Source organism: Conger conger, chromosome 1 (genome assembly GCF_963514075.1).
Source record: "Conger conger chromosome 1, fConCon1.1, whole genome shotgun sequence".
Taxonomy (NCBI): Eukaryota; Metazoa; Chordata; class Actinopteri; order Anguilliformes; family Congridae; genus Conger; species Conger conger.
In genome coordinates, this window is record NC_083760.1 from 9,051,454 (window position 1) to 9,123,542 (window position 72,089).

At 41.2% G+C, this 72,089-nt stretch overlaps 4 protein-coding genes across 7 annotated transcripts in view; 1 reads left to right on the plus strand and 3 right to left on the minus strand.

Moving 5' to 3' along the window:
* Positions 1–5,961: 5,961 nt before the first annotated feature.
* On the minus strand, positions 5,962–8,534 carry nkx2.1 (NK2 homeobox 1). Its single transcript, XM_061262132.1, has 2 exons — positions 8,038–8,534; positions 5,962–7,174 (listed from the first exon to the last, which is right to left on the minus strand). Exons 1-2 carry the CDS (start codon positions 8,402–8,404, stop codon positions 6,501–6,503), a joined length of 1,041 nt encoding a protein of 346 aa, XP_061118116.1. The 5' UTR covers positions 8,405–8,534; the 3' UTR covers positions 5,962–6,500.
* A 15,672-nt stretch (positions 8,535–24,206) lies between these two features.
* Positions 24,207–25,326, minus strand: nkx2.9 (NK2 transcription factor related, locus 9 (Drosophila)). Its single transcript, XM_061219942.1, has 2 exons — positions 25,173–25,326; positions 24,207–24,795 (listed from the first exon to the last, which is right to left on the minus strand). Exons 1-2 carry the CDS (start codon positions 25,324–25,326, stop codon positions 24,278–24,280), a joined length of 672 nt encoding a protein of 223 aa, XP_061075926.1. The 3' UTR covers positions 24,207–24,277.
* A 16,303-nt stretch (positions 25,327–41,629) lies between these two features.
* pax9 (paired box 9) lies at positions 41,630–53,855 on the plus strand. 2 transcript variants are annotated; one of them, XM_061223864.1, is made up of 5 exons: positions 41,630–41,716; positions 43,505–43,637; positions 44,305–44,931; positions 47,657–47,796; positions 52,820–53,855. In XM_061223864.1, exons 2-5 carry the CDS (start codon positions 43,634–43,636, stop codon positions 53,072–53,074), a joined length of 1,026 nt encoding a protein of 341 aa, XP_061079848.1. In that variant the 5' UTR covers positions 41,630–41,716; positions 43,505–43,633; the 3' UTR covers positions 53,075–53,855. The 2 variants fall into 2 exon arrangements, with proteins under 2 accessions (XP_061079848.1, XP_061079756.1); XM_061223772.1 differs by lacking the exon at positions 41,630–41,716 and having other exon boundaries at positions 43,469–43,637.
* Positions 53,856–60,512: 6,657 nt separating this feature from the next.
* Positions 60,513–72,089, minus strand: part of slc25a21 (solute carrier family 25 member 21) — a 127,495-nt gene continuing 115,918 nt past the window's right edge. For all 3 annotated transcript variants that reach the window (XM_061263320.1, XM_061263311.1, XM_061263329.1), the window contains exons 7-11: positions 70,363–70,470; positions 69,476–69,640; positions 65,090–65,271; positions 61,927–61,979; positions 60,513–61,777 (exon numbers count right to left, since the gene is read on the minus strand). In XM_061263320.1, the coding sequence (XP_061119304.1) occupies positions 61,716–61,777; positions 61,927–61,979; positions 65,090–65,271; positions 69,476–69,640; positions 70,363–70,470 (570 nt within the window). In that variant the 3' untranslated portion in view covers positions 60,513–61,715. The remainder of the gene's footprint in view (positions 61,778–61,926; positions 61,980–65,089; positions 65,272–69,475; positions 69,641–70,362; positions 70,471–72,089) is intronic.

The following is a 72,089-nucleotide window of genomic DNA, read 5'->3' on the forward strand; positions in this document are numbered from 1 at the left end:
TTTTGATATAAAAGTTTGCCTGTTAGGTATAGGCTATGAGAAAAGTTTGGAATGTTCTCGAATTACCATCTTAATATAGACTAGCCCAAAGCACACTATAATTTCCATGTGCTTGACGGGCAAGCTGCCTGTATTGAAATTAATTCCTAAGTAGGCCACTAAAAGGACCAAAATACATGCGCGAACTTATTTTAACACCACGTCAGTTTTGACTTTTTTCACAGTTTCCGTTGCGTAAAATGTGTAAATCTGTTAATAGAGACAAGTCTGTCGTTGATCTTCAGTTGCAATCGAAGCACTATTTAATGTAAATATTACTGACAACGCATAGAACATATACACCTAGTCATTGGCCTTTATTTTGTCAAATCACACAATGGCATCACTGAATTGGTATGAAAATCCAGCAGGTGAAATAGGGTATATCATCCAAAACTTTTTTATTTTTTTATTTTTTTAACATTTGAATAACAAAGATAAAGATATGCTTTAATACAGTTTAGACTATTCCTTCATTTGCGGGTGGCATCCTCAGCAATGACGCTGATGTGGCTCATTCAGATTGCTGGCACTCCGCTCGACTTTAATAATTTGGCAAGCAATGGCCTGCATCCTATTCGAGTGCTTTGATCCTGTTAATATGCAAGAAGTTAGTATGCACGCTTAGGCTATACAATCACTACTGTATATGGCAATTTTAATATGTTTATTTATGATTTCATTTCTGTTTATGGGCACCTTTGTCATTCGGAGGACCCAAGAAGGGGACTATAGGTAGCGCATCCTTGCATTATTGTTGATGGCCCCTTTCCATGCCATTGGCTCCATTACACCCTGACAGCAGGTGAAAAATCGAAAGGGTGAAAAAAATGTTTTAGATCCAATTAAAGCAATTTCTGGAATATGGCATTCAGATCAAGTGCATTTGTACCAACGCGTGTGGTTTGCGTTCAAGGGTTAATTAACATTTTACAATGTTAATCAATGCTTGATTATCTACAGGAAATGGTGCCATAATTGCTACTTTGGCTTATATTTTTCCAACCTACTTCTACGAAGGTCTTCAAATTCAGTGCGTCTGAGGCGCAGCGGGCCTTATGAACTTTAAAAAGAGGGGGAGAGGAATTATTTATTTTATTCGCTGGATGTGCAGTGGAGATTTCTGGATCTGAACAGCCATAAGAAAAAAAAGTGGTGAAAGTGCACTTGGGTGGGGGTGCGATGGGTGGGCGAGCGGGGGGTTCAGGGCAGGGAACTCCCCAGTTCCTATTATGAGCTGTGGATCAACTTGGTCTGCGAAGAGAAAAATACACGGACCCACACACAGCAGTGACTACAGCGGTAGCTAGGCTACAAAGCCAAAATATGCTTTGTAAAAACGTGAAGCAACATAGCGCTGGTTATTTGATCATTGGTGTTATGACGACATTCGCTCAGGAGGTAAGAGCTGTCGTTTGGTACGGGTTGCCGGTTCGATCCTCGGTCCTGAGTTTGTCGAAGTGCCCCGTACCAGTACTCCTAATAACCAACTGCTCCCGACGAATGGTTGGCACCTTGCATGGCAGCCTTTCCTCGTTGGTGTGTGTATGAATGGCTGAAAGAGTCATTCGTTGTAAATAAAGTATGGGAATTCTGAGAATGGTTTAATCCAATTCGCACCAATATCCTGTTGTCATTTTATGTTGGTTCCAAGCTATGCTTTTTTGGAGTATTTATTTAGACAACTTTATTCCTTTATTTCTGAAAGCGCCAAACTCACCTTGTCGCCTTAGAAATTACAAACAGACGTCAGAAATAAACGAACTGATAACATGTGGCTGAATCTTTCCTTCAGAGTTTACAAACGCGCCAGTAGACATTGCCCACCATACGTTGCTATATTGTTAAGGGCAGAAAAATACGCCGAGCATGTGTTACACTAAATTGAATCGTATTGAATGATGGGACGCGCGTGCACATCTCACACATATGGTCTACTCCTCAGTTAGTGTCTGAACGATTCGGCTGTGGAAAGACTTTTTTTGGGGTGAAATTCGCCAGAGGTAATACTGATTGAAAGCGGAAAAAAAATTCAAAGAACAAGCCCATTACAATCAGCCACCTCATTAATTCCAGGGCACTCCAACGCTTAGTGGCGCAAGGTCGCGCTTGTAGGCTGAAGCTGGGAGCTCAGTCTAATTACCCTCAAGAAAAAACTTGGAACCATTTTACAGACTTTTCACATCAAATAAATACATAAATATCGAAACACTAATGATGATTTTGAGATTTAGTGGTAATTATAATATATAAAGGGGGAGGGGGCAAAAACAGATATAGCCACTAACGCATATGCTGGTTTCTAGTGTAAAACATTTCTATTAGCTTTGTAGTCTCTCTCTCTCTCTCTCTCTCTCTCTCTCTCTCTCTCTCTCTCTCTCTCTCTCTCTCTCTCTCTCTCTCTCTCTCTCTCTCTCTCTCTCTCTCTCTCTCTCTCTCTCTCTCTCTCTCTCTCTCTACTGTGTCTTACACAGGCGATATTAGAATTATTCTATTTAATCTAAATCTATGTTAACCGCATTTGTCTGAATTACACGACAATGGACAGTTTAAGGAAATCTGATATGAGTGTGACCCACTGGTTCTGTGTCCGAGGGTCATCTGCATTGGGCCTGTTACATTCATTTTCCACTGAATTGCTTACGCGCCATAATACCGCTGACCATTTGACGAAATCACACTAGAATATGTGGCACTCAGTAGCAATAAAAGGCCATGTAGCTAAGATTGTGTGCAATTGATTGACTTTGCACACATGTGTTGCATTGTTTGTGTGCGCGTGCGTTTCTGTCCGCGTGCAGGTGCACGCCGAAAAGTAGTCGTGTTTGACATTTAAGAAATTGACCTGTGGAATATCTTCCCCGTCACGAAACATATTACAACGATATCAATATCCTAGCGAGGAGGGGAAGACACAAATGCCGAGGCCCTCTTTGCAAAGTAGGCTCCATACAAATGTCACTATTGTTGCACTTGTTGGATTAGGCATGTTTTTTTCTTCTTCTTTTTCTTTTTACGTTGTACGTTGTTTTCTACAGTACTGAAACGTTTTCACGAGATTTTTACAATGCATACAAGCTTTCCACTATGTTTTGGAAACAAGATTAAATTAGAGTCGAATGCTCGTCGACCGAACAATTGCAACACCAACACCAACAACCACAAATTATTATTATTATTATTATTATTATTATTATTATTATTATTATTATTATTATAAACATTAAATCCAGTTTATTGGATCTGTCAGTGGTTGACCTATTCAGATTATATTCGGATTCTTGAATTAATCTTTAACCACGGCGCGCTCCAAAAACTCCTGCAGACTTCACAAGTATTTTAGAAATAGCGTGAAGGAACATGCACCTGTGCGATAAAGGCCCAGTGAAAGCCTTATGTAGCGACTCGGCCCTGTTTTTAATTTAGCCGCAGGCGCTACATGCAGATTGTTAACAGAAATCACGTCAATAATTTCAATAGGCCTACCGATTAAGAAGCATCACAACATGTGTTTAAGATTGAAGAAAAAGTGCCTTAATCTTTTTTAATCTGAATGAGGTCTGAATATCACATGGCCATGTCTTAATCCGGGATAAATAAATAACCTAAATTAAGTTAATAAAGTCGTGAAACGTATTTACCCGAGGTAAGTAAATTAAAAGGGGCCTCCACTGAGATGTTATATGAATGAGTAAAATATTTTACTCGGCTGGGCAGGAAAAATAAAATAAGCTACTATAATGCAACAAGTAAAACTTTGAATTGATTGTGGAAAGCCATTAGCGACAGCCTGCATTTTGACAACAACCATTCTAAAATATCTCGGTGGGAAAAAAAAGTTGTCAATAACTATAAAACATTTAAATTAGCATTTCAGTATTTTATGAAATTCACACACCATCACAAATGTATTGGCACAATTCAATCAATGTGTAGAAATTAAAATGTCTTCACATATAGACGTAAAATATATAGACGTGCGAGATTTTCTGGAATAGTAGCTATGCATATAGCTTTAATATTTAGGGCCGAATAGTATTTCCTATCCATATCATACCTAAACAATCTAGGTCGCACTGCCACGTGGATAAACTTAATTTAGCCTAATTAAATTGTATTTCTGTTCTCGGCGGATATTGAATCTAATGATAATTAGTCAAAGCCAATGTACAGTATCATGTCCAGTGTTAAATTAACTTCTACAGAGTACCCTATTGGACACATATGTACTCTCTTACAGTTAAATTAACACTGGATATTTTACTGTGTGCCTGGTTAATATCAGATGAGATTTAACAGGCCATTTCCAACGCAATAGGCCAACTAGCCATGTTATGTAGGCCTATTTTTTTCCACATGCATAAATAGTTCATACAATGAAAGACAACAGGTCGAACCTCCGAGACCTGCATTATATAAAAGATTTGTTTTCGTAATTAGTAGTCAATCTATTGTAATTAACACGTCTGCCATCAGTCTTAGAATATATACCATATGTATTCTCTTTTCATTTTGTATGTCCAATGAGTAGGCTACAGCAAAAAATAAGAAAAAATAATGAAAAAGCCCCAGCAAAACAAACGTACATTCACTATTGGATGCCGGCGTCAATGGAAGTTATAGTTTTCTGCATTCCTTTTTGTGAAGTAACTGTGATTTATAATAGGCCTATTGGTCTGTCAGCAAGGAGCTTTTACCCCTCTCAGCTATTGATAATGACACATCCGATAAGAGCAGGAAAATTGTTCGGTTGAATTTTTTAAGGGTAATGGGATTGTTTAGACAGGGATTTGATTGATAAATGTTCTTTCAGTTGTTTATTTTATATCGATTACTCAAAAAAGGAACCCATAACTCAACCTTACATGCCTACAAACGAAATACCCGCGCGCGCGCACACACACACGCACACACACACACCTACTTCACAAAAGGCCGAACGGCGAGTTTACCTAACTTGATCTTTACGAGATAAGCTTATGTACACAATATCCCATTAATACAAGTATGCGGTTTGTGTGCACGGGTTCTGCGAGACCTGCTTTGTATAGCTGCACTATATGCAGATGCACTGTTGCACTCCGTTAACAACCAAGCATGAACCAGCGTAAATAGTTCAATTATTATTTGCCAAAAGTGTTAAAGACTAACTAATAAGTGCGCCACATACAACAACATTAATATCCAATGAAAAGGTTGAGCAAATTTGTCTGAGATAGTATTTGTCACTGCTCCTGGACTTTGGACTGTTCGTTACTACAAGCAAAAGATTTTCCAAGTCGTTTACATAACAAGGGTTTTCATTTCTCGCCCTAGCTTCAACCTTGAAATATAAATTTAATTACCTTCCGCATTTTTATCGAATACATGTCACACAAAATATGCGAAAGAAGCATTGCATTGTAAAATAACGAGTTTTTCCCCACATAAACACACACCTTTGGTAAAGGCACCGCGTAACATGTTATTTTCTTAAGGGTAGTGATCTCACGATCTCAAATCATGACAAATAAATAAGTGGCCTAATCTTTTCTGATCAAAGCGCCAAATCCTCTACAGTTCTTTTTGACTGTAACATTAGCTTATTATTATGATTATGATTATGTTTATTGTTATTGTTATTATTATTATTATTATTATTATTATTATTATTGTTCTTAGTATTTGCGTTATTAACATAATTATTATTAAATCATTTTACGCTACTTGTTTGCCTTGCTACTGCACATTTGGCAAGCTGGATGAATGTCCTCCCCATAAACAAGTCAGAATAACTTTCACCTTTTAGCCAAGTTCAATAAAGGGGATAGCAATTTATTTTCATAATTTATTAATATGTTTGTATGACTATATTTATGGCAAAGAAACTATAGCCTATACGATACAAGAAAATTAAATTTACAAATAACAATGGAACCTAAATATAAGACAAGGAAACTTCAATGTAGATAAAAACTTTGTACATACAGATTACTAAAAGCTATGTATCCAATTCAAACCTTTTACAGAAATATACAAACTACGTGTTACATAAAAAGCTATTATAAATCAGAGACATTTTGTCTCCCCTTAAATAGTTTGAGAAAGCCCAACCTAGTCCCTGTTTCAAACTGAATTTGAATTTGTCCTTCAAATGAAGACACAAAGAACATCTTGACCCTTGCATTGTTCCTCTGAAACAATAATCTGGGGACTAAACCCGTCCTCGCTTTAATGAAAATAAATACTTCCAACTTTGACGCTTTTAGGAGTTTGCGCATCCACTCGGTAACACTTATTTCTTGTTTTTTTTTTTGTTTGTTTTTTTTCAGTTTCTTCTTGATTCCCTCTGTCAGCTGTCTACATATCCAAATGAAGGTAAACCATTGTTTCTTCAAAGAAATATAAGGGGAAAAAAACTTTCGGAGTGTGACAGATTCATAGTCACAGTTCTCTTGTCTATATTATCGTAGTTACTGTTGTCACCACGTCCTGCCGTACAACAAAGCCGAGCACGGCAGGGCCGTGCCGTACTCACTACTAGAAGAGTTCAGATGAGAGAGTCCCGAAACTTGGGCCTGGAGCGACGGAGGGGAAGTGGAGTGTTGAACCAAATCTGGAGAGTGACCGGCGCTGACTACCTGTTGGCTTTGATGCTGGCCCATTGTCGAACTGTTACTGGATACGATCATAACGTTGCTGCCCTGTTGGTGGTGGTTCTGCATGGCAGAGCTCGGTGTGTGTGTGCCTCCCTGACACGGTTTACCGTCTTTCACTAGCACCGGTACGGCCACCCGCCGGGGCGACTGCTGCTGTTGCTGACAGGAACCTGTGTCTTGTTGCATTTGTTGCTGTGACACTTTGTCTTTGGCCTGTCTCTTCATTTTGTATCGATGGTTCTGGAACCATATTTTGACCTGGGTCGGAGTGAGGTGGATCATGCTGGCCAAATGTTCTCGCTCTGGAGCCGAAAGGTATTTCTGTTGCTTGAACCGCCGCTCCAGCTCGTAGACCTGAGCTTGTGAGAAGAGCACGCGGCGTTTCCGGCGTGGAGCGGTGGACAGCGGGCCCATACCTTTCCCCACGTCCGCCAGGGAACCGAGACTCCCCATGCTGCTCATGTTCATCCCCGAGGACGAACCCATAAAACGAGAGACTGGAAAAAAGAGAGAATGTCTTATTACAGTAATTCCTATAAAATAATATCGGTGTTGCCATGGACACTGCGGCGAAAAAATAACAAACAATAAATGTGCAATTTGAATAATGAACAAAACATATGGGACAGTAATGCAGATACAGATGAACATCCCGCTCTACACTCATCATGCATGATAATTTTGGATAAATTTGTCTCCCTTCTCTAACTTATCTCCCTTCACACACACGCACACAAAACAACAAACACATTGCTATGGATTGCAACGTACATAATTGACCCATACCCGTATTTGATTGGCTCATGTTACAAGTATAGGATACTTCATTCTCATTACAAATTAAGTTATGTTTTGTCTTTTTGGGTTTCTTTTTTGGGTAGGGGGTATGGGTATTTTGGTGGACTGTGGACGTAAAAGTATACATAATGAAATTGCATGCATGGAATGAAAATAGTTCAAGCCAATGTTAAACTGATTAGGCAACCCCGGCGCCTAAGAATAGTTTCACTAAAACGGACAGACCTAGCACACATGATTACGAGTGTTTGGAGCACCTTTAGTTCATTGAACAATGGCATTTCGGTTTTGCATCTACACAAGAGTGTGACAGGACCGCAGCAATTACCTCCAGCGTCAAAAGGAAAATAGTTAAGGTAGAGACGAAGCTTTCAGTAGGCTACATACATTTTTAAAAGAAACTGCTGTCACTTTTCAAAATCACCATATTAGCCTAGAGTTTTTGTATGAACACGCACACGTTCAAGTAGGCTACAACTAACTTTAAATTTTGCATTCTGAAAATCGCAAACCCACTTCGTTTCGTGAGTCCGCACGACGGCTAAACATGAATTCCACTTACTTGTAGAAAAGCGAGGATCCGGATTGGCTCCGTACCAGCCGGTGGCCGGGGTGCTGTTCCGCATGCTGTCCTGGTAAGGCGGAAGCTCGCTCATATTCGCCAGGTTGCCGTTACAGTAGCTCCCCATTGCGGTGTGTGACAGCTGCGATACCCCGGCTGCGGCCATATGGTAAGTGGCGGACACGGTCCCGTTGTGGCCCATATGATGCTGCTGCATCGCCGCCTGCGAGACCTGCGGCTGTCGATACGTGGCGAGAGGAGCCCCCAAGTTGTTGCCCTCCATGCTTACTTTCTTGTAGCTCTCCTCAAGGGGACTCAAGATATCGGAAACAGAAAAAGGAGTCGTATGCTTGGGGCTCATCGACATTGTTCGGCGGCTGGAGAGAGGGAAATTAAAAGGCAGGGCAAATTCTCTCCCTCTGTTTTTTTTTTTTTGGTCAAAGCCCTCTGTACCCGTTGTCTCTACGTCGATGCTTCTGGATGAACACCTATGAGAGTGCCTGAAGTCCGCCTTAATTGGATTGAGTGGAGGCTCAGCCCTGGCTTTCGTTTGTTTCAACTGGGCGCCAGGTTTAAGACTGCCATCAGAGGCGGGGCCTCGGCAGCCAGGGCAACAATACAAAGCAAGCCCTATCTCACACCCCGGCATAATTTCTACGTGTTGATCGCGAGGCACCTTTGAGTAGCTCCCCCTATGACGAAAGGCTGTGCTCCCAATTCAAAGTTTGCGTTTATGTGTAATTAATAAACACGAGTCTCGGGAGCGTAAGAAGAAATGCGGGATTCATGAAGTAACTGTACTATTAAATAAACTATTATTATTATTATTATTATTATTATTATTATTATAGCAAGTGTGATTATTATTATTATTATTATTATTATTATTTATTTATTTATTGTATCTGGACACAGTTGCATTTATAATACTTCCACTACGACCACTCGAACTACTATTATTATTATTATTATTATTATTATTATTATTATTATTATTATTATTATGAATAGTAATACTAATAATAAGAAGAAGAAGAAGAAGAAAAAGAAGAAGAAGAAGCTTTGAGTCAAAGGTAAACACGAAAGCAGAATCAAAGCCGTCTGTTTTTCAGCCATACATGAATGAATGCACATGTTAATGTTATTCGAACTTCATTCTCCCACATGCAAACGTGCCCATTACTTTTAATATGGGCTGCGCAATAAAAAAACAATCTTCGCATGAAACAGTTTCAGCGAACCCCAGCGCAACCATTTCTACATTGAGACGGACATGTCAATAGTCATGGGGAATCCTCAGGTCAGAAATTATCCCCGCAGGAAGAGATGGAGGATATGGCTTTTCCACTGAATCTACTGAGCTACAGGTAGAATCAATCACCATCTCCCCCATTAAAGCTATACAAATCTCCAAGCTATTCCACACCATCGGTCTGGGCCAGGAAAGTGGACTGTAGACGTAGCCTGCTCGTAGCAGTGTGTATTTGTGCAAGTTAGACAATACCTTCGCTGCTATAAATAAATAAATAAATAAATAAATAAATAAATAAATAAATAAATAAATAGGGAGACGCATAAAATTGTCCGTCAAACTTGATAAAGGAATTCCATACCTCTCAATAGATCCAATCGGCAAGGCGTCATCGGCATGTACGTCACAAACGGTAGCTAAATCGTAAATGTTACAGTAATTTTAAGTTTGATGGTTCGCATAGCTTCCGGAATCTCAGCTAAAACCTGACAGGTTTTGTATTCCTGCAAATTTTATCTTATCGACAACGGTGATTTTCACTGCGCTTTTGTGTGTTTGTGCATTTTTTTTGCCATTACGCACAGTTAACAAACATTACTTAACAAGATACCAAACCACAATTTGCAAAAGGCTACATTTTGTTCTGAAGAAAACATGAACATCGTCTTTGTATGAAGTGGATAAGGTGGAAAAACTATGTTGTACAGTATTTCCGTTATTAAGTTCTGACTGAAAAAGAAGCAATTATTTTAAAAGCTCAAATGTATTAAATACATGTTCAGTAAATAGCCTAAAATATGCATGTACTGTTTTACACAATTATTTCAGTCTGGCCACTCTTGGAATATTTTCAAAGAAAAAACATCTTGTTTCCTTAGTAACAGCCAACTAATGAAACGTAAAAATATTATTGTTATACGTTTTGTTCAACTTCGAGTGATGCATTTAAACGAGCATTGGCTTTATGCTAGTTTCTTCCAATAGCATATTCTACAGTTTTGTCGGATTTAATGGCCAATGAATTCTATTGTATGTATTTCGGGGAAATTTGCACCTTAAAACACCATTTATAAGTAATGATGAAGCGTTGATCTTTAACAGATTCGGACGGACTGGGCCCAAACAAAGCCTTGTGGAAGTCACTAGATGTAGCACGCGCACAAAATTCATAGTTGTTTGACACGGTTTCTGCACTTTCTTCAGTTTTCATTCTCTTAGTGAAGAATCTAGGGTCCATGAAATCTGCATTTAAAGGAATCAATCAAAAGATGTATTCATTTGAAGCGTAATTCGTAGTCAAAGTGAAGGGACCACAAGCCAGTTAAATTATAATATATAGAACACAAGCCAAGAAACAGTCGTGGAAAGGCAAGACACTGCATTTTACTCAGCAGATGAGTAAAAAAAAAAATACCCACAGAAACTCTAGAGACTGAATATCGTATGTTTTGAATTGAATCAATCCCACAAAAGGGTAATGCAGATTACTATGCATTTACGAGGCTAAATAAAAGAACCTTACACACCATCGTCCTTCTTTGCTATAATAATGTATTATCTTTCTTCTTGTTCTTCCTTTTATTATTATTAATAGTAGCTGTAGTAGTAGTAGCAGTAGTAGTAGTGGTAGTAGTAGTAGCAGCAGCAGCAGCAGTAGCAGTAATAGCTTAGTAGTAGTCCCTAGTAGTAGGAGGGTAGCAATAGCGGTTGTATACCTGTTTCCAACTGTCATTGCATTTCAAATATTGAGACGCCAATGTCCGATTCATTATCCTGAACTCGACTACATATTCTTAAACCACCGTTCTCCCTCGGCATCAAATGGCACGGCATTAAGCTATTAATCAGACGAGATGAATCATTGTTGTTGCTATTCAGTAGATTATACTGAAAGAGGAGAATCAAGACTCATGAACTGCCCGAGTAAGAAAAGGGGGTCGCCTGTGAATGGAGAGAAAGCATCTTGACTAACTGAAGTTCGCGAGGGCAAAGCCAGCTCATGTACCACACAATCCACTCCCGCTTTGGGCTGCGGTTTCCAGAGGGTCGCGCGCTGAATACGCTGAATTGAATACTGAATATTCTTCGTAGTCATCAAACTCTTTGTTGCTGGGATGGTCAGGGAGACATCAGGCCTAGGAATACACACGATCATACTAAGCGAGCGCATGTTACATTTTTCTAATCGATGCGCGGATATAGCCTAATCATTACATTACATGACATGGCCTTAAATGTTAATTTGTGAACATTCGTTTCGATTTTCTAGGTCAATGACACAACATCCCTATATTCTTTTTTGGATCCGTCTGGTTTTACAGCAGCTGGTTTTGTGTCACTGCGAATAGGCACGAATACCATCAATTATTAAACATAAGCTAACTTTTCACCTTTAGCTGCAAATGCAGGTCAAGATACTGAGCGTGACTAGCATTTGCTATGAATGGTCTATTTATGAGTAATTAGAGATCTCTTCAACGGAATCACTAAGATTGTCTCAGTTGCATGCGCAAATGCTTCGACACTGCAAAATTCTGTTCATTACATGTTTATTACACTTTTATGCCCACAAACTATAATACATTCCACAAACAAACTAATTTAATTGCGTGATGATTTAACTTAATTATGAATTGCTATATAAGAATTTATACTGGATACTGTTTTATTTTTTCAAGAGATATAAAAAAAATATATAGTACCACTTTTCTCTACTTTTCTCTTTCTAGTAACTGTATGTGAAAACCAGTAATATATTAATGCAGCATTTGAAATGTATTTAACATATTCTGTAATAAGGATGCTCTTACGAGGATTATATAATGTTGTAGCAAGTGGCACATGATAAATAAGGGGTAGTATAAATGCATTATTTGGGTATTCTGAGCATTGTACACAATGGCAGGTATGGGAGGAGTAAACAGATGAGGCATGGCGTGGTATGGAGAAATATGATGTAATTTTGAAATAATCATACGCGTTAACACTGCAGGAATGTCATGTTAATGTTTAATAGGGTTTCCGGACCAGCTGGGAGCCAGATATTTTAATTACGGCATGTTATCAGTTAAGGCAAGATAATTTCTATGATGGTTGTGTGGTGTTAAATTGCTAGGTCATTGAAATAGTGAATAGTGTACAAAAAGCTGCTGTAATATATATATATATATATATATATATATATATATATTACATTTTTACTATAAGTTAATAGGCCTAGTTCAAAACATAAACAAAATAGACTTGCTATTTAGTGCAAATACCAATCATATGCACTAGTTAGGTGATGTGAATTATTGTTCTGCATGCAGGAAAGAAGTGCAAAAGAGGAGAGCTAACATTGCAAAGGCCCCTTCCAGTCCAAGAAGCATAGAAGATGCTTATGAAGGTTTTGAGCAATGCTGAAGTGCTCCATAAAATCAGCTTAATATACACTCAATGATCACTTTATTAGGTAGACCTGTACACCAGCTTGTTAATGCAAATATTTAATCAGCCATTCATGTGGCAGCAACTAAATGTATAAAAGCATGCAGACATGGTCAAGTCTGTTTTTCAGACTAAATGTCACAATGGGGAAGAAATGTGATATAAATGACTTTGAACATGGAATGATTGTTGGTGCCCGACAGGGTGGTTTGAGTGTCTTGGAAACTGCTGATCTCCTGGGATTTTCACGCACAACAGTTTGTACAGAGAAAAAAACATCCAGTGAGCAGCAGTTCTGCAGGCAGAAACGCCTTGTTAATGAGAGGAGCACCAAGTATCTGGCATGATTAAAAGAAAGAGACCTTAACTAACCAGCAGGAGTTGCCTCAAGTAATGTGCTACATTGAAGTTTGTGAACACATTTCTCAATGGAAATGTGTATCCAAATCGAGGGTCTAATTATCTCAGGCCTCGCTATGAAATAAGACAAATCTAGGTCAGTTAGACATAATTAGGCATACGTGAAATAACTATAGTGGCCTATTAACCCACAGATTAGGGTTCATATTAGCTAGCTGTATAATCATTGATTGTATGTGTGTGTGCTCGCACTATTCGTTCAAAACAACAGGATAGCACACACTTTCTGATTGGCTGTCCTTTCCGACTGGCTTTTTGATTGGCTTGAACATTGTCTTGGACATTGTGGTGAGGATGCCAAGTTTAATATATTTTAACGCCTGCTTCTCAAAATGTATTATTCATAGAAAATACAAATACAGAATGATTGTGATGATGATTATCCACGGGATTCTAGCTGTTTAACTCAATTAAAGAAAGATTTAAGAAATAAAACCATATTCAGATTGCAACTAAACGAAGCAACCATGAACATTATTGGATTATAAACGCTGATAATCATCCATTGAAAATGTATCCATGTGAAAATATCTAGGCCTACGTGGACGTTTCGTTTTCAAAGGAATACGGTTTGGATTGGCCTCTTTCGCCTGTTTAGAATGACAGCGTCTTCTTGTGGCCACACAGCGGACAGCCCCCGAGTCCCAGTTTCTGCCGGAGTTTCGGCGCCGTTGCAAACAGTGAGTTTTCGGATCCAGCCGAATACAGCACCCTTTCACTTCTACTGCAAATGTGCAATCAGATAAACAGCACTAAACGTACACAGACTCAGACACTACCACCAACCATCAATATTATGCCGTCAATTCAGTTTAATTCGCTCTTCGCTAAAACCCATATACCCACATATTTTGCTTATTTGGCTGACCTCCGTGTAGTTCGCCACACCACACCACACCACGCATCACACAACACTCACCACACACACTTTCAGAATTGAAGAACATCAGCGCCAGTCTCAGGAATGCGAAAGCGAGACTACTAGGTTCTAACTCATTTTTTTATCACCAGTGCTATGCACGGATAGAATAAGTATGTTCGCAGTTTATAGCACCGTTGCACAAACGATAATGAGTTCTGAAATGCTCACAGACCAAATTAGCCCCCCACCCCCTCCCGCCGTCTATAGGTGAGCGCACCTTACAGCGATAATTAGGAAAAATTACAGCGCACAAGGTACATGCAATTAGAATCATAACATGTTTCCGCTGGGGAATGTATTTTCCTTAATTGCTGAATTTCAAAAGCTTTCTTAATTATCTAAATCAGGACCTCTTTTATGTTCTGGTACATGGCTATTATGGTCAATTAACGTCAATTAGCCAGGATGCTTTTGCTAATTCTTCAGAATATAGCACTTCATATCGGTGACTTTTAGAAGTATGGCAACCAAAGTTATATTTTTCGTCTCTGACCCCGATAACATGTAACTACGTCCATATATGAACAGATTTTCATGCATGGGGGGTTAACGGTGAGAAGTGTGGATAGCTCCGGCCTAAAACTAAAAATATAAATCGAAATAATGCCGGTATGTTGAGGTTATGTTGCCTGTCATATAATGTACCGTTAAGTCACATTAAATGGGTAATCCTTACTACTTTTAACTCAAATAATATGAGTTAATAGAATATGACACACATTATTAATGAATTAAGATCACAAATAGTTATGATCAATTTTGACCGGTTTGATCCTACGCCAATCACAACAGTGATTTAAAAGGAGGGAATTGCATGTGAAGTCAAATAAATATTTAAAAAAATACGCGTAAAAAAAAAATCAATTAATCAATGTTTTAAACCTGAAACACAAATCATTATCACTGGCCTATATCTGAGTGTCGTGTCTTTGTTCGTGAGTAAAGGTTAGAGATAACATGTATTGTGGCGACATCTAGTGGTGGATTTATTTAGGCAGACATGCCCGAGCAATACAGTCAATATGTACTTTTTTTTGTGCCTCGGTGACGCCTGTACATCAGATGCCTTGAAGGCAGCAGGTTCATCTCAGCCAACCAATCACAGATGATGTATACATACTTCTTAGCAGGCGGTTTTTATTTAATGTATTTTTAATCAAATCTATCGGTATCTTTGTTTCTGATCTAGCTAGTTTGTTAATCTGTTGCTAATTCTCAGAGCGGCTGCCTTCCACTGACGGGAAGAAAGTACCTTGGACGAGCAATATAATCTTTTTCTGCGCACACTTTTGCACTTGAACAGCGTTTGTTACTGAGGCAAACAACAATTCTATCGGTTTTCAGGCTCTGATATATATTTATAGACTCTTTCTTTCTATAATGTATTAGGAGAAAGTACAGATGTGTTGCAAGCTTAGTATGGAAAGAGAAGAGTCCGCAAAATGTATGATACTACAAAATGTCTAGACGTCCTAAATTGTTCAAATACTGCTAAATACTACATACTGCTTCTGGTACTTTGCCTTACCTCCCTATTTCAACTGGGTTTCAGCAGAATAACAGGGTTCATTGGCAGGCTCTCGGAAAGTATTTCTCCCCCTGTACATCAAATGTTTAAAAGATTAGTTAACTTCCATGAGTGTTTTTCTAGGGTTTATGTTGATATTACTTCAGTTTTCAGTGTGTGTTTTTGATTGGCCTAAACAGGTTTTGTGTGCAATTAATATTTTAGCTATCTGCAGAACTTTCTGACTGTTGCCCCAAAATCCCAATGGGATATATTTGCCATGACAGAAAAAATGTTCAGTATTCTTTTTGGTTGGAATCATTGGCACATGTGACCTGAGACCACTGTGCTCAAGGAAAGAAGAAACAACAGAATATAAATTATATTATATTTGTTTGTAAAGGCAAATGATAATTACATGAATAATCTCTTCATAATCTGCACAGCCTCTGGAAATGCAACTTGAAGCATGAATCGTATTTCTCCAACGTTAGAAGCTAAAGATAGTTCAAAGTTAAAGACTGCACCTAATTAAGAGCAAGTGTATTCTTCATGTGTTTATGTGTGTTCTCTTCTATGCCAGCAATGTGCCCCATACAACATCCTCTTTATTGTTTCAATTAAAAACGTGCGCATGATCTTCTTAAAGGAAGTCCCCAAAATGAGCCAATAAGGGACAATCATTCATATGATTCAGCATTTCTATATGATTCAACGGATATATCCTTCATATATCCCCTTAATATGCGTTATGTACCCCCCTGCGTCTCCAGCTCTGCGGACTTGTCTCTCCCACTGCCTTCCAGCAGGCGGCAGCGCATCCATCGCCAAGAGCAGCAGAGTGACGGCATCCCTCACCGCAACCGCCGTCTGCAAAAGACGAATATCTTTCCCTTCCCGGACAGGAATACGTTTTCATCTATATAAGAGTTTATTTGCAATTGTTTATATGTGTCTATATACTGTGAAATGTTGCTATCTTGATTCTATATTTTTTATTTCAAGATGTTGAAGTTTATGCCGTTTGATTAAGGGCTCAGACTGTAAGAGTGTTTATTATGTTTTTTTAGTTTTAAGATACTGAATAAGGCAGGCCACACAGAAGCGTGTGGCACTTACCGCTGAAGTTTACACATAAACACACTTAAACCACTCAACTGTCTTAACAATAACAACCGTAGTGTACTGTTGTTCTGTATATAGCAGTATTCCTTTACAGGCAATCTGTCCAGAAAATATCTAAAATACAGATTTTCCTTGTGTTTTATATTACGTTGGGCTGTCTGTAACTGTGAAAAATAAATTAGCATATCAATATATTACTTTTTCGGTACAAAGGTAAGGAGTGGGTACAAAAAAAGTAAGAAAACAAACTTGGGACATTTACAGTGACCCTGTGTTCTTTTTACTGCTGATGGGGTGAGTTGGAAAAGCAGACAGGACAAATGCACTTTAGGAAGGGTTAACATCAAAGGGCTTTATTTTTGGAGTAGGGACATTCTGACATTTATTTGTGTCTCACTTCACAAAATGTATAATGGTCTGTGGCAACATGGCTCAGGCAGTAAGAGCAGTCGTCTGGCAGTTGGAGGGTTGCCGGTTCGATCCCCCGCCCGGGCTGTGTCGAAGTGTCCCTGAGCAAGACACCTAACCCCCAAATGCTCCTGACGAGCTGGTCGGGGCCTTGCATGGCAGCCAATTGCCGTCGGTGTGTGAGTGTGTGTATGAATGGGTGAATGGAGAAGCATCGATTGGACAGCGCTTTGGATAAAGGCGCTATATAAATGCCTGCTATTTACCATTTACATGTATTGCAGGCCTGCACAGAGTTAATTTAAGTCAAACAAATCAGTCTGTAAGGGAGCCAAAGTACTATAGCAGTGTTAAATTAACTGTTGTAGCAGCCTGTAGCGTAGTGGTTAAGGTACATGACTGGGACACGCAAGGTCGGTGGTTCTAATCCCGGTGTAGCCACAATAAGATCCGCACAGCCGTTGGGCCCTTGAGCAAGGCCCTTAACCCTGCATTGCACCAGGGAAGGATTGTCTCCTGCTTAGTCTAATCAACTGTACGTCGCTCTGGATAAGAGCGTCTGCCAAATGCCAGTAATGTAATGTAATGTAATATTGAATATTATACTGTGTGAAGAAGGCAACAGATGACACCTGTACAAATAATCAGCTCTCTGTGGAGGGCGATTGGCAAAAGGACTGCATGTGTATAGAGCTTTTATTCAAAGCTATTTGCATACAATTAATTAGGTCTTGCTCAGGGACACTTCCACGCACCCAGGGCGGCGATTGAACCGGCAACTCTGTGACTCCCAGACAACTGCTCTTACCACCTGAGCCAATGTCGCCCCCCAGAATGAGATGATTAACAGCTTTTTGTAGCTCCACCTATTATGAGGTCTAACTGTACTCACTAGTTTCGGTATAGATTCACTATGAGATTCTCCAGTTGCGTGCTTGTTTCCCAAATTCAGTCATTCCGCGTGTTGTTCACACACAGCTAACCGTGGCAGTTTTCAATAACTGTATAATAATGATTGGCTTATTAGCCAGCTGGTCAGTTAATTAGTGATTAGAAAACTAGCTAGAGAATAAAGCTGGCATTGATTGTTGGCTGCTGTCAGAGTTTCCTCTTGGAGTGCTTCAGGACCATAGACAGCAATGCCATCTCCTGTGGACTCAGACAGTTGAGTAGTTATCTCTCTACCTGTTATCTTTTCCCATGGCCAAACAAGGCACAGAATTGTTCCTTTAAAAAAAAGGGGAGACTACTTTACAGCTTATTGCAGCATCATTCACCTGAAGGTCTGTACTCTAAAGTACAAATGCTCCCAACGCACTAACAACAGCTAGTGCTGAGTCACCGAATGACAAAGAAGCTTCAGAAACGAGGAAGGCCATCAAAGCTGGCTCCAGGAATCAAACTTGTAAGTTCAGAACTTCAGACACTTAATGGACATCAATACCAATAGTGCAGCTGACTTTTTTTATTCGAGTACAAGAGCAGTTTGAGTCTTCAAGTAAAGGCTCTGACAGTCACATGATGGAAATTGAGGATGACCACAGAGGACCAAAAACAATATGACAAGAAAGCAGGAACAGCCCACAGTGAGTCTGTATTCTCCATCATACCTACACAGATTTCCCACAAAACATCTGCTGCAAGTGAAAACCATGTTAGCCATGGGCAATTTAAAACTGCCAGAGCAAAACCACCAGTATTCAAGCCCACTTTTTTTCAGTAAATGGATCAACCGAACAAAAGTGAACTAATCTGAAAACGAATGAAAATTTTACAGAATTTACAGTAATAGTTTTACAGTAAATTTTCCATCCATGTGTACTTTCTATTTTTTTTTTTTTTACTGTAAAAACTGTAATATCTCAACCTTGAGGCCAGTGGAGTATGGGCATCCCCCTATAGCTGGGTTCTACTGGAGATCTTTTCACATCAGGGAGTTTTTCTCACCACTGTTAGTGGGTTTTTCTTCCACTAGGGTGTTGTTTACCTCATGCTATCTGAGGGCTCAGGGCTGACATTTCCCCTTTTTCTTCCATTCTGTTATTCTGTAAAGCGTCTTTGGGACAGTGCTGTGATAAGCGCTATACAAATAAAATTGAATTGAATTCACAGAGTTTTATAGTAAATGCTGAATGTTAAAAGTGCTCCAGTGTAAAAACAGTCCGATCAGCACACAGATGAAGTAGAAATGTTTCATAGAGACAACGTCTGTCTCCTGACAGCAGTGAGAGAGGTAGAGTGGAATGCTGACTCATTTGAAGGACCCCATACCATGGCAAGAGTCTGTATGCCTATTCACACACACACACACACACACACACACACACACACACTCACACACACACACACTGCTGAGTGGGTATTCCAAATTGGGGAGAAGGAGGGGAAAGCTTGCAAAAAAATTGTTGTTAGTAACACAGAAATTCTTAAGCGTTTTTTTCGCTGAATTTTTTTGCTAGCCAATGTGTCAAACGCAGAGCATTAATAAGGATACTATCAGCACTATTCATTTTACAGTATTCCATGTACTTCCTCTTGTCTAATTTGGGTATTTAATGTGTGGTTAGTGTGGTGTGCTTCATTTTATAAACTGATTCGTAGTGGAATGAATACAGGGTCAGTTGAGTTCTCTGCTTTCCTCATTGACAAAATAACTGCTTGGTAAGCATGTTAACTTCTATCTGCCACTCTCCATGGCTATGCTATAGTGAGCCTGCGCCCAAAAGTTTCCACTTTTGCGCATCTAACATAGTAAATGTGAAGTCTATTTTAGGATCAAAGAGAAGGATAATCAATGCTGAATTCAATTAGTCTTCAATGTTAAATCTAGCATGTGCATAATTAAGAGAATGCAAATTTTAAAAAAATATTGCTGAGAAACGTCATCATTATTTATGCCTTTCTTTTATCATGGTCCCATTTGATGTGGGTTTTTATATCCTTCCTTAAATCTTGCTTAAAAAACGTTTTAGTTTGTTTACTGTTTGTAAACACACTAAATTACTGTCCTTTCCTTTGTGAAGTAGCCCCGTAGCACAATTCAGTCAAAACGCGATATATGCATTTTATTTATTTATTTCATTCAATATTAAAGTTTTCATGTTTCGTTTCTGATGGTTTCATTTCCATGATAAATATTCCAACAGTTATGGTACATACACCTTTCATTTCAAGCGTTAACAATACAACGTCAACGGTGTGGCAGGCCTACTCGTTACCTGCACAATACATATAGATATACACAATATCACCGTTTTGTCTCTGCTTCCAGCGCGGGAAATTTCCAAGTTCCGTATTCGGGTCGAAGGGGAATCGCAGGAGCGTCTGAGTATTGATATATACATATTTGCTTCGCGTCTATTCCGTAATATGTTTGTTACGTTAGGGAAATCGGCATTTGCTGTTGATATTCCATTCATCCCCCCCACCTGTCCGAATGGGTTAGTCCAGGTATGGGTTGCGGTTGCAGAAACGGTATATAAGACTGGCAACAACATTTATCGGGTAGTTTTTCGATTGTTTGATGTTGTTGGCGTTCTGGCTGGGAGGACTGTCGCTATAAGGACTGAGTTCGATACTATTTAGCACTCAGTTTGTTTCATGTTTTGATTGTGTTTCTTGTACGCAAGCACATTTTCTAAATAAAAACTATATTTCTGGACTGCTGTGTAGCCTGCTGAATGTTTCCCCCCCCCAAATCTGCCACCGCTAATCCAGTAGCACATCCCTACCCAACGGTGGCAGAATCTGCCCCACCACAGGGGGTACACCTCAGCCTACAATATAGAATGTTCAATGCTTTATCCTTTTAGTTCTTCAAGATCTCCATAGAAATTAAGCGTATAGAATAAATGAATCTTTTAATACCATAAAAACCCCATTTAAAAACTTTTGGTGAAAAAATGCATTGTTCTTGCTGACGAACACAATTAACTCGATCATGATGGAATCTGTGATCTGTGAAAACAGGATAGGATAAAAATCCTGAAAATGCAATATTTCAATTTACTTGGCCTGCTAGTACAGCACTTGATTTGTTTGTACAAATCTCCACTTGGTCCAATTTGCCCGGGCATATCTTGCCTTGACTGAAACATTTGCTTGTGCTCTAATTTCAGATTAACAGGTGTGTGCTTGTTTGCGGAAATGAATGGCGCTGCCTTATAAAGCCTCCATTAAACTGTATTGCCAACTTATACAGTATTAATTAAAAGCAAACGAAAGAAAGGGGAACATTAAACCCCTTTCACTGGACTGGCTATTCCCCTACCCGGTCGAGATAACCAATGGCAACCTCTAAAAGCCCGTCTTTGTCATCCCCCGAGCCCACGACGTTTTAAAACGCCATTGTGTTGTTAAAACCCATAAATTTGTCACCAGAGACTGATTAAACATCACTAGAACTGAAACACTGAGGATTTGTCTTGGTCCCCCTTTTAGGGAGGCAGACAATGCCTCTTTGAATGGGAGACACAGAAAAGGGTGTTTAAGGGGAGATAGTGTGGGGCTGAGGGGTCCGGACAGTCCCCTCCATATGGGGCGCAAGGTGGCCTACGGGGCCGCACAAAGGGCCAGGTGACAGCGAGGGTGCCATTCCGTGTCCCCCGGACAAGCAAACAACAACTTGAGGGTCGGGAAAGCATGAAGCCCTTCTGGAGAAATTCACGCCTCCTGCATTTTTTTCCTGGGCGCCCGACAACTCTCTTTTGAGTCCACGGAATGCAGTGCGTGGAGGGGGGAGAGCGGAGAGTGCTTAACCTCCAGGACTCCAGGGCCGCCCCGGGATTCTGACAGGGACAGCCACCGTCCTGTTGTTACTGCGGAGGATACATCACGCAGCTGACAAAACAAACGCATATACCACTGCCTCGTTTTCCAGGCTTGTTCTAAACATGTACACACACACACACACACATGTACACACACACACACTCACACACACATGTACACACACACACACACACTCTCTCACACACACACATGTACACACACGTATACATATAAACACACACACACACAAACACACACACTCTAACACACAAACACACACACACACTCTCTCTCACACACACACTCTCACACATACACAAACACACACACACACTCACTCACACACATACACACACACTCTCTCACACACACACATGTACACACACATATACATATAAACACACACAAACACACACACTCTAACACACAAACACACACACACACTCTCTCACACACACACACACACACTCTCACACATACACAAACACACACACTCACACACACATGTACACACACATACATACACCCACATACACACACGTACACACACACTTACACTCACACACATACACACATGTACACACACATACACATACACGCACATACACACACACATACACATACACTCTCTCACACACGCACACACACTCACACACACACACATATTTTATTCAGGTTCACATTTATATAATACATTAGGGCTCACATATTTTCAGTTGCATTTTGATTTCCTTCACTCAAGTAGAAGAAAACATATTGATCGGATTTAGTGAACAATGTGCAGAATAAGAATCTCAGTTACACGCACGCACACACACACACACACACACACACACGCACACACACACACACACACACACACACACTCACACACACATGCACACTTGCACACACGCACACACACACACACACACACACACACACACACACACAAACTATATTAGAACTAAATATATTGCAGTAAACACAATGGTTTTGCTTTTATTCTATTTGCAAATGTATTCTCTCACAACATACAAACTTTTTGTTTATTTCCCCAGATATCAATTCACATGAGGCAGAGTCACAGAAAAACAGACTAGATATTATCTTCCTTTCTTTATTAAAGAATTAAACCAGTCCCCTTTAATCCAAATTCCTGCCCTTGACTGTTGCTTAAATATTCTGAGAAACTCACAAATATTACATACTCTTTCATACAAGAAGGGTGAACAATGAGGCTGCTGAATTGAAACTTAATTAGTAAGCCACTAATATTATATCCAGAAAAATTATCTGTATTATTTTGAGAAAGGCAGGCCTATTTGTTTTTCTCCAACTGTCCAAATGTAGTACTTGCAGATATACTTGGAAGTATAGTAAACTACATTTTGAACGAATGCTATAGCTAGGCCATGAGGCCTATTAAGGAAATGTTTAGCGTATCCAAATGCATGTTAATATACTGAGATATATTTCAAATGAATAATATTTCTAAAGCAATACTAATATTAATTGTTGTTAGGTAATTAGATTTAAAATATGATATGCACTGTAAACGACGAATATAATCACAATGCATTCCGTCAATTAAATATGATTAGGTAACAGCCTACTGGGATAGCAAAACATAAACAAAACAAATTAAAAAATAGAGGAAAATACACGACTTAGTTCATACCTTTTCTTTTAATGACAATTTCGCAATGGTACACGAAATGGTGCCTGTGCGACCATCTTAGGAGTTCTTATAAAAACTAACAACTTCAACAAATTGAAGGTATAAAGCACAAAATCGAAGGACAAGCGAAATTATAAAAAGGTCTGTTTATTCATATTGTACAGTTCAAGATAGACACGAATATTTGCTTAGAATGCTTTTTTAAAATGACCATAAACAATTTAACTGGACGTATTGCTGCATATAGTGAATACTGCAAATATTAGGCCACTAAACGTGTCAGGTCAAAAAAATAGTGGTTTCATTTAAACAGGTTGGTACAATCGGTTCCATTGTGGCCTAATTTTATTTTTGACAGAAAAACGGTGATGCACAATTTAAAGAAATATACTATTTTATTCAAGCATACAAAGGTAAGAAAACAAAAAAACATCTCCTTAAAATATCAGAACAACATTTCACATTAAAATATATAAAGTTAGGTAAGGGCTGACAAGAGATACGAAAGTCAAGAACATTGTCCTCTTTAGGTAAAAAAAAATCATGTGCAAAATAGTTCTCATCCAACAAATCGAGCAGTTTAGATGTTCACATTTTTCATTAAGTTGCCAAAAACATGTGAGCAAGTTCACAAACATGAGAAGGTTCTTGTGCCAAGCCACGCATTGGTTCTTGAATCTTCGTTGTGAATAGTTTTTTAATAGTCCGTAGTGTGCGTACAACACGCAAATGTTCACAAAGTCTGTTTCACCAAGCCCAGTGGTGTCTTGAGGCCACTGGGGCTGTTAAGTGCTGGTATCTGGGAAACAGCGCAAGTGGCGATTGCTGAAAAGACTGGTACCCGTGGCTGTTGAAAGATGCAGCGGACGCTACCAACGGGATGCTACAGCCGGTTTTGTCTGGGTCGATAATGCAGGTATACGGCTTGCCGTCTCGAACCAGGATGGGTACCACGACTCGACGCACCACGGTGGGGTGATTGGCGTCCTGGGGTCCCTCCGACCGAGCTCTCTTCATCTTGTACCTGTGGTTCTGGAACCAGATCTTCACCTGCGTTGGGGTGAGGCTGAGGAGATGGGCGAGGTGCTCGCGCTCCGGCGCTGACAGGTAGCGCTGCTGCCTGAAGCGTCTCTCGAGCTCGAAGGTCTGGGCCTTGGAAAACAGCACGCGACGTTTCTTCCTCTTCTCCTCTGCCTCGCATTCTGAGGAAGGCTCCGATTTCTTGGTGGAATCCGGTAATGTCTCCGGGCTACTTTCGTCAGAGGCTGGTGGGATCATAAACATTTTATTAAACAAGAGAATTTCTAATAAAGTAATGTTAATCACAAGGTGCAAATGAACCGAGAACGCAGGTGTCACATAACTTAACTAGGAGTATCATTTTACAATGTAGACATCGAAAAAAAATTGACAATGAAATCATTCTAAAAGAAAGGTTCAGCCATGTTTGTTGATAGTACCAATCCATGTACGTTGATGTATAGTGCCAAGCCATGTCTATTTAGCTGATATGATGTGTATGATGCATGTCCACTGTACATTCAGCGAATGTATTTCGGGTCTAGGATTACAGCATTTTATGAGACATGTACTTATCATATGCAATGAAGGACTGCTGTAAAAAATGTTATCAGTCACTTACACAGGCAGTGGCCCCTGTCGCTTTCCAGCCAGGACGAGTAGCTGCCTCCGGAGCAGGAGAGCATTGGAGAGCGCTGAGGTACCGTGTCGGCGTCATGCTCAGGCAAATCCAAAATACTCCTCACGGTGAAGCTGATTTTAGCAGAAATAGCCATCGTGTTTTTTTATGTAAAAAAGGGCCCAGTCGGCGTCCCTAAATATTAATTAAAACTCGAGAAAGCCGCGCGTAGAAGGCAGATTATCCACTTGGAGACAGCTGTAGAGAAGCGCACGTTGTTACACGGGGACCTCAGATAGCTCTGTGGGCACCAGAGGCGGGATGTTTATATAAACAGCTGCCAGGGCTGCAAACACTAACCGCTTTCAGAGTCGCCCTTCCATAAGATGCTAAGTACCTGAATGGCTCAAGTGGCGAAATCCCAGTGAGGGTAGGTGTAAATGCGAAGAAGAATACCCCGTTACCTACACAATGGCCGAAGGAAACACTCCTCATCATTACATATTCTGTCCGATTCGCCGAAAGTGGGGAAACAGATAATGGTAATTGTTGCGGCTGAATCACGTCTTGGGTGGCAAGTGACAACAAGCGACCCCCCTCCCTCCTCAACAAACATCGCCGGTATTTGCATACAAAGTGAACCATTAGCGTGATGCCCGGAGTTGTTTTAGCTAATTCATTAATGTGCTTTGTCTTCTAATTGCAGGTAGCCTATGCATACTAAAAAGTAGAAGAAGAAAAAACAGAAAAAACATTAAACAAACAAACTGGCTTGTAGTTATTAGTTATTTTATCTTCTATTATTGTTTTTTTAGAATTGACATGCATGCGTAAACCAATTAATTAATTGATTTATCCTAAATATTTATTTTTAATTCTTTGAAAATAAAAATGACTGGCAACGGTATCCTCATCAAACTATTGACTACTTGGATGCTTGAAGTAAGACAACATCGTTTGTTCAATGTAGGCTCTTGATATGGGCAGTCATGTGAAATTTGAAACCGCAAATCCATGGTTGAATAGGCTACACGTTTTTTGTTGTTGTAAATGTATCCGATCATTAGAAATAAATGCCTTGGATCCAGGTGATGTTAAGTATGGGGTAGAGAGGACCAATCACTGTTCACACAAATGGAAACCAAATAAAAAAAGAAGAGGTGAAGGAGACAAATCAACTGAAATGCGCAGTAAAGTGGCTAATTGTGACGAGCTAATAAGGCAGGTGCTTGAAGGACAGGTGCACTGTTGACTGGCAGGTCTTCCACGGGACTTCGGGCCTGAACCAAGAAAAAAGCTCAAGTCTAAACCGAGGGTGGGCTATAAGGTAACATTTTGCTTATCCTTCGTTTTACAAAAAGTAGGAAATAGTAGTAATTATTCGACACTAATTCATAAATCTCTTCCAGGGTAAACTCAATTACGCAATGATTAAAGCATGTCGCAGATCCCTATATGACAGCACTTATGTTTCACAAATAACTTTATTTCAGGATGTACATAGGTATATAGGTCTCGCGTGCGATTCTTGTGTCGGCCAACGCCCTGCGTTCTCGTCAGGACAGCAGCGCGGCGAGGCAGCGCTTCGGCGTTCCCATGCAATGTTCCAGATAGGCACATCTGCAGCGCGCCTGGGATGACAGCAGCCATTTGTCCGCGGCGGAGGATCTGCCCCCCGAGCGTCCTGGGTGGTCGAACGAAAAGGAACACAAATACATGCCAGCCAGCGCGAGGGAACAAAGGGGGGAAATGTAGCCCTACGTCCTGGACCCGTTGGAAGCATTTGTTCCAGTCAAGATTTTGCATTTGTTCAGTCCCGAAATAATACGTGATTGACGCCTCACCACAATGTGCTTTAACTTTCTGGGATAAATCCGAGCTTGTTCCTTGTTGTCATGGTTTTGAATGGGCCTGAATAGGATTTGGGCCACTATCTACTGCTCCGCGTCTACTGCCGCCAAGTCTATACAGAGATATTAGTTATGCGTTTCGAAACTGAATTAAAAGCCTTTTAGTTTCCACTATCAAACGAAATCGTTGGCTTCAATGGGTTGACTTTATGAATGGCGAATAAAAATAATCATTGCATCATTCTGAATATGCTTTCGTAAACATGCCTGTTATCAAATAAATTACGTTAACATCAGCTTTGGTTGGCCATTTCAACCGCTTAAGAGTCAAGATGGAAAGTATAGCGTATCATTTTAGTAGCAGGGACATTTATGATGGCTGTCTTAACCGGAAATTAGCGTGCACATTACACCAAAACCCATATATTGATGAACATCTCTCTTGGTTAAGAGAACAAACACGCTAAATGTATTCAGTGGAGAGACTTCGCTTGCTTGGCACACAGATTACTGTAAGGTGCCGCAAGTACCCTTAATTTACAGAGGACTCTTAATTTAAGTGCAAAACCCGACAAGGCAAAGAAAAGTCATGTTCAGACTGCGGAATTCCTCACTACAATGACCCCTCGGAGCCTCTTAATCTATTAAACACCCACAGGCAGAAGTGTGCTTCACCGAGAGGAGGTACTCTGAAACTACCGAGGGCTCTTCACAACCAAATATTTGCTTTCGTTATTAGATGCTTTCCCAACAAGCAGAATACTTGGCTGACTACACAGAAAATATATATTCATCCTACTTGCTATGTAATACCGTTTAGGTTTATGGACACGAAATACATCACATTACGGCCCGTGGTGAAATATAAATAAAATACAATACAGTTATCTTTACACGAGTCAATGCGGCCGCACAAATTACTGACGAAACCTCAACAATTGAATGACCAAATTTTCACAGAAGTGCCTTAGGTTAAACACTTGTGAATCATGAAAAGGTGTGCAGAAGTAGCCAAACAAGTAGCCAGGGTGTAGGCTGTCAGTTAAAATAGCAACGTGTTATTCATTTCGGTTATATGTGAGGGCAAATAAATAGTAGGCCTATGCGTAACTTTTCATTATCAAAATACACTTGTATATGGCCTACATTTGCATAAACTGGAAGCTTAACCGAGGTCGATACAGGGTTGCACATTAGGAGAGGCAATTTTAAACGCTCTTAGCGCAAGTGCCAAGATGCTTGCAACGAGCGCAACGGAATCGAAAAGTGCTTACTTGTATTTGGCTATTTACATTCTGAAATGCCCTCATACACATGACCGAGGAACACACACTCACATATGCGCACACATGTACGGTGACGCACGGGGCACACACAAAAACATTTTTCGATTCTTAAACAATCGTAATCAAATTTTCATCATAAAAATGATTGTGTATATTTAGAAATATATGCCGAGCTAGATATTACTCTAGGTTTATATAGTATACTGTTCTTTCACATTCTGTCATCTAGGAAGACAAGGGACTTAATTATTTACTTATTTATGACCCCACATACTCGTAAATCTTTTTGAAAGCCACCGGATATGAGAACATAGCCTTCTCCACGACAATAAGTCTGAAACGGAGAACAGAAATTGCCATGTCGTCCTGGCACCATTACTTAATTTGTAATTCAACATGCTTGAACTTGTTTTGATATTCCTTCAAAATCGCCCGCTAACATTCTCAAGCTGCTTTGTTCACAGAACAAAGTCTTGTAAACATAAAATTTCAGAAATCAGATATATATATACGGATGAATAGAATTATATTTTTTGAAGTAGATGTACAAGTAAAATACTGGAAAACAATACATTCCTCCATGCAGTACTTTTCATAATAATCGACATACTTGGTTTTGCGCTTATGGACCCCCTCCTCTCCAGTTCAGACCACAAGCTTTTGATGGGATCTAAGTCTGGAGACTGAGATGGCCATTGCAGAACATGGATGTTGTTTTTACTGAAACATTTACGTGTAGATTTTGATATATGTTTGGAGTCTTTGTCCTGCTGGACAATCTCGGTTTTGCAGAAAGAACCAGATTTCCTGCCAAATTTTTTTTTTTTTTTTCCTGGTAATGAATTAATTGTTCTGTTGACCTTAAATATTGCAGCAAAACAGCAACGATGCACCTCAATATTTGACAATAGACATGAGGTGCTTCCTGTATGCATTCTCTTTTGCTCTTTTTTGCGGCCATACATGTCAATTGTGCTGATGGCCAAAATGTTCATTCTTGGCCTCACCTGGCCATAGCACTCTCTTCCAGTCATAATTCCCGATGTTTGGTTTTGTTTGTTCAGTAGCGACTGTCTTCTTGCCACCTTTCCAAAGAGTTTGTCAGAATGGAGATGTGATTTTATGATTCTTTTTGAGACTTTTTGAGATCACCCAAAGATGTAGCCAATCTCTGCCATTCTTAGACTGGGATCCCTCAGTTCTTTATGACCTCCCTCACCATCTTCCTTACCGTGCACTTGCCAACATGCACTTGCCTCCTGTTCCTGGCAAGTCTGCAACCATGTCATATGTTTAGTATTTTCTATTATTGCCCTTACAATGCAAAGTGGTATGTTTAACCATTTCTGTATTTTTTGTACCTATTACCAGACTTTTACCATCTGTATTTTCTGAATTGGCAGTTCTTTGGCTTTTCCCAGACTGATGGATGACAAAGGGATTTTGCATGCTTGTTACCAAATTTTTATACTCTAGTGAAACAGAAAGTGATTAAATGACATTAGTTCCTTTACACTGAGATTGACTAAATTAAGTCAAATTGATTCTATTTACAATAATTGTTAGGTGTGCCAATAAGTTTGACAAGTATGGTTTTCTGAAAAAGAAGAAGAGATTACTGAATAAAAAACATTGAAATAAGAGAATAAATGTGGTGAAATATGTGTTTGAACATAACATGTATATTATTATCTGCTGTGTTTACTAAATACAACATATTTTCTTCATTTTTATCAAGGGTGCCAATCATTCTGTAGCCCGCTGTACCCATCTGGGTTCTGCTGATTAAAAAACATCGAACATTTCAGCTAAAGCCTCGTATTTAGGACACAACCAACCTTACCAAACTCATTCATCCAATAGAAATAATATTTACAAAAATATTGTATATAAAATATGTATTTCCTCATCTTTTATTCAACTCTTGTTTGCCAAAACATTTACTGGTGCTTTGCATACTTTCTAACCAATGACCTTATGGATGCATTTATTTAACTTGTTCATGCATTAAGCAAATCAAAATATGTCAGTATATGAGCAGGATATCTGGAAGAGAATCCTGAAAATACAAGCCTGTATTATTATTACTACTAGGAACAATTGCAATGACCACTGTTTTTTTTTTAAATATATTTGATTATTTACATTACCTTGTTTTTTTACATACATACTGTATTTTATGTCGTATAAAAAACTAACTGAACCATGTAACCAGAAATGTGCAAAACTAGCGTAAACCACACCGATGCTACAGCAGAATCCCCCTTATCAACCGAGGCCTCTAGTACAAAGCCATCTCCTTGGCGACCACCGTATTTGCTTAGGGGACTGAGAGTGTCACCTTTGACCTCTGAGCAACCAAAGAAGCAGGAACACGTTTCTTGGACTCTTCCAGAGCACCACTTTAAGATCCCCTCACAAGTCCACGGCAAACAACACTTACATATTAAAATAAAATACAAATCAGAAACTCAATTGTGAATAAATGTTCATTATTCATTAATTCATTTTCCAACGCAAATATATGCTATTTATGTTACTGAAGAATTATTTAGAGAATTGTTGCCAAAATGATGAACACCATTTCAATTCGATCAATGCATTATACACAGATAAATCCATTTATTGTGTTTGCATTTTTGCTTTTGACTCATGTGTGCTTGTCTGTCTTGTGTATTTGTAAGGAAGGATGGTACATAAATTAAAGGGTTTGCATGGAAACCAAACTCATAAACAGACTAAAATCTAATGGAATAATTGGTATAAATTAAAGTGAGAAATGTATTCTAAGAATATGTACTTTTAATTTGAACTAATTTAAATGCTGATTGTGCTTTTTGGTTTTGTTTTAGGAATGCATTTTGTGAAGAGGTGCATAATTATCATGATGAAAAAATAAGGAGGACAATATAATAATCCCTCAAAAAAACACAAAAAAAGCACACAAAAACAACATCATATCTATATGCATGCAAATCCATTACTTCAAGCTTAAATTGCTTAAATCTAGAAACTGCTTTTAGAGTTGATCGACATCTCAACTTCCACGAACAAAACCCTGGTCTAAAATCTAGAGAGAATGAATTTTCCCAAAAAGAATATAAAACTTAAAGAGATCTGGATACATTTACCCGAACAAAATTAATATGTGAAACGTGTGGATGTGAACAGGTGTCTCTGCAAAAAGAGAATAAACTGTATAAATAAAGGTAAAATAAAAAATATGTGGACAAAGGACAAATATTTCACCTAAATTCACATCAATCCCAAATTTTAAAAAATATTTCCACCCAAAAAATTTCTCTAATTAGTGGATAAACCAAAAACTCAAGGAAAGTATATGAACACCTTTAATGTTGACAAAGCCATCGACTATGGACAATGTTTGTAATGAATGTCAAAACTGTTGTGTGCAAACTGCAACCACTGACGCACATCATGCAACTCGTGCAGCGAAGGCTAGCAAGGTAGCAGGAACTATATGCAATACGCCACTTTTAAACGTCATCTCCTGGGTTATGTCAACATCTAACGGCCAGACAGTGGGCCACAACTCACAGTTTGGAAACCACTTACTTAAGGGATACCATGGATACACAATTGTAGTATTTATGTATTTATACATTTATTTCGGTATTTTTTGTTTGTTTGTTTGTTTGTTTGAGCAAGGCATAGCATCCATTGAGTGTCACACAGCTCTGTGAAACACATTGAGCATGTCTTTTTGTATGTGGGCTTACTGTCATCCGTCATGGCTAACTTTAGTCCACACAATGATTAATGTTGTCCTGTTGAGGTAATTCTCAATATCAATGAGCTACAGTGCCTAGTATAATTCAGCTGTATGCCCACTGGTGTCACACAATGCGAAGAAGAATTGGTACCAGCCATGAGTGATATTTTTAAATAGATTCTTTAATTAAAATGTTTAGTAGTTCATAATGTCTCAGCAAAATGTAATCTACTGCTGAAAGTAGCAATATATTTGATCATTAAAATGTTAAGAGTGATAAAATTATGAGTGAACTTTCTGAACACGTTGCTTCATCACATCAATATGAGTGATTATTTATTGACCTCCAACCTTGACAAATGAATCAAGAAAGTCAATGAACAGTTACAGCATGTATGAAAATATGTTTATATATTTTGCTGCAGAAGAAAAGCATACGATTGGTCGATAATGATTATGATGATAACAAGTAAATAAACATAAGGGCGGCCTGTAGCGTAGTGGTTAAGGTAAATGACTGGGACACGCAAGGTTGGTGGTTCTAATCCCGGTGTAGCCACAATAAGATCTGCACAGCTGTTGGGCCCTTGAGCAAGGCCCTTAACCCTGCATTGCTCCAGGGGAGGATTGTCTCCTGCTTAGTCTAATCAACTGTACGTCGCTCTGGATAAGAGCGTCTGCCAAATGCCAATAATGTAATGTAATGTAAACAAGACATAAGACAGGAGTCACGCCTTTCTTTGTAAGACAACATCACCCTCTAGTGGATACTAGGACATATTCATTCAAATATGACTACATTGGTCAATTAACATCAAAATGTAAATGATCCATCCGCTGTTCTAATATGTATGAAAACATTTAATCTCAAGGTAAACGGTAGTAAAACTAACAAGTTGCATCCGCGCCAGAACCGTGTGACTTTTCAGCTCTTTTAGTATAAGAAGACATGCTAGGCCATGATGACCTGCTTCAATACCCGGCCTTTTATGTAGACATTATGCATGTGTATATATAGTAGGAAAGCTCAATGTTAGAGTAGCAAAAAAATGACAAAACAGTCCGTGCTTATTTTATCACCTTTCACACGGAATCGTTATTCTTGTGTGCCTGCCCACGATGAAGATGGATTGAAAATGAAGAGGACGAAGAAGATGTTACGTTAATTACAACATACGATATTATAATCACAATTCTATCAGTCTGCATATCGAGGAACTGTTGCGCAAGGGACGTAAGTGACATTCTGGCCAAAATGAGTACTACATATCACAAGAAAGCTCTTGGTGAGATCTATCTTGTGGATGTGCCATCCTTAACTATATTGAAATAAAGGGTAAATAACCTACAGACTCATCCAAAAAATATTGGTTCATTCAAACATTTGCTTTGGCTCTCTTGTAAAATTCGGAAAATGGCACTTGCGCACCAAACCCTCGATTTATACCGTATCCTTCTCCTTAAAAACTACATAAAATGGGTAATATGTATAAACGTTTTAATTTGCCAGCAGGTGGCACTATTTTCAAATGACATTGACTAGTAGCCTACCATGTGTGTGGATTATCTGTCATTGGGGTCTACTACGGACAAAACGCATGGAAAACGGAATTGCTTGTCAAATTCCAGGAATACAGATTAAAGCTTTTATTTGGAATTGTGGTGGAAGCTATATATACACATACAACGCGTGTAACAACATTAGCCAAATAACACAATCAAAATACCAACAAAACTTAATTATAATTTCAGTTTGTATACTTTGAGTTATGCCAATGGATGAATTAACCCTACACTGGGGCAAATCCAGATTTTACGTTTTTACATGGAGTTTACAGTGCTCACTAAACAAAACAAAAAGATGTAAACTGTAGTCTAGACTAGCCTAGGTTTAAACCAATGGTAAACTAGCCACACAAACACTCTGACCTTGTTCCACAGCATATAGGCCTACATCTTATCAAGTATACAGTTTTAGCAATAAATGAGGGAGGCTGTTGGTTTCAGATTAAAAATGACTAATTTTGTGTGTCTTAGTTGAATATATGATGCACGTACGAATAAAGTTGGACATTTTTAGGACTGGTTTTCGTTACAAATTGTTCATTTCACAGTAGCTGACACTTACTATCCTTTACCGACAGCCTCCAGATTATTAGGCGATGTGGTCCATTATTATACTTTCACATGCACACATTTAAAATCACAACCATGGTCGTTTAAGAAGTTTACAAGTGTTGATTAGGAGAAATTCCACAATTCCAAGTTACTCAACAATGTAATATTTAATGATAATCAATGCCAGGTGACGGTACTAACCACCGTCAGCGTGATGGATACTTAAAAACGTCGTAAACATTGTTGCTTTTGTCCTCCTCAGGTGAAACCCACTGCGCTCTCTGAAACACGAATACACATGTCGTTAACCCAGGTTCGTCCTCATTACTGTGGGATTATGTTACAGGCTACAACCTCAAGACGTGTGTTAACCTGAATTTCACAATTTAGCTGATTTCGTTTAATATTAGAACTGTCGCATCCACCGGTGAACGTATTTAACCGGTTGAACGTTTCCTTTTTTCGATAACACGTAAGTAAAAGTAAGAGCTACGGTTTGGAGATAAGGTAAAATACGCATTTATGTTTAACATTACAAACATGGACATGGTTATCCATTCAGAAGGGAAAGTTTAATCGTCTTGTCATCGCCTTGCATATAATCATAATAGTAATAATAATAATAATAATAATAATAAGAAGAAGAAGAAGAAGAAGAAGAAGAAGAAGAAGAAGAAGAAGAAGAAGAAGAAGAAGAAAAGCTTTATTTATGTATTACATTTCATGCATAAAAATGTAGCTCAAAGTGAGCACTAACATCAAAGGAATTAGAGATAATTAAAATGCAAGACAATGTGTACAGAAAGAAGAAGTAAAATAATACTTATGGCCATTTTATATTGCTTGATACATCTGGAGGCTTTCTCAGATTTTGAAGGATTAAACCGAGCTGCAGATGTTTTACGTAGGCTCGTCACAACCTCGGCGACATGGATGGGACTCGTATTTGAGATCATTGGAGATGCCTGCGTTACGAATGAAAGTGCTTCAACAGTACGTTTTATATGTGACACGGGTGATCCAGTTTACTATCTTTAATTAACAGCACAAAAAAACGGCATCTTAAAAAACCATATCAGCTAATGATGATATCGTATAGTATAGTAGTACCTGCATTATGTTTACTATTATAGTAATAATAAAACATGTTCTTGAGTTTATACTACTACTAATAACCACAACAACAAAATAATAATAATAATAATAATAATAATAATAATAATAATAATAATAATAATAATAATGGGCCTACATTTGTGTTCGGTTCTTTGTTATATGGCCTTTTGATATGCGCTGTTTTGTACGTCGCTTTGGATAAATACGTCTGCCAAAGAAAATGAAATATAATGTAAATTTGTACCTTTGTACAAATTTCTATATACATTTCAACATTAAATAGCTATCATATTCCCAATGAAACAATGCGGATCCTTTTTTATCTGAATGATTAATTTGGCAGTGATGTACATTTTCGCCACCTAATAGTCACGTGCCTTGCTGAAATTGCTGTTAGGGAATTAACCTGGCGCTGTTCACCACCGTGCTCATCAGTTTGGTGTTTTTGTCAATCCGTAACTATCTTTAACTCTGTGTATAACAGTCTATAACAACTGACTACTTTGTTACGACTGAGATGGCCTGTAGTCTAACCCTTGCAGTAGCTTATTAAGTCATGCAGTGTCAGCTTGAAGTTTTCCATCAAACAACAGGCAATAAGTATTTAATACGCGTAAACGGCTTTCAGACCCATGGCGTCCGTCTCGTGGTAAAAGTTTATTGATGATCGTTGGAAATCTATGGTGGTTCAAGGTTGGTAAAATTGGTAATAAATCAGACAGCGTGGGTTCGTCAGACTCATGTTTATTTATTAGTATCGCCATTCCCAACGGGATAAACTCAAACAGCCCCCAAAATTAACTCTGATAAAACGTCTGACTGGTTTCGCAAACGAAACTCAAGCGGCAAACGACCGAATCAGTTGTTCCATACTGTGAAAAAAGCCTTAACAGAAGATGACTCCAGCTAATTTATCACGCCTGTTGAAAGTCGGTCGCCGAACTTGGGCCAGAGTATGCGGTTTTGGGAAAAGCATCGTTCCTTCCATACACTTTGCATGCATTCTTTATGTTATTCTTAACGGGACTTCCAGTTTCCAAATGAAACAGTAACAGATTTATAAAAAATCTTTTTTCCCTTATACTTTCGGCTATGCTGGTACATAAATGAAGTGCACGTGCGACTCAGTTCAGTCATTCAGACTCAGGTCCTAATGTGTTTCTACCGCGCATATGCAGCATTCAGCAAACGCAAGGGCGTGTGTGTACATTTTATTTTGTTGTCGTTGTCGTTGTCGTTGTTGTTGTTGTTCTTTTTCATTTTTATTATTCGGCCACTTGACAAACCCTACCAACGTGCAGAAGGATTCAATGGAGAGGAGACGAAGGCAATGCGGTGTAACGACATAATGGCCATAGACATAGCATACCTACAACCAATAGATATAATGCAGCAAATAAACTATGAATAATATGTTAATACTATGTGTGAATGAATGAATGAATGAATGGTTAGTTTTGAAACTAGACATTATATCTATGATGTAGTGTTTTTTTTTAAAATACCCTGCTCAGCAGTAGGTTTTTTTTTTGTTTTTTGGGGTTTTTTTTGCAAAAGACAAAATTGTAGAAGCAATTTATATATGCAGCCTAAAATAATGCCCTTTAGATGCCTATCCAGAATGCTGCCAGTATAGCCTATTTTGTTTTATACTGTGCGCTATTATAATAGGCTATGTAATCAGGCTTAGTTCCATTACACTCGTGGTACTGTAGTATCAGTAAAACTCTGTCATAAAAATCTAGATCACTGTCCAGAGAAGCTGGTAGGAATAGAATTGCATTTCTTTGACAATGTATTTTAGGATCTGGTCAGAAAAACCTCACAGCTTGCTATGCGCGCCACAGAAACCGCATTGCCTTATTTATTTATTTACATTTTAAAGTTCAGTTTAAATTCCGACCGACCTTACTGGAGACTATGCGGACTTCAATGAGAAACAGATTCATTCTAACGGTCCACTCCGTCGTTAACTTGGAGGTATGCGTTTAAGCACGTGTTTTATTTCTACACGACGGCACGTCGTCCCTCATTAAGTCGACTAAACGACAACCAAATACACGCGTAACGAATTGTCACTCAACAAGTCAAGGAAAATATTGTAGTTAGATTTCATGTGGGTCAGAAAAAAAAATGTATAGTGTGGTTGGGGGTGCGACTGGGGCCAGTGAGTACCCTACGCTTTGTTTCCGTTAAGCAATGCTACATATAGCCTATAGCGCACATTACATGCAATGATTAATGATTGCTCCGGCTTTGTGAATATGTCACCATGCATTATTAGGAAAGCATTTTGGATTGGAATGGCAATTGTTGTCCAGTGGAGGGCGCCGGTTAGCAAAATACTGTGCCGTGAGGACCATGGTAAATTGATAGTCCTGGAATTGATCAATCAGAGCAATGATACTTGGCCTGCATACAACTTGACATACCGTTACTCATTTTGGTCATAGGCTACACTCGCAACAGTATAATCATTATGTTTATTATCAAAAGAAGATATGGGATAAAGCAAGAAACTGGTACAAGAATAATTTCTGCTTTCTGGTGTAGGGTGAGTGGCGTTACATACTACTCTGCAAAATCTACAACTCTCACGTGCAGTGAAGTAGCCTTCGCTCGCGGACAGGAGTGCAGAGAACCACGCGGACAATGTGCGCAGCCACGCGCTGACTTATCCAGAAACCTGGTGTCTGGCAGAACGCGTAGCCTACACAAACAAACGTGTTTTATTTAAATTGGGGTACTTAGGAATTGTTTCAGAAACGATTGCTAACCACAGAAAGTGCAAGGAATCTATCAAAGGTTCACGATAGTGTTCCTTTCTGGAGCCAGGAACTGATGTCTCTTAAACCGGTAGAAGCAGGGCAGACAACATACATGTAAACAATTATAGACTACTATAATAGCATTTTTATTTGCATTATATATGTAGTTAAATCAAACGCTTCTAAATGCGCTCGAAAAACAGGTATGAAGGAAGATGAAAATCCTTCCTGCCGTCACGAATTACATGTGTGTCTTAAGTGGCCAAGGCACACGTCTGTATTGCCACATGTGCTTCCAATGACAAATAATTAAATTCAGAAAGGCAAAGGGATTAACTTCAATAGAAAACATATTCACGATGTGATGTCGTTTTCTATTCTACATTTTGCACAGTTACCAAGTTTGAAATAATGGGCAAATTATTTCACACAAAAGCATAGGCCGAATTCAAGCCATACTAAAAGATTAGCCTAGCCTAGACATTGATTTGGCGTCTTGGTCCCTTCCCCAGTGTTTTAGTGTTTTAAATTAATCTGGGATTAGGATCGAGGTAGGCATATCGTTCAGTTTATAAGTATGTGACTACAGTATATTTCATGTAAAGCACTGTTAACGCTGCAGATATAGCACTGCGCTGGTAAAACGTTTCCCGCTTCAGTGATGATAAATTAAGCAAATTAATCCACGTCACCCCGTCAGACACACACACACACACCCACACACAAACAAACACGCGCGCAGTGTAAATACCGTAGTGTGTCCTTGTTTTTGTCACGTGTGGATAATGTACCGTTTTACAATAAATGCATGGATGGGTATATTGTATTACACTTAGCCTAAGATTTATATGTCAGGCAACTCTCGTATATCTGCATATGTGCAAGTCCCATTTCGGCTGAAAATCAAAATGTTCCCGAGTGCCTAAAATGGATTTGGAGTAGCCTATAGTAGCAAATTATTTCCGCTTCATCATGAGCATGAAATTAAGGACATCCGAGCAATCTCACAGAAGATAAACAAAAATGATTTACAATTACTTCTAGCTTATCGTAAATGCTAGTCTCATTCCAAGACCAATATTATACCAAGTTGTACTGCTGTCAAGCACTTTGTGATGTATGCTTGTAAAGTGCTATACAATTATTATTATTATTATTATTATTATTATTATTATTATTATTATTATTATTAAGACAGGCATGTCTTGACGCATTCAATCGATGGAGTTAGAGTGATGCTCCGCGTGGTTTTACCAATGAAAAACGCATAATTTTTCATAATCCGAGCTGCATTCTTAAATAGCTGTAATAGGGGACATCTGTTAATAAAAAATAAAAAAAACAAGCACAAATTCGAAAAAACGTAAATTTATATGTTAGTAATGCAAGCCGAGTCTTGATCTCCAGTAAACCACCATAGAATAAATAAAGCGTTTTAGTCAAGGTAAAATAATGTTCACCCTATAAGAATGCAGCCCAAACTCGAAACGAAATTTGCAGAAACATGATAAGCATCCATAGTAGGCTACGCATAGCAATCAAATTGTTAAAATACTACGATGAAATGTCATGGGATCACATCAAAACTAACTTTTAAAACACGAACCCGGTCAATGACCCTTCCCGACCAAATCCTACAGATTTAGCCTACCTGCCTCTCTGCAGCGTCTCAGTCTGCACGCTTTGAATGCTTTGGCCCAGCTGATTGCATTTTTTACACAACGCTCCTACAGCATAATCTACAATCTTTTGTTTTCGGATTCATTCAGGAATATACTTTATAGTAAATTCGGCAAAGCCACTTACATAGTTCAACAGATTCGTGTCCCAGGTGGAAGAATTATCATAATCATAATTCCTGAGTAGGCTATGCCAACAAAAACTTGGTTCCGTTATCAATCGGGCATCAGCTTCGTTTGCAATGTTATATGAATGAATTAATGAATTAATGAATTGGCGAGTTAATTAATTTATTAGACCTACAGTGTATTTTTATTAATGGCGTTATTTATATATCTTCATATTGAGCTTGTTCTTTGGTAGTCTAAATCATAATAGTATGGTAAATGGCTTTTTTTCTGTTCTGTATTGCGCATTTAATTGCACTTTCAGACAGCTGTAAAATATTTTCTTATTTACACGACGGTTAACATAATTTTACTAATTAATTCATAACTATGAAGCAAGTTCGAAAACCGAGTTGATCCACTGCTAGATCTTGACTGGAAACACTTTACCTCACTGATCATGTAGAGTAGGCCTATGTAATCACTGACAATGTATTTCATAGCAATGCATACAAATGGCACACAAATTGTCATGCAAATAAATAACTAAATATTAAATATATAGTATATAGTATTTTATTCCCAATCACTGAATATGGCTATAACCCCACAAATTGAGTCCGTCAAGAAAAACAATGCTAATGCGTACTTTTACTTGTTAGTCAAAGTGTAGGACAAACGTTGATTGAATGCAGGCATTGTCTTTCTAATAGTCATGAATAAGACTCTAGCTGTGACAAGTTGCGAGCGAACAGCGGTAACAGCACCGTCTGGGTCGCTTTACGTTTTCTTCTACTATGAACAGTTTCAAATATTAATAGCATTAATAGCAGCCTTAAAAGGAGAACATGGAACCAAGAGACCGGTGCCTAATTAAACGCAAAGATCATATTGAAATATAGGGTAAATAATAACAATTCAATAAAACTTTACGTTTTGCATGGCTAAATGGCTAAATGCCATTTTATCAAATGATGGTTTCTTTAAAATAAAAAAAATAAAAATAAAAAAACTACAACCTAAAGGTGCAGTATTATTATTATTATTATTATTATTATTATTATTATTATTATTGTACACAATCAACAAGAAAAGGTGCATTATTTTCAATAAAAATGTATGATTCCAAAATATTAAACCGGTTTAAACAATTTTAAATACATTTTAAGCCTGAATATTTTGGATTGAGCACAGTAGGCTAATGTAAAGTAAATGAAGCCACGTTGACTTGGCCGAGTTGTGGTAACACCAATAAACAAACAAAAACAAAACAATAAACACCAACTCAACGTAAGTACGCCTTTTATGTTTTTATTTTGTCACTTTGACTTGATATAGGCTACGCCTGCAGGAAACATTTCAAGAAAATTAGCAACAACACACGAATTAAGGCAGGGAATAGTGGTGTTTATAACAGACATAGAGCAACCATCGATTTTAAGGGATAATGACACCGCGTGCTTGCCCGTGGTCTCATCTACTCCCCTCCGCGCGCTCTAAGAGGCACCGCACCTGTGCGCAATTTGCGTCGAAAAGCACGCGATCGGATTTAAGTCTTATAGTAATGGCATTATGTAAGCTTCATTAGCCAATACCGTGACCATCAACAAGGAAAATGGGAAATTGATGTAAAACGTATCTTCCGTAGAAAAACGAAAGAGGTGTTTTGAATTGCCCAAGCGAGACCCATGTTCTCCTGGATGTGACCTTTGTTATTTTAGACCTCCGGGGCGCCTCAGTGACAACATGTTGAGCACGTAGGTACACTACCGATAAACATTATCCTTTATCCACTGGAGACCGAAGGAAACCGAGGCCTGGACATCGAGCTCTTCTGACATAGAAATACACCGGGAACACCCATTGAGCAAGAGAGGAGGGGGAGAGAGGTGAGACGGGGCAGAGAAAAGACAACTATTAAGACGGCGTTTTGTCACGGTCCAGGTTGTGATTTGCTATCTCTCAGCAGCTGATAGAATAAATGAACGGTTGGTGAATGGCCAACAGTTTATAACTATGAAAGTCGTACGCGGGCCAAGAAGCAACAAGGCTTACCACTAAACCCATGGTTATTTTTAAAGAAGCGAAAGTGGGATGGTGACTGAGAATATATTTCACAATGAAGAAAAATGTGCGCGGTTTGCACAGCGTTGATCCAGTGGGAATCTTTTTTTTTTTTTTTTAATGGCGAGGTAAACCCAGTTATATGAAACCTGCAAGAGAATGAGAAATAAATGAGCGCAATAGGCAGGTTAGAACACCGTCACAGGAGCAACGCCGGGAACAAGTCTGAAGTGTAAACAGGAAGCAGAGTCTTAAATGACATACAAATATTAAATAAGATTTCTTCGGTGACTGTCAAGAAGTTAAACAAGCGCCAAGTAGTAATATATTGCCGCATGTCAGGGCTGACTCTGTTGTAGAATCACTTGAGAAAGTGATTTATGCAATATCTTCATTATATGCGCTCAAATTTATATTTTTATGTAGAGGACACGACTACCAATAATATAGCCATTTGATTTGAATAGCCACGCTAGAAAGCAGAGAGAAAATGTAGAATAGCGTTGTCAAGATTTACAGATGAATATCCCAGGCCATATTTCATGGAGTGGGCAGCTTCATGCCCTTTCTTCGAGGCAGGCTATTGCCTAATATCGCAATCTGTGTGGACTTCTCAACGGAATTTATTTATTTTTTGTTCTATTTCTAACAGCGCTTTGAATGGCTCGACTGGACGGTATTCCAAAAATAACAAAATAAAAAGTAATACGAATATATAGCCAAATAACACGCATAAATTCAATAATGCGCGTTCAAAACAACATACCCTGATCGGTCTCAAAGTAAACATAGCCTATTGCTATGTGCCATTACTGCTAGTGCGCAAAAACTAGGTAATTGGTTGAGCGAAAATATACATATACATAAAAGCACAAGTGACCATTCTCGTGTAGTGTGCCTTGTTCTTGTAATAGCCTACAAAATCAACGTTGGGTCTTTATTTCAACTTTGCGGGTGCCCTGGGATGATCTGCAAGCGCTACATGACAATATTTCCTCTAATTAGATGCTGCTGGAAGTGGTGCTTGTTTATTAGAACTGTTGTAACTGGATGTGGTCATTTGACCAGTTTCTGTTAATTTTACCTCACGCAATAACGCATTTAACTTACATTCCAAGTGTAACAGAAGTACAGACGAATCAATTATTAACATATTTCAAGCATCCAGTTTAATTACTCTCAAAATTGGAAAACAGCTGTTCTAATTGTAATTATTTAGCCAGTCACCATTGTCTCGCGATTCAACAAAAAGATTAATGTTTTTTTCTTGAACATAGTGAGCTGTACAATGATACATAATATTACACATATAGCATGTATGCAATTAACTTACCATTTCAATGATCTTAAAACATTTCAATACATCAGAGCAACCTTGCCTCGGTTCGAATGGGAAAACCCTGGCTGCCGCGACTGCATGTCATGTCAATTATTTTGGCCAATGACAACACACCTCATGCGGAAATCGAAATCTGATTGGCGCTATGGTTTTCAATGGGGGATACTTTTTTTTGGAAGTCCGGCCCATGGTTGTATTAGATTGAAATGTAAGCTTGTCCCCCTTGACATCAGGAAACAGAACCCGATTTTTCCTCTCTTGCTACAATCATTAGCGCTGGAGACACTGGAAGCTTGCTTTGCCCTTTTCTGCTCCCGGAGTTTCAAGGCGAATACAGTTGGACTCAAAGTAGAATAGAAGACGGAACTTGGCGGTCTCCATAATAATTGGTGGACTTAACACAATGGGTAAGTAAAGTAACGTGAAATGCTTTTGCTATCGATGACGATTACTGACGGGCAGTTCCCGCAAATTGCATTGCAGTAGCCATTGCAATATACACGTTCAAAATGTAAGCGACAAATGGTTTTTGACTAAAGTTTAAAGTGTATGAATAACGCTAACGCCGATTTCCTCGCTATGTGTTCATTGACAGTTGGTGCTGCTTTAACTGGAGGAAAGTTTTAGCTTAACGCGTAAAGCTACGATTGTTAAAAAATATATATATTTATTCTCTGTAAACACTTGGAAATTGTTTAACTACCTATTGTTGGCATTTTTAACCACGAAACGCGGCTTGCTTTAAGTGCGATAGCCTATCGTATAAGCTATGAAGTAAATACTTACTTCATAAACTGCCAACATTTTTAATACATATATATATATATTGAAATGCTACATTGTGGTTTCATGTTTTAAAGTAGTCTTTGTCTAGTTCATCTATCAATATGCCGTGGTAATCCTACATTGTTTTTACCATTTGGAAACGCCACAGACACAAAGGCTGCAGTATGAACATCTGTGTCCTATTAACAACTATACTAGGTATAATAATTGTTATAAAAACGTGGCATATTGTTATTTTGTCTCCTGGTGTTATCAATTGCTTGTTTTGTGTGCGTCTCTCCACAATAGAGCCTGCCTTTGGGGAGGTGAACCAGCTTGGCGGTGTATTTGTGAATGGCAGACCGCTTCCCAACGCCATCCGGCTCAGGATTGTAGAACTCGCCCAGCTGGGCATAAGACCATGCGACATCAGCAGACAACTGCGGGTATCTCACGGCTGCGTCAGCAAGATTTTGGCCCGGTACAACGAGACTGGCTCTATTCTCCCGGGGGCAATTGGAGGCAGCAAGCCGCGGGTCACTACACCCACCGTGGTCAAACACATACGGACTTACAAGCAAAGGGACCCTGGTATTTTCGCGTGGGAAATCAGAGACAGACTTCTCGCGGACGGGGTGTGTGATAAATTCAACCTTCCTTCAGTAAGCTCTATCAGTCGGATCCTTCGCAACAAGATCGGGAATCTGTCGCAACAGGGCCAGTATGAGAAACAGACGCCGCACGGGCCGCCACAGCCTTCGCTTCCGTACAACCACATCTACTCGTACCCGACTCCCATATCGGCTGCCGGGGCCAAAGTACCAACTGCCCCTGGCATGCCCACCCTTCCTGGACATATGGCAATGCACAGGATATGGCCGTCTTCGCACTCAGTCACCGACATTCTGGGCATTCGATCTATAACAGAGCAACAAAGTAAGCAAATCTCCCTCTGGTCGACTGCGAAAGGCATGCGATGCTACCGAGCGCAAGACTCCTATTTTTGTCACTGTGAGGCTTGACTGGTCGCCGCAGGTCTAACGTGAAAGCACCGAGTTGAAGCCATGCTTAGGTCCATAATGTAGGCTATGTGAGTTGTATATCGCATAATTCAGCTTAGCCTGTTGCGCGTTGGCCAGCACGACTTAGTTATGTATGTGCGGTGTTATAAGCATGCAATAGCCTAGGCTAATCACGTTACGCATTAATTTGAAATGCAACAGAGAACAGCAAGAAGAACGATTTTAGCTAATAACGTGCACGCAATTATTTGCTACGTATGTCTATATTTGTTGAACAATGTTATCATTCGAAATTCGAAACAGTGCTGCGAAAATATCTATAGCCCATCGCACAAAATGTACATAAAACAAATGGTATTATATGTTGCGTGTTATTTCAAAGCTGGGCGCCAAAGTAACATAACTGTAGTTCAAACGGCTGCATTAAAACAGATGGTTCAAGGCTTGCAGTTATAATTAAGGAGCGGATGTAGAATATTAGCGGGGTAGGCTATAGCGATGGGCAGGAACAGCAGAGGAGATGAACTTAAAATCAGAAATGCGGTGTTCAAAGTTGTTCATGTCTCACAGGCAGACATTTTACTCCCACTTTTTAAAATGCGAATGTTTTTATTCACTTTCAGACCGGAACATACGCCACACTCGGTAACTGTGTTACTCGTTAGGCCTACTCGGAGCCTTTCTCTTCAATGCCCACTTGTTGTCAAATAACAAGGGCTACAGCCCTAAAACTAGAAGCCTAAATAGCCTTCTGCGCATATATGACAGATCATAAAACATCAGTCGCAGCATGTCGCAAGTGGACATTAGCTACTATGACTGCGACATCATGTAGCATACTAAAAACCTTTATAACAATTCCCCAGTAAGCTCTTTTGACGTATACTTTTGACATATACTTTTTCTGGAACTGTCGGGACCTCCGAGCGAATTCGTGGAAAAGTCGAGACTTTCGCAGCAGTCTTGTGAGCGTTGGGGACATATCATTCACACAGCCATCCAAAGAGATGCCCGTCTCCAAAAACCTGGGAGGCTCTGTCCAACCCATGTTCCGATTTAACTGAGACAATGTAAACAACAGAGTTTTTGCTTCTTTTTAAAAGCAATGCAGATAGCCGTACCCAACAAGAAATCGCGAGGAGGAATGTGTTCTCAAATGTTGCCTTTATAAACAATTTATGCTTTTCCAAATGATTAGCAGATGTTTGTGGCAGGTTTTGAAAGGCGAAACAAAGTATAATGTACACTCAATTCTGTGAGGCCTTTTAGCAAAACATTCACTTCTCTAGCCTCCAGACGCGCTTACCGGCACATTTACCCATAATTTACCAATGGCAATATATGTGAAACGATGATTTTGCGTTGAATGTAAGCTCTGGTGTAAACGTACTACATTTTAAACTAAAATGATGCGATAAACGAAAATCATCACTCCTCTGGGCCTCGCTATTTTAACACTTGACCTTTTCGTAGGTGGCGGTTTTAAATTATAAGGCACATCGACTATTGAAAAGACCAACTGATTGTTTAAATGTTAAACTCACTTAGAGTGATTGCTGCAAAGTAATGCGTTCTCCACAGGCCTAGGTTTATTCGCTGTTTCTGTGAGGTATAGGCCTACTCATTCAGACCTATTTATTTCCGCGAAAGAACCCTTTCGTTTTACTGTTTTTCTTTGTTCACTTCCGTGTGCTCATTGAAATGTGCTATATAAATACATGTATTATTTTATTATAATATTATAATGGAAAATAAAATTAAAAGACAGTACCTTAACTAAAAGCATTAATTGCCCAACATTATTTTTTACAGTTTTGAAATCTCCACGCTCAGCTTAGCATACATAGCATCCACAATCTATCATAAAGAGTGATACAGAGAGGGCCAATTCATATTGCACTGCTGTGCTATTTTAAGAATCAAAGCCAAGTGCGTGGTTTTGCTTAAAAAACGTAGCACACCTTTGATCGTTTGCTCTGCTCCAAAAGCATACAACATTGAAACCTGGACGGGAGGAAAGACTGATCAAATGCACATCTCGTGTTACAACATTGGTGGGCTTGCATTCTCTAAAATGAAAGCTATGGGAACCGTGTATAATATAATATGCATTACAGGGAAACGATTTAAGCAAATCTAATTTGTCCCAACGAGAAGACGGTTGGGTTTATATTTCTGCTGGGTCCGCACTAAAGAAATGCAGTTCTCTGAGGACGTTTGCAATCATTGCCGCCTAAATTAAAAAGTAAATGCGAACTACGGTGCCTATATTAAGGCAAGTGATGTTTTGTAGCTTAATTTAACCGGAAAAACAAGAACTGATGAGGTGGATTAAGATCAGGATATGTAGGCCGTCGCGGAAAGGTTTTTGAAAAAGGGCCTATACTAGATTTTTTTAAATCAAGTTTTTCAAAGTTACACTGTGAGATGACCATGATATGTTTGTATACAGACAACTATCTTAACTATATCCTTAACATTTCGTCATATGGGATCTTATAAGACTGCTTGGATGTAGATCGTACAAGAAATGACGATATGGGCTTCTGATGATGATCAGTTCCGCTGATTTGGCGGCGCTGTTATCAGATCCATCCTCTCTGATTTGGCTCTCCTCTGTCTCTCTTTTGCCCCCCCAGTTAGTGACAGTTCGCCATTTCCCAGTGCCAAACTGGAAGAATGGGGCGCTGTAAACAGGAGTAATTTTCCTCCAGCGAGCTCAGCTCTAGTCAATGGCGTGGATAAACCGCACTTAGAACCAGAGGCAAAATACACACAGGTAAAAGACAACGTCCATTCCATTGCACTAATTTATATTAAAATACTTCATATACGTAGGCTACTTTATGTTCTACTCATCAAATGTTGCAGCAGCAGAAGTAACACTAATGCACAATGAAATAGCTTACACCCCCTCTCGTCTTGACATAGTCCACACTCAGTGTACCTTTAGAAAATAATTTCCACTCTTTGAGAACGACTTAATTACATTGTGTGTGTGTGTGTGTGTGTGTGTGTGTGCGTGTGCGTGTGCGTGCGCGCGTTTTGAATAAGCCTCTGCTTCTGGTGACATTGTTGCTTAATCATTTGTTAAACTGATTTCTTACATTGTCCGTGCTCACTCAAAATAATCATATATTGGCTATACTCTACATTATAGTGTTATATTTTTTGGGCGGGGGTTAAGGGGTGGTTAAACATGTCATATGCTGATTTGTGATTCCAATGAGACACGCCTTCATTTCAGCCTGTGTAACTCCGGGACTGTACACACAATTACACACCTATATGAAAAGAACAGGAAAACTGTCCAGAAAGACTTTCAAAGAAGACACACACCTAAGACGATACTTTACTAAAATAGGAGGGCCTCGCCTTGTTAATTTAATGAATCGGTGACGTCCACCGTCATTTACGATGAAGCGTTAGCATTACAGAAGATGATAGATTATAATCACAGATGCGGAAGGCATAATATCGTTCAGTTTTTTAAATATCGTTTACCATCAAGTCTACGGATTTACTTGAAGGGTAAAAGCTCTATGGTTGCTTTATTTGTTCATCGTATAGGCCTATTCACTGTCATTGAATCCAGTCATAGGAGAAAAGAAAAAAGAGAGAGGCGAAAGAGAGATAATATGCTTTAACTTCAGTACTTATTGCTGACTACTGAAAATTCTGCCATCAAAATATTATGGCGCGCATAACAATTGCATTTATGTAAAAAAAAACGAATACAATAACACATAACCTACGCTTATAATAGAATTGCAATTTTTTTTAATGTTGCGATATTTTACCGTCCCCCTCAATTATGTTCTGCTTGTGATTTTTGACCTAACTGAAACAGCGGTCTGTCAGTTCCAAAATTAAGCATTAAGATATCTAAGATGTCCCCCACTAAAAGGGGGGAGGGGGTAATTGGTAAATGTATGATCAGTGCATGATGGCGTGCAGATTTGCCAGCGTTCTTCCGTTCTTCTGCGCGTAGGGGAATCATATTGTAAAAGTTGATAAACATACTTTTAAAACTAATAATGAAAAAAAAGTGTTATTTTGTTCAGGGTGTAAGCCTTTCAAATATGTTATATTTTAAATGTATTTGTGAATTATATAATTATAATGTATAACCATACACTCAAGACATGTTCGAGTCAACTGTGGCCAACACAGCATTATTCAAGTGCTGAGTTTTAACTTTTCTCTTTGCAGCCAGTCATGAAAAAGATCCGTTCGATAATTTACTTTTTTGTGTTTGGGATTGTGTAGCTAGGTTTTCAGTAGGTCTGGCCACGACTTTTTTTTACTCGGGTGTTTGTTATACATACACATGCAACGGCTTAATTTAAAGACAATACAATCGTTGATCAGTATTGCTTGATCAAGTATATTGCAAAGAATCGCGTCAGTTGTTGTTTCACAATTTTGCTCGACTATTTATTATCCCTTAATGGCAGGCCTACTGTAAGTTTGTTTTTACCATTACAAATTTTCAATACCGTCTTCGAAACGAAACTTTTCGTTCAACATATAGCCTATCAATATCGGAAAAAATATCAGAAGAAAACATGCATGCATAATGAAATATAACATAAACGAAATATAATTGTGGCCTCCATTTTCCACCTGGTAGGAAAATTTCTCATTGAAAATTTACAACATGGCTATTTCTCTTTCTGACTTACAAACGAAGTCCTGATTTCACAAGGCGTTCCATGAAACTCTCTCACTCTGTCTTCGCGTCTCCGTTCTATAGGCCTACTCCTGGCTGATTTGTCCTGCGGGACTTAATACAGGTCCATGATTTATTATTCCCATTCCCATTATTCCCATCATTATTATTCACATTCCCAATATTCCCATCATTATATTCACATTCCCAATTCCCAATTAAATCAGGCTGTTAGCTTCATTCCTCCGGTCCACGTCACGTTTCTTTGCAGACTGTTAAATTTGTATTCTTTGCTTTGTTTGTAGGCCTATCTAGATACAGCTACACCAAACATCCACAAGGCACGCAACAACACACTTATAGTACATTATATACACGTAAACAGGTCAGTAAGCCTTAGCTCTCACCCTGATCCATCTCTGATGAATGTGGATTGCACTGTCGAATAAACAGAGTATTCAAAATCTGTTGAAGGGCGGCTATAACTTACTTTTCCTCTCCATGATTGGAGCGAATAAATCATACTGGAACGGTAAATAGCCCCTTCCATGTTCTTTTAAAACGAGCAGTCCAATAATGATGCACGGCCCATTAGCAAAGACAACATATTACGATTTAGTCACTTACCGGTTTTGGCGGAATGGTCGCATTATTGTGACGCCCACGGGGGTAAACTGGAATCGAACGATGAACACTAGCAGGTGGCCAGCAGAAAAGATATTAATGTGGCTTATAGCGCGAATTTTGCGGCCCATTTGTGCTTCTTGAAGAAATTATCAGGCCAGCCGCTGAAGTTTAATTCTGGAAAAAAAACACAATAAAACAGTAAAAGTAAAAAAGTAAAAATAAACTCTAACTGAGATATACACGTGGTGGTCGGGTGGGACCCACTTGCAATATTGGTTAGCAGATACCAATGCCCAACACACGCAATATAGCAAACCCACTTTCGTTAAAAATATTAAATATTGATGTTGATATTAAATATGTTTCTATATTTATCAGAACCACAATTACTGAACATTTTTACTGCGTAATTTGAGTAATTTTGAGTAATAACGGATTCACGAAACGTTGTCAAAGAACTTCCACCTTTTTCAGTCAATAAACCAGGGATATGTCCGAAGGAACAGGGGCCATTAAGCCCCGATTTCAGGGCAACCACTTATAAACTTATGAACAAAATATAAACAAGGCCAGGCGGATCGGATGTGCTGTGTAATTTGCCCTTTGTAGCCTACGTTGCAGCCCGCCACAAAACTATTTTCCTGTGGCCCAGAGACGAACTGTAGGCCTATACCTATTTGCAGGAGCAGATAAAACCGTTTGTCAGCCATGTTGACAAAACACTATTTGCCATATGCTGGTGATATTTCGCTTGCATTGCACATTCAACAAACACATTTCATAATGCGATTTTGCTTCATATCGTTAAAGTAGGCCTATATAAAACATTAAATACATTAGGCTACTAGGCTACTAAATAATACATATTATTTATTTCAGTCTGTACAGCTTTGCATGTTCCGTGTTACATTAACAAAACAATCTTACAGTCATCAGTCATAATTTCTCAAATCGAATTAATAACCTTGTCAAGCCTTTGTAATAATTTAAAACATTAACAATCCGTTACATGACCATTTGCTAGATATGAAAAGTACCTAATACTAAAACAAAAGTGTAAAACAAATATATAAAATGGAAATAGAAATATATTCGATTGTTATTTCAGGCAGGTATACTCAACATATATTCATGAATCTAAAAGTAGCATACAACGAGCGAATGGTCCTATTATGTTGAAATACAAACAATCTTAAGCGCCCATTTACTAGGCCGTGTACACGTAGCCTACTGCCTATGTGTACCTAACAGGGTTTTGGTCACTATAGACTACATGTTGCATCAAATACTGTGTGCGGCGATCAATGCAAATAGAAAAAAACACTTAATAAAACTATAATATAAGCAGTTTGGTATTGTCCGAGTAGAGCGTACTCTGGATCTCGCTACTCGTTCGTCTTTAACGATTTTCTGATAGGAGAATGAAAGAAAATAAAATGCTCCAGTGCCCGAACTGTGTATCATATCCAAGTGAAGGGGGTAGAAGGGGCCATATTCCCCATAAGTCTCTCCACGCAAGAAGAATCACAACGCCAAATCTATTGCTGTAATTCTTTCAACATGGGCAATACATGTTTTCAGTAAAATGTCTTTCAATAAAACCTTTGTTGCTAGTTTGGTTGGTGTTGTTTAACTTTTCAAAATAAATATTTGATCTAATAGTACAATAAATGTGTTTATCTTGTGGGAGTCTTGGTCGGGAAATTAACCGTGATTTCACCCCTTTGCTCCCAAAAACGCTAGACTGAATTGCGATGTACCAAATGAACAAAAACCCTGATTTAGGTTATTTTTATAGCAACGCCAATAGCTGTGCATCAGTGTTTGAATATATTTCTCAAATAAGGTAAATTATATGCCTACTGTAAGACGAGCCTATGTTGGCAGTTAATTTATGTATGAGGCATTACTTTTCCGTCTCCTGAAAAAGTAAACATGATTCCAAATATGAGTTACAAGAACGGATTCTTTAATCATGGGTTTGAATCGTTAAATATAACATTCATACAACATTTATTTGAATGTATCTTTAAAAATGCTGGGAGTAGAGAAAAGTAAACCTTGTTTTATGTTAAAATCTCTCTTTTTTACATGCAGCTAAATTTGTGAGCTCTATTTTGTGTGTACCTGTGGAGCCAATGTAAAGGCACTGTAAAGTTGGGCGAGTTTACATGCTCAAAAAAGGGTTCCTTCAGAAAACACTATGCGCAGCAATCTCAGACCACCCACAAAATAATATTTTTTCCTTTGTTATAGTGTGGCAATTAGGTGAATACTTGACGTTATGTAGCTGTTGATATTGTGCCAATAAGTCACTCATATTTATTTCCCCTTCTCCTCTTTTTCTCTTTTGCCTCTCTGAATTGCTTTCATTTCCTTTCTCAAACTCTTTTAATTTGCTCCGGTCTACCTTGCCTCTCTCTTTCGCTCTCACACTCTCCCTTTCTCTCTCACACACACACACTCTCTCTTTCTCTCTCTCCCTCTCTCTCTCTCTGTACAGACGCCGAATGGATTGCCCACAGTGAACAGCTATGTCACAGCTCCCAGCATCCCTCCCTACCACCCTCCCACCCCAGTGTCGCCCTACATGGGGTACAGCGCCACCACGTCGGCCTATGTGACCGGCCCCACATGGCAGCCGGCCAGTGGCAGTGCCCTCTCTCCCCACAGCTGTGACATCGCCGCCCCGCTGGCCTTCAAAGGCATGGCAGGGCCGCGCCAGGCAATCCACCCCGTCTCCGCCTCTGTGCTCTGATGGAACCTGCCGGGCAGGGCCAGGCAACACCGGATTAAACCAAAGACAATGAAGGGGGGGGGGGGATTCTCACCCGCAACGGCCCTGTGCACCATTGCCTCTGCTCTATTTATACGGACCAAAATAAAGGCACCGTTTTGTTTCTGTATTTGCCTTTTCTTCTGTTACATAGTAAGAGGATGTGTTGTAAGCACTCGCCCTTGAGAATGTCTTGGAGGACAGAGACTGTTTGAATGGGAAATGCCTCTCCATCCAGCTTGATGGACATCATTGTGCCTTTTCAGCAGTCACCCTGAGCCTGGTGCACCCTGGGACTGAGATCACTGGTGTCACATTCTCCCTGTCACATGACACGGGTGGCAGGAAATTCAGCGAAAAATGCAACCTCTCTTAATTGTGTGCACTTCTCTGCAAGTTTTGCAAAAAAAAAGAAAAAGAAAAAAAAAGGACTAAATAAATAAAGAGACATTTAAAATATGATGGTCAGGTCAGCTTGCCTTTACGTGCTACAGGAATTATTGATGTTATTGATATTTTGATTTTTTTGTTTGTTGGTTTTGTTTTTTAAACTTCTTGTTGGACATTTTTTAAACCTTTAAATGTATGCCAGAACTTCTGAGAGAAGTTATCCTCATTTTTTATTTATTGGACTGCATGGTACGTTAAACAAAGTGCAATTATAACCCTTTTCTACATCACGGGAATCATGCACACGTAACCACCAGCGTTTTTATGTGGCGTTTAATCAATGTATTTAACAGTAAAGCTGCACATTCCCAAACATTGCATTATGAAAGTGAATGTATCTTATTAGAGACAGACAGCTGTTTGCAGAGGGTTGATGGGGATTTTTCAAAGCCAGCATCTGTTGTTTCTCCCTTTCTTTATAATAGCCTACATACGGAGAGTAACAACACCACTTAAAAAAAAGAAGAATTCAAAAACTACGATTTGAAATGGAGGTTAGGCCAACTACACACAAAATTTGACTTACAACCGAATGTGTTCTCAAGTGCCAGTACGTTACATTTTAAAATTCTTATGATAGACAATTATTATTAATATATAACTATGTGTAAATAGCAACAATAATGATGAAGAATGGAAGGCATATGTCCAATTGTTGTTTGTAAATACAAAAAAAAACGTATTTATTTTCTTAAAATGCCCCAGTGTTGGCGTTTATGTTCTACCCTTTCGCTGGCCGTTTCTTCGAACAGCCATTGCCCCAGGATTCGTACGACATGTTCTCAGTAATTTGTAGATTTTTCCAAGATGTTATCATCCAAGCTCTCATCTCAATGACAAGACTTTATTAGCCTAGACTAGACTACATTGCAATTACTTTTCAATGCTCTTGTCCACTGCAGTATATTATAGTATAATAGTATATTATTATTATTATTATTATTATTATTATTATTATTATTATTATTATTCCGTGCAAGGTACACATAGGCCTTTCCGTTTCCACTTCAGGTTCAGTGCGCGTGACTGAATCCAACGGTTTCGTCCGTACTTGGTCTGCTTTTTCTCCTGAAATCAGTTGGTGAAATACCTGAGGAAACATGCCGCTGCCGAGGATTACCCAGGTGACAGACGAACGATTTCTTTTAAACATGAGAAAAGTTAACTGGACCACAGGAACGCGTCAAAAAGCACTACATTACCCGACTGGTATTTCGCAGACACGGTTATCCAGATAAATAGAAATGCATTCTAGTATCCATCGAGAAAGAGCAGGACACTTCTGTTAATTATCCTCGATAGCTTACTTGGCTACAAATTTCGAGCGCTAATCTAGACATATTGAATCAAATGTCTTATTTGTCTCCTAATTACATGGTCATTGCAACCACCTTCTGTCATTCATTTAATTGTCTGTGAGGAAAATCATCAGAAATGATTGCATAATGTGAAAGATAGCATAGTGTTCACCTTACGAACTCGCCAAACAACAGACTTGGCCACATAGCCTTTGTTAGAATGTTAATGAAGTTCAGTTTCACAGAGCGCTACCTAAAATATAAAATCTGGATTGCTACATCTGATACATATTTTACAAATTAGCATATATTTCACAGAATCGTCTGTAGTTAATAATCAAGGTAAATACAAATAAATGTATGATTTAAATAGAGACTGTCGAAAAAGTAAAGCTTTATTTAAAGCGACTGAAATGTAGCTACCCCCAAACTGAAGGTTAGTCTGCAAAAATAACTAAAGACGACTTTTGGATTCCACCAGACCTGTATGCCATTCAGTTCGGACATCGCTTAACAAGACCATTCGCAATGCTTCTCCAACAGGCCTATATTTTCTCGGGTGCATAGCCTATTCACATAGAAATGTTTATGAAAACAACAATACACATGGGGAGGATGACGAGGAATTCGTTATACCCAAAACAAGACTGCATTTGACTCAGAGTTCAAGGTCAGTGTGCCAGGTCAAACAAATATTGTGCCAATACAGCTAAAGCCGCAGCAGCGCACGTCGTTGGAACAGTTGACTGCACGCACGGAAGTGGAATACAAACTGGGCGCACCCAAGTAACCTGCACTATGGATAAAAAATAAAAAATAAAATAAAAAAAACTCACTGGAGAAAAGTGAAAACATACTAATGCGCTGCTCTTGGGTGTCCACACGCACCGGGGGGAAACCTCGCCGCCGTCGTGGAGTCAGGTCCCCGCGTTACCGCACACAGCCAGTCCCCATGCAGGCTCATTTGACTTGGAAAACACTCGCAGCTTGGCCCGCGGTCACGGACCGTTGCTCGCAGCGCTCCCAACAGTAACTGAACATCAGCACAGATATTCAGGAGTGTCCCCATACTGTATCTGCCTATACCCGGCCAGAGTAATCCATCCCTATTATTTGATATACATTGAATTTAGTTTTGTTTAAAAAACAAACAAAAAACGTAGTACTAAATCTACTATTACAAAAATACAAAAAAAAAAACGAAGGCAACAAAAGCAGTGCTGCGAACTGGATAGTTTTTTTTTTTTTTTTTCAGAATACATCTAGAAAGGTCAACTTGTCTGAAATAAATCACCACCCGTTTCGCACTCTAGATTCCCCAGCGTGAGAACCCGAAGCCTCCAGTCTGTCGGGAGCCGCGGTGTTACAGTAAGCACAAGCTCTCGCAGGGAAACAGCGAGCATTAAGGTTGGAAAGCGGAAGGTTCCGTACAGCGCTGGGCCGAACTGGAGCCTGGCCAGCCGTGTAGGGGGAGACTGCTCTCCTATGAGTCCTAACAAGTCTGCATCATTTTAAATTTGGGACATACCTGAGATCATTGCGGATCTTTAAACAACGTGCCGCTTGTCCCAGGCCAACTCTGATTAAAATACTGCATTTTGAGGAACTTGATTCTCAATTAATCAAAATGGTGTTGAAAGCCGAAAACAAATACTTAATCTTTAAACTGGGATAAATATTTAGGTTTCCAGAGGAGATTTCGGTTTCTAATTACTTATAGGCAGTGCGCATGTCTCATGGTTATCCATATTTACACTTCAGCCAATCAGGAAAATGTCTGGTTGTACAGTGGTAACATTTAGCAGAGCTGCAACCCCTTATGGAATTACCGCTTCGTGCTTGCTAGGTGGAATTAAAAGACACGGAGACTGAAGCCAGACACCAACCTGGTGTGTTCGGCCTGAGGTAGCTTTCCACAGGTGAGAAAACCTCACCAAACAGTGAAACCATAAGACATCGGTGAGCCCACCAATCCCTGCACCCAATGTCAAATAAAAAGTCACCGTGAAAACCTCACTCTGCACCAACATATCCCGAGAGCTGCAAAAAAGGCAAGGTATAGTCCGTTGCCAGTAATTATGCTTTGCATCAAACATCTGAATTTCGAAACGTTTTCCTGCAAATGCCTTTTACTTTACAGCCAAATGTTTCCTGAAGCTAGTGTCAGTGGAGATGTGCTTCACTGAACAAGTTTAGAAAATAAAAGTGCGGAAGAAACGCTATTGCTATATCCAAATATAAAACGAAGACCTGGTAGTGAGGCAGAAAGGGTGTGGGGGTATCCCAGAAGCCCCCGGGGTTCCAGGTCACTGAAGTAAGAGGAAGGGAGGAAACAGGATCAGAAAGACGGTAATACCGTGGGATTATCGTCAGATAAGAACACTTGACCTATTTCGAGAACCGGGCTCCACAGGATTAGGCTGAGAGTGTGCCACGGCAGTGATCGTAAGTCTCCCAGTGGAGTAAGTATATCAGAGAGGAGACGATGCATCCTGCACCCTTACCAAGAAGGAAAATAAGCGTTTACAGTGCACCAGTCCACAGGGCCTTGTCATTTCACTTTAGAAGGAGTGTCAAGTAAAATTATTTTGGGTTTTTCCACCAATTGGATTTTTTTTGTAGAATAAAAGCAGAATACACCTTGATGATATCGGTATGGAGTTCTGTTAAGTGGAAATCTGACTCAACAGTTAAACAAAAAGCCACAAGCTGCTGACTGTGAAAAAACACAGGGAGAGAGAATGTGTGTGCGTGAGAGAAAGCGATTGAGAGAGAATGTGTGTGAGAGATTGAAAGACAGAGGGAGAGAGATAAAGCAAGAGAGTAACCCTTAAATAAATAAATAAGGAGTAACCCTTTTTCCTGGATTGAATACATTGTCAACAACAAGCACTCAGACATAGGTCTGCATGAATCTACAGGGTGTGTGTGTATATGTGTGTGTGTGTGTGTGTGTATGTGTCTGTGTGTATGTGTGAGTGTGTGTGTATGTGCGTGCGTGTATGTGTGCATGTGTGTATGTGTATGTGTGTGTATGTGTCTGTGTGTATGTGTGAGTATGTGTGTGTGTGCGTGCGTGTGTGTATGTGTGCATGTGTGTGTGTATGTGTGTGTGTGTGTGTGTAGGTGTGTGTGCGTATGCGTGTGTGTGTGCGTGTGTGTGTGTGTGTGTGTGAGTGTGTGTATGTGTCTGTGTGTATGTGTGAGTGTGTGTGTATGTGTGTGTGCGTGCGTGTGTGTATGTGTGCATGTGTGTGTGTGTGTGTATGTGCATGTGCATGTGTGTGTGTATGTGTGCATGTGCATGTGTGTGTATGTGCATGTGCATGTGTGTGTGTGTGAGGCTATCGGCCTTCCACGCGGCCACAGGTGAGAGAATGTCAGGTGGCCTCCTCCTTTCCCCTGCACACATATTAGCATTTTTCCCCTCTGCGTGTTATTTTAACATGTGCTGCGCTGTGCACTCTGACCGCGTCAGGCTCGGGGAGGGAGAAGACTGACAGCCCGTTCTTGGCCAGCGTCGTCTCGATGGCAGATCCATAGGCTGGGAACAGTAGTACTGAGTAGAGGAGGAGCTAAGGAAGGCTCTCCAAATAACCAAGGCCTGTGAGTATGAGTATGTTTACCCTGCACTTGCTGTCTGTGTCTGGCTCAGGTGCACGTTAACCAGGCAGGAGACCCGGGTCAAATGCGTCATTATTTTGGATACATGTATTTTTTTTTCTGTGCTCGATTGATTTTGCCTGGCGCATTTGAGCCAACCAGGAGGGCCAGAAGGCAGGGTTTGGGCGTTTTGAGGGTATTTCATACACTCCAATACACCAGACAAGCTCAGGAAAAATCGTAGAGAAGTATTTGAATCCGAAACAATTACGTATTTGACCCAGGTCTGCTAGACAGCGTGTGCTAAGTTGACACGGAAAAAACTAAAACTGAAGTCGCATCTGGTTTCTCCAGAGGCTGCAACATTTGCCCCAGAGGAACCTGTACTACAGGCATAAAACATGATTCCAATATTAATATTCTGGGGAAAAAAACAGAGAGAGAAACAGGAAACGGGCAGATAAAATGCATATTTTATGCATCCGTAGGTGGGCTGAGTAACTGAACACATAATTGGAGGCTGTAAAGCGTATCTATTTCATAACAGACTTTCGTGCTCATAAGAGCGTGCAGTCCGTGCATTGCTGCATCTTGTATTGTTTTAATGTCTCCCTCTGCTAAACGTTAGCGGCAGCTGTGGTCACCCCTGGAGTTCATTTGATGGCCCGACGGTCACAAATCCAGCAAGTTACACCTCTCCAGTCTACAGGACTGTTTTCATCTGCGTTAAGTAGAAAACACAGGCATGGATGGAGCATAAACCTAGATTATATAGGCAACAGTTCATACATTGTGCTCAACACAATCCAGTCTTTTCCGTCATTTTCATTAGTGTTGGTTTGGTGAAGTGTTTTCCAGTAATTTCAGTAGCAATCCATTTGAAGGTTATGCACATGTGAAGCATAATATAATTTGTATTCTTTAAATGCTTTATTTCTCTTTAATGAAAATTTTAAATCGTAATATCTGGGCTGTAATTAAAGTTTGTTATAATAAATCATACTATCTATAGTGGGAAACTGAAAACATTTAATGTCAGGAAATTTGGAGTGAAAAGGGTTGTTGTAATTAATAATATTTGTAGACGGTGACATGCACAGGGATGTTATCATTACAATGTTAGCTGCTTGCATGTGGGGTTGAGCAGTAATTCAAGACCTGTACACCAGCTTGTTAATGCAAATATTTAATCAGCCAATCATCTGGCAACAACTAAATGCATAAAGGCATGCAGGTACTATTAAAGGGCTGCCACTACTTTTTAGATAGCTGCCGTTGGTGCTGTTCTGTGGCAGAGGGAGGCTCTTCTCACTGTTCGGGAGTCTGGTCTGTGAGGAACCCTGCAACGTTTTGGGCTACTTCCACCCGTCCCAACCAGAAAAACTATGAATGAGCGTCGCTTAAACCTACATGCCAGTCGGTGAATGATTACAATGAGTAACATATGGGAACGGTGTAATTTCTGCTGGATGCTGATTGCTCAACGTTAACCCACAATCAGACAATGGAGGGAGATGAATGTGGAGGGGTCTCACATGAGTGCAATCATATAGTCAGGATTAAATATTCATGACTAAAAAAGACATATGCGTCTGTTAAAACTGGCTGGGGAAAGAGGGAAATAAATGAGTTGGGGAAACTACTAAATTCAGACATGACAAAGAAAATGTTTTGAACGAAAGCCTATGCTAATCTTCGCTGTACTGTAGCTGGAGTGATGGCAGAGATATTAGTTATAGAGACCACCGGGGAGAGATACCACTGCTGAGCCCTCTTACCACGCTGGGGTCTGTATCACAAAGCAGGGTTACAGAGTTTAGCTGGATAACTGCACCGAGTAAAACCCAAAACAGTTCGGTTTGGGTTTGCTTCAGTCCATGTTCCAGATTTGGATGGGTTCTGGGTTTTACTCGGTGAAGTTATCCAGATTGCTTTGTGACACAGGCTCCAGGATGTGTGTTCTGCTCTGTTTGACCACAGTGCATAAGTGCTTGTGTGTCCTGTGTCCTGCTACTTAGTCTTAAACCGTCGACTATCCAAGGGCAACAAAACCAAAACACTCAAAAACATTCATTCATTTATCATTTATTACCAGCTTGTATTACCTCTTTTAATTTTGTCTTAACGGGACAAGCAAAGAAAAAGGCAGTTAGTCGTAGGGGTTGACTGACTGGGCCAGAAGGCCTCAGGACTCAAGACTCAGGTCAGGTATCAGATCTGCACTACAGAACACAAAGAGACGTTACACAAAATGGCCGAAAGCAGTGTTCATTTCATCGGGAACTGCGGGTCATTTAAAAAAAATACTGCATCACAGGAAAAGACGGCCATCAAATAAAAGTAGTGTGGATAAAAAGGTCTGCCTAACTGATGGTTAACTGTTCAAAGTATGGATATTGCTCTCACAGTGTCCCTGAGTAAATCATCATTAAGAACATCTCATCGACACAAAAGACGAGACAGCTGAGGTAGCCAATCGCTACACATGCGCAATGTGCACTATATACTTGTTGGTCATGTATGTTCACTGATATATATCTGCTGCAGTCACTCCCTTTTGTTTGTCAGTTCAGTTCAGTTCTGATCGCAGGTGGCGGTGCGGCCCAATCAGAATAATACAATGTTTCCCTCTTAATCAATGTAAGAACGAGTGAGGATGGGGCGAGGATTAGCAGGACTGGGGTGCGAGTCAGAGGAATGGGTCCTTGGGAGATTCGTAGAGGGCAGCGATGTCCTGCAGGAGGCTCCCTGCTGGGTGGATGGGTGGGGCTCTGCAGGTCCCTGTAGAGGGGAGAGGTCTCCAGTGGGGAGAGGTCTCCAGTGGGGTTGGGTGGATGGATGGATGGGTGGGGCTCTGCAGGTCCCTGTAGTGGGGAGAGGTCTCCAGTGGGGAGAGGTCTCCAGTGGGGTTGGGTGGATGGATGGATGGATGGGTGGGGCTCTGCAGGTCCCTGTAGAGGGCAGAGGTCTCCACTGGGGTGGGTGGGTGGATGGGTGGGTGGGGCTCTGCAGGCCCCAGTAGTGTCTCCAGTAGGCTGGGAGGGTGAGTGGGGCAATGCTGGTCCCTGTAGTGGGGAGAGGTCTCCAGTGGGCCGGGTGGGCAGTGGGGACTGGTCTGTGAAATGAGGACTGGCAGTGCTGGCTTTGGTGGACAGATGGTGGGCCTGGAGGATCCCAGGTGGCAGGCTGGCTGGTTGGGTTCAGGGGGGAGTCCTGATTTGGTGTGGTGGCGGGGTGAAGGGGGGGGTTGGGGAGGGGTGGTTAGTCACTCCTCACCAGTTCCTGTTCAGCCAGCCAGAGACATACTCGTACACCAGGAGCATCACCGCCCCACCTGCACACACGAGAGAGACGATAGTGTTACGGCTACTTTTCGGCTGAAAGGTTACCTGTGATAATGCAGTCCTGTAGAAACTACAGCATCTCAGTGTAATTCCTTTAAGACCCGTCTTTGATCTTTGAGAAATCGGAAGTGTTCCTTACCTGGTCCAAGCCTCATTATCTTGGGAACGAGTCCTTTGTACAAGGCGAAATATCTAAGAGAAATTGAAAAAAAAAAGCAGAATGTCAATTAGGACAACTTTCAGGGTGACTGATCCCGTGTATAATCCCTGCAGCCCACTCTGAACCTCTCCTTAAGAGGACCCAAATTCCCACTCTCACTGGCTCTCAGTTTTCATCCCCGGAGTCAGAAGTGTGGCTGCTGGCGTGCGTTTATCGGGCATCGATCCCAGGTCTTCTCTCACTCTCCCTTCCTAACGGGGGGGGCAGGTCGATGTCCCGTACCTGCCCCTAATGTGTTCAAGCTGATCTCGTTTCGGGGGTCGCCCGCGCCCCACACTTCCCCGACCGCCCCCCCTCCACGGTGTTAATAAGGCTCAGGCCGCTTCCTCCTCGCCCCTCTCCCTGATTAGCCTGACCCGCCGGAGCACCGCGCGGCTCGTTAGGGCGCGCTTAACGACGGCTCCCACGGGGACCACTAATTAACACGGACGGCGCAGGCCGTCGGAGCGGACGAAGGGGTCCCCCCCCGTGCCCTGGGAAGGGCTCAGTGCCGCTCTAAAACAGCCCCCGGGGCCCTTAATGATGCCTGCCCCCCCCCTCGCTCCCCCCGCGAAGGGAAGGGAGCAAATCAAGGCTCCTACGACCATAAAATAGAATTTCCCTAAACCTTCCCATGTGGCACATCAAATATGAGACGCGGGGCTGAGGCAGTAATTACTCCGCGGCACAGCCACGGTTTTGGGTCGAGCGGTGGAAATCCATCTCGGGAAACAAGGGGACTTGGGATGGCTCCAAGCGCCTCTCACGTCGCGTCAGGCACGACAAATCTTCCCGCGGAAAAGGTTTAATGGGATTACCGATGCATGTCACGAGCACTGTCGCATTAGAGCCGGCTACATTCAAACGAGCGGATCGATCCACCCGCGGGGTGGGGGTGGGGGGGGGGGGGGGGACCGCAGCGTCATGGTAACAGCCACCGCGTGCAGCGGACCGGATCAGGAGGACACGAATCGGGGACGCCCAGACGGGGACCGTCTGTGGAACAGACCGACCCGCCGATTGAACCCGTCTCACCCCCGACAACGTCTCAACATTCAGAGGGAGAGAGAGAGAGAGAGAGAGAAAAACACACACACACACACACACACACACACACACAGTGAATGAACTCATGTTGTGGGATTGAAGGAAACCTGCAGTAAATGGGGTGAGTCCGCATTAGGTCAATATTAATCATGCGAGAGGAAGTGGGTCTGCTGCTGAACCAATCTGCCAGGGAATGCCTTCCTGCAGACTGCAGCCCCACAGGTCTCACATCAAATAAATTCAACATGTCACCAAATATTCAATTACATCTCAGATGCTTATATTCGCCGTTATCAGATCACCGTGCAGGGACTCTGGGGGCTGTGCCTGTAATTCGGTCCAGACATCCCAGAGAGCGAGCTCTCCAGTTCTGCAGGCACCGCGCCGGACTCTCCCAGACAGAGCGGGGCAGGAGCAGTAGGCCCCTCATGGACGGGTTTTGTAGGCGCAGGTTTCCCCTCATGGACGGTTTGTAGGAACAGTGGGCCCCTCATGGATGGTTCGTAGGAGCAGTATTCCACCCATGGACGGTTTGTAGGAGTAGGTTGCCCCTTATGGACAGTTTGTAGGAGCAGTAGTCCCCTCATGGATGGTTTGTAGGAGCAGTAGGCCCCCCATGGACAGTTTGTAGGAGCAGTAGGCCCCTCATGGATGGTTTGTAGGAGCAGTAGGCCCCCCATGGACAGTTTGTAGGAGCAGTAGGCCCCTCATGGATGGTTTGTAGGAGCAGTATGCCCCTCATGGATGGTTTGTAGGAGCAGTATGCCCCTCATGGACGGTTTGTAGGAGCTGTATGCCCCTCATGGACGGTTTGTAGGAGCAGTAGGCCCCTCATGGACGGTTTGTAGGAGCAGTAGGTCCCTCATGGACGGTTTGTAGGAGCAGTAGGCCCCTCATGGACTGTTTGTAGGAGCAGTAGGCCCCTTGTGGAAGGTCCTGGACAGCTATTCTGCTCGATAATCTCTGAGACTTGGATGTTGATGGCTTCATGACCATCATATATGAATTGTACCTTGAACGAACAGACACAGTTTGTATACTACGGTAAAGCTGAAGATACCAACAGAGATTGCCGGGGACCAAAACATTACAACACATTTTATTTGCTTTGATCCAAAGCAACGTACAAAATGGTGCATATTAAGGTCATAGAACAAACAACCGTCAGATAAGGTACAATTCATATATGATGGTTGTAAAGCCATCAACATTAGTCCAGTACACAAGGTAGGTAGGTCAAGTCTGTAACTACCATACCAAGACATCTACAACTTCAGGAACTACAGTACCGAGACAAATACAAATTACATGCATCTGTGTGCGTGTGTGTGCGTGTGTGTGTGAAAAAAAAGCTTGTAATGAAAGCATTGTGTGCACACTGTGTGCAGGTACCATTTCCTTTTCTTTGATATCTCAGTATCCTCAGGTTGTACCTCAGCGGTAAAGTTTGGATGGGCAGTGTCGGTGTATCGCATTGTACTCTGTCACTACTGTCCTGGGTGAGTGCCTGTGTGAATGTGAGAGGCTGTCCCTGGGTGAGTGCCTGTGTGAATGTGAGAGGCTGTCCTGAGTGAGTGCCTGTGTGAATGTGAGAGGCTGTCCTGGGTGAGGGCCTGTCTGAATGTGAGAGGCTGTCCTGAGTGAGTGCCTGTGTGAATGTGAGAGGCTGTCCTGGGTGAGGGCCTGTCTGAATGTGAGAGGCTGTCCTGGGTGAGTGCCTGTCTGAATGTGAGAGGCTGTCCTGGGTGAGGGCCTGTGTGAATGTGAGAGGCTGGCCCGTGGAGTGCCTGTGTGAATGTGAGAGGCTGTCCTGGGTGAGTGCCTGTCTGAATGTGAGAGGCTGTCCTGGGTGAGGGCCTGTGTGAATGTGAGAGGCTGTCCTGGGTGAGGGCCTGTGTGAATGTGAGAGGCTGTCCCGTGGAGTGCCTGTGTGAATGTGAGAGGCTGTCCTGGGTGAGGGCCTGTCTGAATGTGAGAGGCTGGCCCGTGGAGTGTCTGTGTGAATGTGAGAGGCTGTCCCTGGGCAGGGCCCGTGGAGTGGCCCCTGGCTCCTCACCCCTCCTCGCGGTACACCACGGCCATGGTCTGGAAGCAGGTGCGGTATTTGATCTCCCCGGGGTCGGGCTGCGGGCCCTGGATTCGGCTCTTGGCCACGTCGAAGGGGATGTTCACGCAGGAGGCGATGGTCCCCGAGGTCAGGCCGATCGCAACCTTCCGCAGGAACTCCAGGGTGGGGTCCTGAGGGAAGAGGACAGAGAAACATATCGCTATAAAAATGTTTAAATACGCACTAAATATGCACTAAAAAAGGAAGGGGGACAAAACACAGGGGCTACGTTGGCTCAGGAGGTAAGAGCAGTCGTCTGGCAGTCGGAGGGTTGCCGGTTTGATCCCCCGCCCGGGCTGTGTCGAAGTGTCCCTGAGCAAGACACCCAACCCCCAAATGCTCCTGACGAGCTGCTTCGTGCCTTGCATGGCAGCCAATCGCCGTCGGTGTGTGAGTGTGTGTATGAATGGGTGAATGAGAAGCATCAATTGTACAGCGCTTTGGATGGAGGTGCTATATAATTCCCAACCATTTACCATTTAACATGGAATTCTGTGATATTTTGCATGGTCATAAGGCTCTTCTTAGACTATGAACAAATTTCAAGGCCTGACATTATAGTGCCAACGTCAAGTACAATCATGAAGTACAAAGTTGCTCATTCATTGTCTATTTGACATTATGCAAAATGAAATATAAAGATGACCATTTGACTAAGCACTCTGGTTTTGTAAATTAGGCTTGATGCATAAACAAAGACCATCTATGTGATAAAATATTTGAATATTTGTACACCATCCAGATATTGACACAAAGTGCGCACCTAAATGCATTGGGCTGATGAGGGCGTTGATTTGCATAGTTCTCTGAGCCATCGGGCTGATACAATCATAACTGAATGGATGAGCAGCTCAGGACGTACCGGAGGAAAGGCTCCACGACTAAAATAGTCATAAATACAATCCAACATAATCGCGACTTGCAGTATGTCTACGGCTAACGTGCGCGCGGCTATCCAGAATGAACGTTCACCGCTGCTGCACTCCGTTAGCGCTGGGTGAACGGGATTTCTTTCATCTGAATGACCCGTCCAGAGAGATTACTCCATCCTGTAAGACGGATGAGGACACACACAGAATCCACACACGCGGTCTGGCTGGAAAAAAAAAAAAAAAAACCCCCCGTCTTACTCACTGAAAGGCCCACCAAGTGAGCTTGTGTGACAAAAAGAAAGAGACGGAGAGAGAGAGAGAGAGGGAGGGAGGGAGGGGAGGGGAGGGGGGTGGGTAGTGGAGTTGACTGCAAAGTCGGCATGAAAGCTCTGATCATTTAAATGGTAGCAGGAACGCGTTGCAGCTTCCTAGATGAGGCGTAGCTCTGTGATTGGCCAATCCGGAGCACATGGCGAGGGGCTGGCGGAGGGAGGTTTTTTATAAACATGCGGGCGGGCGGGGGAGGCATCTGGGGGTGATTTGGGTAATTGGGCTGTGCTCCGTACAGGGGTATTACTGTATCGAAACAGCCCAGATCCAGAGCTCTCTGACAGCTAATTGGCCAGAATATTTTACAAATGAGAGCAGCCTCCGCAGTCCCTGCCTCGCTCCGGAGCCGGCCGGCGCTCCCGGTCCCCGGGCGCCCGGAACGCCGGGAAAATCAGCCGCAGGAGCCCCGAACCTCCACGCGCAGGGGGGGGGTACAGGTCCCCTGCGGGCTGGCCTGCTCCGTACACCCCTGCCTCCTCAGACACGCTCCCCCCAGAGCACTCTGGGAGAGCAGCGCCCACGCCGGCATCCGCTCCTCGCTTCGCTTCAGAAAAACGGACGACAATGGCTGTCCTCGGTTTGAGCGTTTAACCCAGGTCCCCTTTATCTCACTCTCCTCTCCTCTCTTCTCTCTCTCGGTCTTGCTCTCATTTCTCTTTAGAAAACCGGGCAGCGCTCCCTTGAGTTGGCGGTTCTTGGTTTGAGCATTCATCCCAGGCCATTTCTCTCATTCCTCTGTTCTCTCTCTCGCTTCGCTATCTCTCTCCCTCTCTTGCTCCTCTCGTCTGTCTCTCTGGCTCCTCTCTTTCACTCTTTTCTCGCTCTTCTCTCTCACTCACGCTCTCTCACTCACTCTCACACTCTCTCTCTCTCTCACTCTCACTCTTCTCTCTCACACACTCTCTCTCTCATACTCTCTCACTCTCACTCTCTCTCGACGGTACTGTACAGGCCCAGGAGCCCAGCACTCACAGGGTGACTGACACCTCCACTCCTTCTCCAAACATTGGGATGAGTGAGTCACACGCAGTCTTAACCGAGCTCGTCCGGGGGGGGTGGGGGGGGGGGGGGGGGGGGGGGGGGAGACAGCAGCACCACTCCACCCAGTCGCCGTGGAGGCAGGGAGATCTCTTGCGGTGGGGCGAGGGGTGAAAACGAAAAGCCGGGTGGGCGGAGGAGCGGGCGCAGAACCCAGAAACGGCAGCCTAACCGCCACACCGCCGCGGAGCAGAGCGAAGAAACTACGGTCCCATCCGCGTGTACCTGTCATTCCCAGAATTCCCGCTGCAACGCAACAGAGGAGACATCGGAATGCCGTGTGGCCTCATCCCGGCTGCAGCTGCACCCCCCCCCCCCCACCCATCCTAAACCAGGAAGGATCTGGCTTAAATAACCCAGCTCTGCCGTGTCTGCCGCGTCTCTCCCTTCCCCAAAAAAAAACAGACAAACAAAGGGTACTCATCATCACATCAAACGCCCGCCCCGGCCGGTGTGCGCCGGGGTGGATGGGGCGGAGCGGCTTCCAGGGAAGAGTCGCAGACACAGCCGGGTCGACGTTCGGAGTCATCAAAGAAAAACGGGACGACCCGGCACCGTAATCTCCGGGCTGACGCGAGTTTATACCGCTCTGTCCAAACTGCCTCCGATACTTACGACAATGAAAGGACGCGAAGATCGGTGCGCTCATTGTATTCGTTGTACCGCTATCGGGTGAAAGTCGTTCCCTTTCATCAACCGTGTCCAGGAAAAAAAAAAAAAACCCCGGCTGAATTTAGCCGTTTCATGAACGCAGCGCATAGTTGTCCAGCAAATTACAGCTTTTATTACGAAAAGAAGAATAATAGCTCCAGTCATGCCTTTACAGTAAGCCAACATCCCCAGAAAATAAAGACAAAATGTCTGCTTCCAATTAGTTCATTTGAGTTAATTCAATGCTCCCTGCGTCTCTGCGTACGGGCCGGCGTATGGTAACGTTTCCATTAAACAAAATTAACTTTTGTTTAGAAGTTGGGGCAGTGCCGGATGTGTAACCCGAACCTTTGAGGATGTTAGGAAGAACAAACAGAAAGGTATTAGAGTGAACGTGATTTCGTATGTGCCCGAAAACCCCCAGTGTGTTTCTCTCCTCTGCGTAAGCACCGTGTTTACTGCTCGTATGTAGCAACGGTATGATTTATTGGCAGTTGACACCGGGGATGAGAAATATAATGGTGTTTTTTGCCACATACTGTTTTGTGTGTTTTGACGGGGAGGAATGGCTTCTAGCAATCGATACCTGCTGGTACCCACAGACCCGACGCTCCACGGCTTAGCATCAAATATACATCTGCGGAAATCCTGTTTGATCTCAAATAACCTTTAGCATTTAAACCCACATGGATATGAAGACCAACACACGCATGCACACAGAGGCACGTACACGCACATGCACATACAAGTAAAGACATACACACGCACACGCAGAGATGCACATGCACACACACGCACACACACACACACAGAAACAGATGCACACACACCCACTCACACACACACACGTATGCACACGCACACACACTCACACACCCTCACACACACACACACTCTCACACACCCTCACACTCACACACACACACACACTCACACACACACACACGCGCACACTCTCACACACACACACACGCAGAGATGCACATGCACACACACGCACACACACCCACACTCACACACACGTATGCACACGCACACACACTCACACACCCTCACACACACACACTCTCACACACACACTCTCACACACCCTCACATTCACACACACACACACACACACACACACTCACACTCACACTCTCACACGCACACTCACACACACACACTCTCACACACACACACACACACACACACACACGCACACTCACACACACACACTCTCACACACTCTCACACACCCTCACACTCACACACGCTCACACCCTCACTCACACACACACTCACACACCCTCACATACACACACTCTCACACACCCTCACACTCACACACACACACTCTCACACACACACTCTCACACACACACTCACACACACACACACGCACACTCTCACACACACCCTCACTCACACACACACACACCCTCACACACATCCTCACACACACCTTGCTGGCAGGGATGGCATCCTTCACGTTGAAGTAGAAGCCGAAGTAGATCATGTTGAAGACGCCGTGTCGCCCCAGTGTGGAGGTCAGCCCCTTGTTCAGCCCTCGCAGGCCCAAGCCGTCTGATTGGATGATGTGGCGGGCCTGCGCGAAGGTGGAGGGTTGCTGCACGGGGTCAAAGGTCAGAGTGTGTGTCAGAGCCACAGGGGACTGGCAGTCAGGCCGGGGTCAGGGCTAGAGATGACCCCCCACTGTAACCGCAGCCCAAAGGCTGCTACAATCAACACCGTTAATAAGTAAACACGATGAAAGCACGTAAAACCAGCCAATGACAAACAGCTCGAAATAAAATCTACAAATCACGTGGCGTCCAAAAACCTATGTTCACTTTGTGTCATTTTTTGAACTTCTCTTGCGGGCCTATGTATTGTAAAGGTTCCAGCACTCAATATCTACAGTATGTATAGTAAAGTTTTAGCACTCAACATCTACAGTAAGTATAGTAAAAGTTCCAGCACTCAACATTGATGTATTGTAAAAGTTTTAGCGCTCAACATCTACAGTATGTATTGTAAAGGTTCAGTCAACCGACACATACCAAGTACGCTCACAACTCCAGATGACAAAACCATTATACTACATTCAAAAAAAGAACCAGTTCTTTTACTGTTACTGCCAATTCGTTTTTTTTCAGATAGTCAGAGGTTTTTGCAGCACTGACAAAATGTAACACAACTTCCACATTGACACTCATACATTTATTTTCTTTAAGAAAAGTTTAAATACCGATTTCAAAAAACATTTTAATAAAAAAAAAAAACAGCACAAGTGTTTAAAGTTATCTTTAATGGGTCTTTAGTGCTGTAAAATACACCCGTTTTTCTTACCACTTGAAAAGAGTTTCTGTTCGCCTGCAAGCTGACCTTCACCACCTCAAAGGGATTGACCACCACAGCCTCAGTCAGACCTGCACCAAGCCCTGCCAGGGACAGCGCCTAGAGAGGGAGACAGACAGACGGACAAACAGACAGACAGAGAGACAGACAGAGGGACAGACAGACAGACAGGACAGTACATGAATACTGTGACTCATTTAGATAATAGAGAAAAACTAACAATACGGCTTTGAAATGTGCAGAAATGGGGAACAGTGTCGTCGTAGGGGAATAGAAATAAGGAACAGAAAGGGGGAGAAGATCTGACAAAGGGGCAGATAGACAGGACAAGCCAGACTAGAATAATTGCTCTTCTCTGTTATGTATATCTTTTTATTTCATGTTAAAAAAAAAAAAAACATACTTATGAAAATACAACCTTGGAACCGAGTACACAGAGAACAAAGTCTTATTGACTTGAAATGAAAGTTGTGTCCTCGATGACAAAAGAGGGGCTTCAGCCGTGACAGTGCTGTGAATGGCCAACCATTGTCCCTTTGGCCCATGACAAATTCACAAAAAGGGAAGAAGACAAGACAACAGAGAGGAAGTGCGTGAAAGAGAAGAATGGGCAGATAGGGAGAAGTGTACACATGAAAAGAAGCGGAGGAATCGGATGTCAAATCCTGCCCTCTTCTGAAATCCCTTTCTGGTACCAACCCTTTTCTGGTGTGGTGCGAAAAAACCATTGCTGGGAAGAAGGAACAGCCGTGATAATGTTCTCATTGTTTCACGCATTAGGATAAATGCTTTAGTCAGCAGCGCCGGGCAGCCAACTGACAGAGTCAGAAAGATGATTTTAGTCTCAGTGGCCCACATTTTCACTGGGATTTGTAGCCTGTTATTCTGTTGCAATTGGCGAGGTGTGTGTGCAGTTGTTCCAGAAGAACTCATACCAAGACAATAATCGGTGATAAATTAGACGGAGAAACAGATCATAGAATGGTTGGTGTAGTATCGGAAGGCATGTGCTTCAGTGAACTGGATGGAGTACAGTCATTGTTACATTGGAATTTGCACTGCATATCTATCTACGGCTACATTCAGGGGTGTCAACAGGGACCATGGCTGCATTCACAAAACGGTACAGAGATGAACTAACCAGGCAAACAAAATGGAAATTTTTCCAATTTAGCACCCAAGTATGGGGTTCAGTGCCTCAGCCTGTGAATGTTCTTGCTTATGAAACTAGCAGATTCTAAATCTTAGTTCAATATCATTTTATAATTATATGGTAGAAACATGGGGCCGACAGTAGCCTAGTGGTTAAGGTACGTGACTGGGTTGGTGGTTCAAGCCCTGATGTCGACACACAACCGTTGGGCCCTTGAGCAAGGCCCTCAACCCACATTGCTCCAGGGGGGGGGGGGTTGTCCCCTCCTTAGTCTAATCAACTGTAAGTCACTTTGGATAAAAATAAATAGCTTTTAATTATTTTTTATTAAATTCGGAATTATTCAAGAATAATGGATACCATTTTAAGCATGTTTTGAATTTGTACATTCTTAATCTCTCTAATCAAACTGTAGCTTGATTATTGGGCCCACGAGGAAGCAGGGCCCATATTCTTCTGCTGGGATGGACTTAGAGCCTTTACTAAAATGCAGGGAGTATCACCCACATGTTACGTTCTTAAAAAGAGTCTACCCTTTCAGAGTTTTTGTTCATATAATCTCAGT

Bases quoted from the DNA above. Each gene is read 5' to 3' on its own strand.
- nkx2.1 (XM_061262132.1), bottom strand. From the start codon at position 8,404: ATGTCGATGAGCCCCAAGCATACGACTCCTTTTTCTGTTTCCGATATC. The intron at 7,175-8,037 runs GTAAGTGGAATT...TCTTTTTTCCAG, and splicing joins GGATCCTCGCTTTTCTACAA to TCTCTCGTTTTATGGGTTCG.
- nkx2.9 (XM_061219942.1), bottom strand. From the start codon at position 25,326: ATGGCTATTTCTGCTAAAATCAGCTTCACCGTGAGGAGTATTTTGGAT. The intron at 24,796-25,172 runs GTAAGTGACTGA...TGATCCCACCAG, and splicing joins CGACAGGGGCCACTGCCTGT to CCTCTGACGAAAGTAGCCCG.
- pax9 (XM_061223864.1), top strand. The intron at 44,932-47,656 runs GTAAGCAAATCT...TTGCCCCCCCAG, and splicing joins ATCTATAACAGAGCAACAAA to TTAGTGACAGTTCGCCATTT. The intron at 47,797-52,819 runs GTAAAAGACAAC...CTCTCTGTACAG, and splicing joins CAGAGGCAAAATACACACAG to ACGCCGAATGGATTGCCCAC.